A 72,089-nucleotide genomic window follows, 5' to 3' on the forward strand; every position below is an offset into this window, starting at 1 on the left:
TTTTATTATCAGTAGCTTTTTGTTCTGATTACCTGGTCCTATTAAAAACTCCTATATATCCTGGCATATATCCTGGGTTCCCCATTTCCTCTTTGGAACAGTTTTCTCAGCGTTTATCTGAGAGGCTGCCTCCCGGGCTTGAAGTCCTAAGAACGTCTGCCGAATAAAACATAACACTCAACTTTTAGGTTGTGCCTTTTTTTTCATGCTTTTGGCCAGAATATTTCACAGGTGGTGGTGTGTGCTTCCTTTACATCACAACAGGAGGTCCCTGAACCTCTGGTCCTGCCACTTTTAGTGAGGGGACCAGGTGAGTCATTGAGTTTAGTTGAGTTAGCCTGAACCCTCTGTTATCAAATTCCCCACCAAGCTTTCCAACAAATGCTTTTAAAGGCATCCATTGACAATTGTTTTAGATCTATGATTTCATTCAGGGGTGCAAAACAGTGATTTTCCAATTCTACCATCCTGTCGACTTAAAAAAAATACGCACAACCTAAAAATGGAGAGCTGTGTTTTATTTGGCAGAAATTTTTAGGACTTCAAGCCCGGGAGGGAGCATCTCAAGTAACCCTGAGAGAACTGCTCAGAGGAGGCCAGGGCGGGGAGCCAGGTTATATAGGAGCTTTGCAAGAAAGGCAGGTAGTCTGAATGTCAAAGAATTATTGTTAATTAAGGAAAACCAGATAGCTCCAGTTAAGGAATTTAGCGCTTTTCTATGTATGGGAAAATACAGGAATCTGGGCCCCCTGAAATCATTCCTTTGATATGCACCTCAGCTATCTGGGGCCAGTATCCTGTGTGTTCCCATCCTGAGTTTCCTCAGGGCTCATGGTAGGGAGTGGCTGCAGTCTGATGGCTGCTAGATGGCAGGCATTCTTTCCTTCCTGAGTTTCCTCCGGGCTCACGTTGGAGGGCTGCAATAGCTGATGACTGTGACATCCTTTGTTTACTGATACGGCAGGAAATATTCCATTGCTCAATCCCTTCTTCATTTATTAGCTGGAAATTTTCTATAAATAAGATATTTCCTTCATATAATTCTTGCTTATCCTAAAATGCAGTTTGTACTGGAAGGGCAGAATAAATGCTTGATCTTCTCTCCTATGTACCAATTTCCAGAGTGAAGTTGGCACCTTAACAAACTCCAATTATAAATAATATTGTTTCTTAAGTATCATTCTGACCTCATGTATTTGATGTGTTTAAAATATAATTTAATATTATACTTTTATATATTTAATGTGTTTATATATTTTAAATACTTAATCAATTGTAGTCATGATTCTCTGCTGTGATGAAAAATGTTCCATCCTTTTGCCCAGTGAGTCCCTGTCAATTTGCAGCCAGTGTTCTACGGCCGTGACCCATCAGCCTTTGTAGCTTCCCTACTTTCGAGCACAATAACATACCCCTGGCTCATCTTGTACATCTTCTGCTCCAGACCTGGACTCTTCTGTTTCTGTAAGACATCCTGGTTCTTCCTCGTGGGAAAGAGTAGTGACCCATGGCCTGTGTGCTAGGGGTACTCATTGTTACTGCACTTTTAGGTGCAGGGGCTGAGAAATACACACTTCTGTTAAGAGGGAAAAAAGCCAGGGTTTTAGAGTGATAATCCCAATTCAAATTTAAGACTACGGGATTTTAATATAACCTTTTAACTTTATATGAATCTTCTTACATCGAAAATCTTGGTTCTGATTTTTTTCATCCCCCCCCCCAACTTTCGTTTTGAAAAGCTTCAGACAGACACACACAGGCAAGCATAGTACAGAGGGTACCGGTACACCCTCCCTCTGGATCCACCAGTTGTAATCGCTTTGCGACTTGTATTGGCTTTGAGCTATTACAGAGGAAGTTGCCAGCACCGTGACATTTCAGCCCTAAATACTTCAGCACATACCTCCTAGTAGCAGGCCATTCTTCCACAGAATGGCAATGCGGGAAACCAACACTGACGCAGTTCTTGTAGAAGTTGCTCTGAGGAGGGGCGCGGGTTCACACGGCTTTGGTTTTTCCATTGGACAACAATAATGTCTTACATCTTCAAAATAGACATTTGACACTCTGCATACATTTTACAAAAATTGTACATGTATTTTATGAAAACTAAGTTCTTAAAAAGTATAACAGGAAGTAACTACCTTTCACCGTTTTTCACGTTCAGCTCTGCTCCTTTTCCGAATGACATGCTCGCACCTCTTGTTTTCACTTATTAACTTTAAACACCGTCTGTTATCCCATAAACCACGAGGATTTAGTTGATACTACCCAACCCCCTCCCCCTCTTATGTCCAAATAAGAAGGCATGTTATTATTTCTAGTTATTTTATTGGTTTAGTTTATGCCTTTATATAATATGCTCATTGTCATAGTCTGGGTTGCTATAGCAAGATACCGTAGGCTGGGTGACTTAGACAAGAAACATTTATTTCTCACAGTTCCGGAGGCTGGAAGTTGGAGATCAGGGTGCCAGCATGCTTAGGTTCCGGCGAGAGCTGCTTCCTGGCCTGTGGGCAGCTGCCTTCTCCTTGTTCCCTTCGAGGGCAGACAGAAAGAGACCATCTCTCCTGACCCTTCTTATGAGAATTCCATTCATGAGGCTCTACCTCGTGATCTAATCCTTTCTTAAAGCCCTCACCTCCGAGTTCTACTACATTGGGGATTAGGCTTCCACGTGTACATTTGGGGAGGACATAGCACTTCTACATCTATTTCTCATGCAACAACTTTAGACAACGTCCCTGATTACCCACCATGTACAACAAGACGCCTCTCCCTGTCTCTCCTTCCCCATCTACCTTCCAACTGCTCTCAGTTATCCATTGATGCAGCCATGTCGTTAACAACTGTATTCTAACCTGTAACCTTAAAGAAATCTTCGCCGCATCGTCCGTAGTTGATTCTAAGGGTTGAAAAGGAAGAAATAATCGTATATTTGGACCACAGTTATGTCACGGAGATGTTTTCCAGAAGCTATTAAATATTGTGTGTGTGTGCGTGTGTGTGTGTGTGTATTACATTATTATCTTGTGAAATTTCCTCAGCTGTTTAGCCTACAATCCGATACATGGCGTCCCTCCCACCCACAGAAGTCCATCCTAGAACTCAGATCTCCTTTTTCAGGTTGTCCTGCTTGGTCCTTAGGTCCGTGGAGTCACCGCCTGGGGATTTCACTTTCCATCAGCCTTGGGTTAGAGGCTGTGTATGGACCCGTGTCTAACAGTCAGGGCCACTTTGGCTCCAATAACACATAAACTTTCAAAGTTTAGTGACTTAGCACCCTAGGAGTGCTTTCCTGGCGCATGTGAGAACATACCGTGGCTGTTCCTGCTTCGGAGGGGACTTTCTCCACGTCACCGTTTAGGACTTTTTGTCCCTCTGGTGGCTCCACCAGCTCCTGTGGTCTCTGGGAACTTGGGGAACGTAGGGGACCTTCATCTACGTGTCAAATTTTCTTTTTTGTTGTTGACCATTTGGGATGGAAATGTTTCTTAAAGGCATCACAGCATTTCTCCGCTTTATTAAATATTGCACTGAACTAAACAACTTTATCTTGTCAACAATCCATAAGTGGCTGTCTTCTTTGCATTCTCTGAGGTTTCCCCAGGGCATTTTATTAGCACTGTATGACTACAATATCTCCTTTCATCCATTTGATGATACTAATAACAATTTTTACAAGTTCTCTTTTGTTCCAGGACTAACAGTACTTTCTCAGAGGCAATTTGCATTTGTTTAAGGTGGCTTTCTCCATCGTGCCTGTGGTTGGCCTCACATGTCTTCTTTTTTCTTGGTTGTGTGTTCCCTGTTAAGGATAAAGATCTGTGTTGTGTTCTAGGTAGGAAGAGTGTGTTTCCTAAGGTATTCTGTTGGAAGACCTGTTTCCTCATAAGCTTTTTCTTTGACAGACAAAACCAAGTGGGAACCTTGACATGGGTAGGTCATGCTGATAAAGAGATCTTTGTTTTCAAGCACAAATATGGGATGTCTGCCCAGCAGAATGAGAACTCCTCTAAGGTGCCATTAAAGATGCCTTGGGCTTCCCTGGCAGCGCAGTGGTTGAGAGTCCGCCTGCCGATGCAGGGGACACGGGTTCGTGCCGCGGTCCGGGAAGATCCCACATGCTGCGGAGCAGCTGGGCCCGTGAGCCATGGCCGCTGAGCCTGTGCGTCTGGAGCCTGTGCTCCGCAACGGGAGAGGCCACAACAGGGAGAGGCCCACGTACCGCAAAAAAAAAAAAAAAAAAAAAAAAAGTTTTAAAAAAAAAGATGCCTTGATGTTTGATTTTCTGTGCCAACTGGGCTGGAACACGGTGCCCAGGTATTTGGTTGAACATTAATGGGAGTGCTTCCATGAAGGTGATTTCGGGGTGAGATTAACATTTGTTTTGTGTTCTTTTATGAGATGGTCAGTCAGGTGAGGCCACAAGAGGAGCCAGAGGAGAGGCTCAGGAAGAAAAAGTTTATTATCCTCACAGGTCCTAGAGATGGGAGGAGAGCACACTCCGCAGGGCCACATGGGGAAAAAGTAGTGTGGGCAGGAGACAGAGTCCAGAACCTTTATTAGGGTTTCCATGGGAAAACAAGGCAGGATAGGGAATTAGGTGAGGATCGGCTAGTGTGAATAATTTTGGTGAGCTTTAAGTCACAGGCAACTAGCTTTCTCTAGTTGCCCTGGCGTGATGCAGGCAGAAGAATGTCATCTCCTGTAAAGTGGGAGCCACATAGAGGGGGCCTGGCTCCGGACTGCGTAGCTGGCATAGCAAACGCATGCTCCCAGCTGGACCCTTTGCTCTAAGCATCGATTAGCACCAGGAAATCCAGTTTCTTCCCAGCCAGAAAAGGTGTTTTTTTGTTTTGGGTTTTTTGTTTGTTGCTTTTTTAAAAAGATACCAAACCATCATAATATACAGAAAATAAAATGTATACAACACAACCTTGAAATCAGGGGACTCTGAGTGCAGCAGACTGCCCTCCGTAATGTGGGTGGGCCTCATCTGATTAGTGGAAGCCCTTGACAGAAGAAAGACGGACCTCCCCCAAGAAGAAAGGAGTTCTTCCAGCAGCCTGCCTTTGGACTCAAACTGCAGCTCTTTTCTGTATCTCTAGCCTGTAGGCCCCCCCATTAGATTCTGGGCTCACTAAGTCTCCACAGTCCTATGAGTCAATTCCTTAAAGTAAATCTCCTTCTGTATATACACACACACCCTGTTGGTTCTGCTTCTGCAGAGAACCCTGACTAACACAGATGCCTTTACTCTGAAGACTAACATGTATGTGAGTAGCTCCAGTTCTCCCCTTGTTCATTCTTTTTTATCGGAGAAAGTTCCCCCTATTGGGGAAACTTGTGACGAAACCTTGAATGGCTGAGACTCTCTAGTGCCCGTGAAAACAAGAACGCGTGGAATGCCATGGCAGGTCTCTCTGCTTGATTGGGTGACGTGCCTTATAGGCCCACGAGCCATGGAAGCCAGGAGGCCACATTGTTCCCAATGTGGAGCTAGACGAATTCACTATCAAACGCTGGTTTGAAGCAAAGCGAGGGTGCGTTTTGCCTTGTGCGTGACGCCACCTTCCTGGGAAGTACCTCGGTGACTGAGGTGGGGATTGGCAGGATGACTCTGCAGCTCCCATGCCTGTCTGTGCAGGTAGATAGTGTGCCTTAGTGTTGATTATGCGTTGCATCCTTTCCCAGAGATCTGGGCGGCCATGTCCAGCTTTGCTGACACAACTGCAGTGATGGGAGAGGTCCTCACTAATCAATTTATGTTGGCATTCAAGTAATTCTTGACCGGAGTACCCAGCGTATCGCTCATGATAGGCAAGTGCGGACTCACTCACTAATGTAAACTAGGCTTCCAGCCACCATAGCACCCTAAAAGGCAACAGTGGTTAAGAGGGGAAGGCGTCCTTCAAACAGCGTTCAGGCAACACCCATCTCCTCCAGTGGACACTTTTCCCTCTCAGAGCTGTCAGCGTGTTTAATGACGATGAAGGTACGTGATTCAGCAATTCCTTAATGACAGCCACGGTGATAAAGGGTTGGATCTGGGTCTGTATGTACAGCTTACTCAAATCCATACTTGCCCTTCATCTAGACAGTTGCTGTAATAGGAACCATGAAATTGGGCCTTTCAGTCATTCGGGAGTGAGGTGCCTTGTAGGCAGCCCCATGCACCGCCCCCCCCCCCCCCCCCCCGCTTAACTTCAAAGCCATCTTCCCTCCAGGCTGGTTCAGGCGATATCTTTTGCGTTCCAGTTTCACCAAAGGAGGGTGACACTGGCACACAGGTGTAGGTGAATGCAAAAGCTCCGAGGAGATTTGGGTGGAGGAGAGAAGGCGGAGAGGAGATGGGACATCTCCTTTAAAACTTGCTACCCCCTGAGGAATGTAAGTCCTGGGGCCAAATGCTGTTGGGCTGGGAAGGGCTGTAAGAACCCTGCTAGTCATTCTGGTCTGAGCCTGTAGTCTCTGGCAACAGGGCTATTGATGTGATGCCGCCACCTTCCCGAGATGGTCAGTGACCTCTTTGTGGCTGGGGATAAGTGGAATATCGCCTACCATGTCAGTAAACAAAGGATGTCACAGTCATCAGCGATTGCAACCACAGCCAACGGGGGAGCTGCTGAGCCCTGAGGGAACTCAGGAAGGAAAGAATGCCTGCCATCTAGCCGCCATCAGACTGCTGCCACTCCCTACCATGAGCCCTGAGGAAACTCAGGATGGGAACACACAGGATACTGGCCCCAGATAGCTGAGGTGCATATCAAAGGAATGATTTCAGGGAGCCCAGACTCTTGCATCTTCCCATACACAGAAAAGAGCTAAGTTAAATTCCTTAACTTGGGATATCTGGTTTTCTTTAATTAACAATAATCTTTTGACGTTCCTGACTACCTGCCCTTTGTTGCAAAACTTCTGTATAACCTGGCTCCCCCCTCGCTTCCTGGGAGAAGTTCTCTCAGGGTTACCTGAGATGCTGCCTCCCGGGCTTGAAGTCCTAAACTTTCCCGCCAAACAAAACATAACTCTCAACTTTTAGGGTGTGAATATTTTTTTAAGTCAACAGATGATTTCTTAGCCTTTCAGGAGTCGGGGGAGGCCTGGACGCAGTGTAATGAACACTTGCCGTGTTCCTGTTACAGAGAACGCCCGAGTAGCGGTTAGTGTGCACAGCATAATGGCATCTCCTCTGCCTTTCCCTCACAAAAGAGGGGTGTGGCGTCTAAATCCATCACTGGGGGATGGGGGCAAATTTTTTTGGGGGGGGGCTGTGCCACGTGGCTTGCAGGATCTTAGTTCCTTAACCAGGGATTGAACCTGGGTCCGGGGCAGTGAAAACGAGGAGTCCTAACCACTGGACCGCCAGGGAATTCCCCCAGAGTTTTTCTAATGTTTGATTTTTGTTTGTGCTTGCGATTTATCGAAGTGGAATGTGGACTTGCTGTTGCCTGATGAAGGAGAGGACGGAAGCACACGGATCATCAGGAGTTGTAGGAACTTTATGGAAAAAAGGGAAGGCAGCTCCCTCTTCCCCATCAGTGGGTGTCTACGGGCCTAAAGGTGCAGAAATGATGAAAGGCGGGGCAGTGGGCGTAGAGGATGCTTTTCTAAGTGACATGTAAATAGACCACGTGATTGTGCTGGGGTGAAGAATGGACACCCGGGAGCCCTACTATTAGGCCTACAGAGTGAAATAGGAATAGCTTTATGGTCCCAGCGAAGGTTCTCAAATGCTGAGGTTATCCAACCCACAACCCACTGCCCCCGGCCCAGGGAGGAGAAAGGGCAGCGGTTCTGGCCTCTGCAGATGGGCAGGCAGCTGAGACCGCTGAATCAGGGGTGAACTTCTGCTGGGACAGAGGGAGGCCTGAAGCTGTGTCATCTCGTCATCAGGTGTCCTTAGTCTCACGTGGACCCCCTGCATCCCTCCTGTGTAGATCTGCTGATGAAACAAAGTGGCAGTGAAACAGGTCACAGCCTAGTCAGCATCCCCCAGTCCCATCCTGGACAGGCTTTGTGGCTCAGCCTGTCTGCCCTTCTGACCTTCATACTTTCTGAACTTCTTCTAAAAGGAGACACAAGACTCATACTGGTCTGAAGGACGTACGCCTCGAAAAAACCTTCTTTTATTCAAACAACAGTTACAAGTACTTCACTTGGCTTCTGGGTCCCCTCTGCCCATGCTCCAGCCCAAAGTCAACGGATGCAGCACTTGGCTTTTTTGCCGTAACAGGTGCCTTCAATCTTTTGGAAGAGCGGGCAGGAGGAGAAGTTGCAGGTCCCCCCTTTCTTGACACATATGTAGTGGTCGGACCTCTGGCCGAAACCCGTAAGCAGGTTAACACCTATGAGAAGGGAAAGAGAGCACTTCAGACTCCGGGCTTGCAGCCACAGGGACTTCAGAACACTCGGTGAAAGCAGAACAGACAACCCTTTGCAGAGCACGTCACAGGGGTTTCCCTTCCAAGAGCTTTGCACTCAGTTGATCTGTGAGGCTGCTCATGAAATAAGGCATCTAAAGAGACCCCTCCGTCCGAGGTCTGTGCCAGCTGTGGCCAAACAGTGGGCAGCCAGAGATGAACAGCAGGGTTCTGAGCGGGCTTTCTCCTGCCCAGGGAGCTTTGGTGTACAGGGAATTCACGTTAGTCCCCAGATAGGTATTCGACCACTTTGTACTGTTGCCATCCTCTGTTTCAGAAATGCAGAAGCATCTTTCGAATTCCAGGAGCATTCCTGAACTTTCCTTTTACTCCTGTGCTGTTTAGTTACATCATTCCCTCCAGCTTGAATCCCTGCCCACCCCCCACCCCCACCCCCATCACCGTGTCTGCTGCAATCTATGATCCTTTAATGTCAGGTTAAAATTATAGCTACTCTATAAAGCTTTTATCATTTTCCCAGTTGGAATTTATTTTGTCTTCCTCCCCGTCACAGAATCTCATAATTTGAAGACCTCTAGACTCGTCTTCCACTGTATCCAGCAGAAAAAGCTGCCCTCTGATACCCCTGGCAAGCAGCTATCTAGCCATTATTTTGTGTCTCTCTGTTGCCAGGTGTTATGGCCTGAAACCCCCCCACAATGTTCCCCCCCCCATTCATAGTTGAAGCCCTAAGCCCCCGAGGACCTCAGAATATGACTGTATTTGGAGATGGGGCCTTCAAAGAACTGATTGCGGTTAAAGGAGGTATATGGGTGATCACTAATCAATAGTGTCCTTGTAAGAAGAGGAAATTTGGACACACAAAGGGACACAAGTGATGTGTCAGCACAAAGAGGAAAGGCCGTGTGAGGACAGAAGGCGGCCCTCTGTCAGCCGAGGAGGGAGGCGTCAGGAGAAACCAAACCAACACCTTGATCTTGAACTTTTACCGCCCAGAACTACGAGAAACGAGCGTCTGTTGTTTACGCCGCCCACCCTGGAGCAGACACCCTGGGAGACAGGCTTCTAATCTCTGCCTGCCGGACACTTGGTTTTCATACTGATGGAAACTGTCCTCTCAGTAACTTCCAGCTAGTGGCGCTTTTCCTGCTTTATACAGGCAAGTCTAAGCACTCTTTCAGAAGGCTGTCCCATTTTCAGTCATTCTGCTGCCTTAAAAGTCTTCTTTTTCTCATTTTTCTCAGTGTCTAGTTTCCAGACACTTCACAACCCTGTTCATTCTCCTCTGGATGTGTTCAGTTCATGGATAGACTTCCTTAAGTTTGAGGCCTGGAATAAACACAAAATACTTTAGACGTGTCCCGTCTACCAAGAGCAAAAAGAGGCTTCATCTCATTTTGTTCACTACAGAGCTGTGCTGTGCAATGTGGTGGCCACCAGCTACGTGCGGTCACATATTTTAATTAATCGAAACTACATCACCCACATTGCAAGTGCTCGATGGCCACGTGTGGCTAGTGGTTACTGCACTGGAGCATGCAGCGGTAGAATATTTCCATCATCAGAGAACATCTCATTGGACTGTGTTGCCATGGAGATGGAAGGGCATTGAGAGACACGCTGGTCCCACCGTCCGAGGGAAGCATCTTAGGCCAAGGCCACACAGTTGCTCACACAAAACACAGTCTCCTGACCTCCAGCCTGTATTCTTTCTGTACATTGTATTGGTTCCCGCCAAGGCTGTTCAAGATTGTTCCAGGTTTTAAAAGCCTCACCACAATATCGACCTCCAGTAAGATCATAGTCAACTAGACTCTCTCAATCTCCAGTTCCAGCTTTTGTTGCTCTTCATTGGAAGATGTCAGAGCTGGAAAGATACTCAGTCCAACCCCTGCTGCAAGATTGAACCCTTCCTTCAGTACGCCCTCCAAGTGATCGTTATTAGGAAGATGGATCAAGCTACTGAATGTGAAAGCCCTTTGAAATCAGAAGGTCTACACTTTCTTTTTCTTGTTGTTGTTGGTATGTGTGTGTGTGTGTGTATTTATACCAACATTTAAATATATGTATGTTTAATGTTATATTTACCCTTCCTTTTGTTGGGTAAACAGAGGAGACCCAAATACAACCAACTGTGGCTTTTTAGAGCCCAGATGGACCTCAGAGCTCAACTACTTCCACCTCTCTGTGATTCTCTCCCTAGATGAAGACGCTGAGGTCTGGCGATGCCCCCCAGGGCATGCAGTTGGCCACAGGCAGAGCCAGGACCAGAGGTAGATCCCATGACCCCCACCAGTTCTCACTCCACCTCTCTGCTAGTGAATTATGGTGTCACCACGCTCAGCGGGAACTCATTTCTGGCGTTATCTTTCAGGATCTAGTACGTTATTGGACCCCAAAGAAATAGCAACATATTTAATGTCAGGGTACTTTGGTTACATTCCTTGTTCTAGAATGAATTTGTGTGATTTTTAGCAAAGCACTCAAACTTTCTGAGCCCCAGCTTCTCAAATTTAAAATTGAGGAGACTAGATTATGTGATCTCATCCATTTCTAAGATTCTGAAGCTGGTCATCTTTCCTTTGGTGGGGAACTAACACGTTTATGGTTCCATTTAATCCTCCAAGGAATGTATCACTTTTTCCTAACTTACAGACAGGGAAACTGAGGCCCAGGGAGATTCAATGTTCCCATAATCTAATCAGCCAATGATTATATTATCTTAATAGATGCAGAAAGATATTGGGAAAAAAATCAACATTGATTCACGATTAAAAAAAAAAAAAAGCTCCTAGCAAATAAGAAACTGGAGGAAACTTCCCTAATCTGATAAAGAGTACCTATAGAAGCCTACAACATACAGTACAGTTAATGGTCAAGTATTGAAAACATTCCATGAGATTGGCAATCAGACCAGCATAACTGCTATTGTCATTACCATTCCGCATTGTACTTGAAGTACTGGCCAGGGGGATAAGAGAAAAAAAAAAAAGGTACAAGGGTTGGAAAGGAAGAAATAAAATTGTCTCTATTTGCAGACATTATGATTATATGTAGGCAATCCAAAAGGAATGAACAGGCACATTTAGCAAATTTTCTGAGATCAACATACAAAAAGGAAAAAATGAATGTTACTTCTGTATATTAGCAACCAACAGAAAAAAGGAGATAAAATAAAAACACCATATAGAAGAGCATAAAATATGCCTAGTTATAAATCTAAGAAATTATGTGCAATACCTCTATCTATAAAGAATACAGTATTTTTTTGAATTTAAAGAGGCCCTAAATAAGTAGAAATACTATGTTTAAGCATTGGAGGATTCATTATTTTTAAAATGTTAATTTTCCCCGAAGTAAGCTGCAGATTTAACCCGATACCATAAAATCCCAAGAGATTTCTTTCAGTGAAACTTGATGAGCTGATTCTAAAACATATATGGAAATTCCAAGGACCAAGAATAGCCAAGACACTCATAGAAAAGAAGGCGGGAGAATTTGCTTTACTGGATTTTGAGACTAATTACAGAGCCACTGTAATTAGACAGTGTGGTGAGGATACGAGGGCAGACAAATACAGAAGCAGGACAGCAGAAAGAGATACATGCATATGTGGAGAGTTGAAGTAGAACAACAGTGGCTCCACAGAACAGTGGAGAAAAATGGTCTTCTCAGTGGGTGGTTCTGGGACAATTGGATATTCATAGTGGAAAAAAAAACCCTTTACTCTTAGCTCGGACCATACGTGCACACTAAAAACCACTGCCAGATGGTTAGAAGCCTAAATGTAAAAGGAAAAACAGTAAAAGCCCCCAGAAAACGCCACTGAACACTTTCTTTGTGCCTTTGGGGTAAAAAAAGATTTCTTAAGGTACAAAAACGCTAACCCTAAAGGAAAAGATATGACACGTTTAACCACATTAAAATAATGTGGAAAACCTCTGCTTAAGGAAAGTTTCCATTCAGAGAGTGAAAAATTAAGGCACAAGGTAGGAGAAGATATTTCTAATACTTACAACCAACAAAAAGCTTCTATGCAGAATATATAAAGAGCTACTACAAATCATTGAGAAAAGACAGATAATCTGATAGAACATATGGGCAGAAGACAAACAGGTACTTCACAAAAGATATCCAAGTGGCCAGTAATTATACACAAAAGTACTCAACTTATTATTTATCAGGGAAATGCAAATTAAATTGCCAATGCTATGCTACTCCCCTCACCAGACGGCTAAAATTTTAAAATGATTGACATTATCAAGCGTTGACATAGATATGGAAGAACAGGCACTTTCATTCATTGGTTGTAGGAGCGTAAGTTGATATATGCGCTTTTGGAGAACAGTTTGGCATTATTCATTAAAATTCAGTAGTATAAGCACATGCTACGACCCAGCAATGCCACCACCTCTTGACACGTAGTCAGTTGAAATGTATGCGCAAACCAAGCTATATTATTCAGCATGAATGTTAACATGGTAAAACTATAAGAAATATGGGAAGTTATGACCATAAAAGTCAAGTGATGATTGCTTTTGGGGGAAAGAGGGATTTGTGACCGAGAAGCCTGGAGGAGAGCCTCTTAGGTGCTGGCCAAGTTCTAGTTCTTGGCTCACACTGTGGTTACAGGAGTGCTTGTTTTATGATAATTCATTAAATTATGCATTCGAGTTTTATGTACTTTTCTGGATACATGTTATATTTTACAATTAAAACAATAAGAGTTGCTTTTGAAAAGGTCTTCCGTGTATTCCTAGCACTGTGGGCCTCCTGTGCTATGTGCTGTGTACACCCTCTCCCATCATGCCTTGGTCCGTTTCTGTCCACTCCCCGGGCATGCAAGCTCCTTGGATAACTCACAGCCCCGCTCTTCTCCTCCCCTTTCCCAAGAATGATAGTACGTCTCTAGACTTGCGCTCATTCTTATCTTGGTCCTTATTCAGCTGGTCTGAGAAATACAGTCCAACACCTCATGTGGCGGCCTCTGGAGCGCCGTGAACCAGAGGAACATGGAAAAGAGGGAGCGCGCTTATAGGTAAGAATGAAGGATGAGGAGGGGTGAAGGGAGCAGGCCTGTTAGGAAAGCAGGCTTGTACCAGCTTCTATGCTTGCCGTGAAAAGAGAGACTCTCAAATACTACACAGTTATTAGGCCAATTATAGCTGGACTCTTAATAATCCCACCCAAGTGCAACTACAACACCAACTGTTTTTTAAGTCAACTGTAATAATAGGTGTTGGCTGAATGAAGGGCTGTTGTGATTAAGTAGCAGGAAATTAACTAGAAAATAAGTACCAGTGGGTCAGTCCCAGAAGAAAATGAGAGGAAGAATGTTCATGGCAGTGAACACAGCAGAGGCTTGACTGTTACAGAGTCATCAGGAAATAAATCTGCCTGAGGGGCATGGACAGCTGTCAGTGCTGCGGAGACGGGACACAGCCTGTGCAGGTCAGATGGTGGAGGTTCAAGGAAAAGGGCAGGTGAAAAAGTCTACAGAGAAGAAGATACATTGGAAACATGGGGGGATCTTTGGACTTTATATAAAAAAGCCACGAAAATAAAATTTCTTAAAGAGCCTTTCAGAGAGACAGGAGCGGGGAGCTCTGAGATTGGGCTTGTGGTCCTCAGGCCACGGGCAGTGGACCCTGTTCCCCGGCACTCTCCTCTGAAGTTGGATTGACAGTATACAGTTGGAGGTGCAAGTGAAGTTTTGGAACAATGTCAGAAGGGAAAATTGGGGAGCTTTTGACTAAAATATAAATTTCTTGTCCTAAAAGACCACCAGGCTAAAGCGGAGTGAGGTGCCGAAATGACAAGGGTTTTGGAGAAGAGGCCTGAGCTCTACCCCTGCCGGGACCCCTACCCCCTGCCCTGGAGGACTGCACCGCATAAGCAGCAGAAAAGCACAGGCGTGGAGAAAGTCAGGAGCCAGAACAGGGTTGGCGGCACCCATGGATCTGAGATGTGAGAGGAGCAGACACAGACACAGGTCTGAGGATCCATAGGGTGAAATCCGGATTTGCCCGCGCTGGCCGTGGGGTCCCACACCTGTGGTGATGCATACACGGACTTGTCCGTGGGAAGCGACGTGAGACTGGTCGTCTCGGAATGTGGGCCTGGGCCAGTCAGCTGGGCTCTTTCCCCAGTCAGGACAAGGTGGCTGGTTGGCAGTGTGCCAGGGGAAGGGTTGCCCACGAGTGAGTGGGTTCCCTCCCATTGCGGACATTACAATAGAGGTCGCTTGTCCACTTAGGAGACGTGCTGGTGGCTCAGGCGGTCAGTGGAGGCCAGAGAGGGTCGGACTTCACCTCTGTGGATCTTTTCAAGATATCTGGGGAAGAAATCAAATATATACAAGGCACTCCTGCAAAACAAATAACAGAACTCCAAACCAAGTGAAAACTCAGGGCCCCTCTTCCACAAACGGGTCACCCATGACGTCCCTGTTCCTAGAAACGCTTGCCGGCCACTGATAACCAGCAGTGCCTCCTATTAAGGTCATGAAAGCTTTAAGTCACTTCCATCTAGATTATCCTTAGGATAAATTGATTTGCTGGTGACATATCCAGAGGTCTCTGGGAGGTGTGGGAAAAGAATATAGGAGCTCGAATCAGAGCTGGATTCGAGTCCTTGGTATTCGCAGGCTGAGTATTTGAAAAGTCAGCCTCTCTGAGATTCCCTGCAAAAACCATCTCTAACGTGGGGATAAGAGTTGCCCCTGCATGACAGATGCAGATGCTGGGGACACTTAGTGAGATGTTTTCGGAGTTGCTCGTGGCACTATGAAGTACCACAGCCGGTGCCGTGTGACCGGCGTTTCTGAGGATGACTCTGTTTCCCCCGCATTGCTAATCGGGTGCCTCTGTCGGGTCTGCTTCGTAGGAATCAGGGGCTTGTGTCTGAGGCACCGGGGAGTGTGTTTTTCTGGACGGGATCCGAGGCCGTAGCAGGCACATTCTTGGTGCTGTTGCCAGAGTTCTGCGAGGTGGAAGGAATTCGGGCCAGCAGGTCAGAGTGACACACTCTGCGACACTCAGGTGGGAGCAGGACCAGGTGGAGATCCAGGGTCACAGGACGTTGGGCTGGGACTTGTTTTGCCTCATCCGTCACTTTAAAGGTGAGGAAACAGAGGCCCAGACTCCCGGGAATGCACATGGTATCCGTGTCCGGAGGGAAAGGAAAGAAGAGGACTGAGGATTGGGCCATGACTCTATCAGCGGCATTAATTTTGGTTAACTTGCTGATCACCTGGCAAAAGCGCAGCCGTGGGCCCTGTTTACAGGAAGACCGTCCTCACTGTCCCCCTGTATCTACTGTCCTCTCCTCTGATCAACCTCCACGCGGCAGCAAACCAGTCTCTTTTTTTAAAAAATTTATTTATTTATTTATTTTCGGCTGCATTGGGTCTTCGTTGCTGTGCGCGGGCTTTCTCTAGTTGCGGCGAGCGGGGCTACTCTTCATTGCGGTGCGTGGGCTTCTTACTGTGGTGGCTCCTCTTCTTGTGGAGCACGGGCTGTAGGTGAACAGCTGTAGCTGTGACATGCAGGCTCAGTAGTTGTGGCTCGTGGGCTCTAGAGTGCAGGCTCAGTAGTTGTGGTGCACGGGCTCTAGAGCGCAGGCTCAGTAGCTGTGTCTTGTGGGCTCTAGAGTTCAGGCTCAGTAGTTGTGGCTCACAGGCTCTGGAGCACAGGCTCAGTAGTTGTGGCGCACAGGCTTAGTTGCTCTGTGACATGTGCGATCTTCCCGGACCAGGGCTCAAACCCGTATCTCCTGCATTGGCAGGCGGATTCTTAACCACCAGGAAAGCCCAGCAAACCGGTCTCTTAAAGAAGCCGTTTCTGATTCTGTCACTCGTGGGTTTAAAACCCCCTGGGGCTCACTCGCACCCAGATGCGTTTCCTGCTGCCTCAGCCCTCGCTGGATCTGCCCCCGCATCACCATCCTGGCTCCTCTCTGCTCCCTGGCACGCTCTGTGCCTTGAGCGGCCTGCAGTGTTGCAGCTGAGGGCCTGGGAGTCCCTGCTCTGCTACCAGTCATGTGACTTCATTATTGTTATTTACCCAGAAAATGGGAATAATGATTCTTCCTCCCCCACGGGGCCACTGGGAGGACTAAACTAAAAGCGAGAGCTATGGTTTTCTGTTTCTCTTCATCTCTAGGCTTTCACACCAGCTATCCTTTCCGTCTGCTTTGTCCTTGACTTCTCTCCTTTCACTGGTTTAGTTAATTCAGGGCTGCAAATCCAGCTGCCCACTGCAGCCGGGTGGGTAACACAAATCTGTGAAGTGGGCTGAGGTGAGGCATTAGGGACCGGTGGGGTCTGCAGTGACATGGGGAGGGAGTCCCGTCTGGAGGCACAGCCGCTGTTTAGTTGCAGCTCACTGTTGCCATGTAGGAATGTTGCCACATCTTTTGTGTTTTTAAGACAAGATAACACTTACACACTGCTGTATTTAAACTGGATAACCAACAAGGACCTACTCTGTAGTACAGGGAACTCTGCTCAATATTATGTAACAACCTAAATGGGAAAAGAATTTGAAAAAGAATAGATACATGTATATGTATAACTGAATCACCTTGCTGTACACCTGAAACTAACACAACATTGTTAATCAACTATATTCCAATATAAAATTAAAAGTTTTAAAACTTTTCTAAATTTTAAAAAAGAGAAGATAAAAATCAGATTTTCTTTTCTTTTTTGTTTTTTTTTTTGGTGGCATATCCTGACTTTTAAATGTTGGGAGGAAATTAAAAGAAATATTTCTTTGAAAGTATCATGAACACCAAAATGACTTACAATTTTCCGTCCCTTAGCTTCCTCAAGGCCAGGTCAGCTCTCACTGTCATGTGTTCTCCTAGCGTCCTGCACTTAACAGCATTTCACAACACGGTTGCCATTAGTTAAGTAATTATGTAATCGGTTTTCTCGTCCCGCTCTGTTTCTGGAATGTGTAGAGATGAGACCCAGGGCTGTGTTTCCTGGCGCATCCCCTGTTCCTGGGCAACACCTGCCCACAGCAGCTCTTAACCAAACACTCCTTGAATCAGTGAGGGAACAACGTCAACCTGTCTTGATTTCTCAACACCTCGGCTGGGGTCCCATCCAGCTGATGCAGGGACCTGGGTCGCCTTGTCATTGTGACATCATTCTGCATTCACAGAAAGACCATTTGAATAAGATACAAGTGGGCAACCCGTATTTTTTTTTTCCTGACAGAGATGAAAACTGCTAAAGGGAACGTCAAGTCTTAGGATCTCCTGTAGTGACCACAGAACACTGGTTCCCCCGGGTCACGTGGGCCTCGATTTCCCCACCTGTGAAATGACCAGGTCTAAGGGCTCTTCCAGAAAAGGAGTGAACTGACCCGCGCGGGGGCTCAGCGTTGCTGAGCAGCCCCCGCTCCCTCCCTGCAGTGACCCCGCAACTGTGCGGCCCACGGGCAGGGTGGGTATGGTAGGGGCAGCTGCAGCAGCTGCGACAACCCCTGCACAGCAGTGAGGACGCAATGACCAGAAGCGCAACCGGTGCCTGAGGGTAAAGCAGAGACCTGCGCTGTGGCCCCGGGGGACTCAGGCTGGGGGCACCTGTGTGTTCCAACGCGGAAGACACCTGGGGCTCTTTCCACCCAGATAACAGCATCCAGACAGCACGACATCCCCCAGAAAACACTCGTGTCGAGTTTGCCCTTGCCTGTGGCCCTCTTTTAAGATGCAAACGTCTTGGGACAGTAGAGGCACTGCAGAGGTGGTGCTTGCCGTGCAAGGACCTCGGCCGCTCGCAGCCTCCCAGCTTGAGCTGGGAGGTGGAGGGTGGGTGCTAATCTTGCCTTTCTAGAAGACGAGCTGGGGTCAGCAACTGGTCCTGAGGGCCCCGGTCCCCATCCTGGGAATCCATTCACTGATAGTTCTGTCCAGACAGGGCCTGCCTGGCGTCGGAGGACAGCGTCTTAGCTGATCCCGCGTGCACTAAGTGCTGCACGATGTTAGCTGATGATTCAGGAGTGATTAGTAAGTTTATCTGCTCCTGCACATACCCTTGGGGACACTTTCATTTTCTGAACTCTGCATGAGATGCTCATAATCATATTTACATGTCATAGACTGAAAAGAGCTCTTCACGTTAACAGAGTGACTTTCAAACATTTTGAGTGTACCTGAGCTGCAGTAAGAGATTTTGCACGGCTACTCAGTACGAACACACATGCAATGAGATGAGTGTGATAAAACAGAGGAGACGCTGACTGCGTGGCATGCACTGGTATTTTCTATTCTTTTGAGAAAACAAGGTTGCAACTCACTAAATTAATTTCTCCACCTCTCTTATGCATTCCACCTGGAAACCTTAAAACTCTGCATTGGAATACCTCTGAACCCAGTTGTCCGAGGGGAACACTGAGGCACCCCTGGAGCAAATTAGGCACGTCTGCACACTAAAATGATGGCCTGGAGAAAAGCACAAGTGGGTCTTTCAGAGAATTCCAGAGCTCTAACACTATTAGAGCCACCTGCCACAGCGCGCTCAACTCGCAGATGCGGAAACTAAAACCCAGAATGTGAGACTCGCTCAAGATCACTTAGTGAGCGAGCGACGGGGCTGGGGTAAAATGTGTCCCGATTCTGCCAGAAGAGTCTCACCTTCTCTTACGTCAGGGGCACTGCTGCCTTGACCCAGGGGAGCTGGGCCTGCCACAGAGCTCCCCTGCTCTGCACTGGGGAATGGCCCACCCTGGAGGATGTGAACCGATTTCTCAAGGAAGGTGGATCTGACTGCCTGCACACAGGTGAGTCAAGGATTCCAGCTGAGCTGGTCTTGTGGGCGGGGCGGGAAGCATCTGCTTGCAGCAGGCCACCTGGGAGAGCCCACCCCGGGACCTGGAGAGAGATGGCGTGGCAGCCTGCACCTCTCGGCTGCCTCGCACCCTGACCTCTCAGGGTGAGCAGACGTTCTGCAGATGGAATAGGTGATCCCCTTCCCCATAGGATACTTTCAGGATGCCCGAGACAAAGACAGGGCTGGGAGGTGCTGGGAGCTGCCTGGCGCGGGCCTCACATCCCTGCCAAGTGCAGAGGGAAGGGAGCCCTAAGGGACAGACAGAGAGACGGGAGTCTGGCCCTCCTGCAGCTCGGCTGCCCTCAGGCACCTGGGAGAATCGTCCTGGGGATGCTCCAGGCAGGCGCGCTTGCCCCTAGCGGCCGGGATGGCCCGGTAGACTTCTGCCCACAGCCTTCTGCCCCCAGCAGGCCGCTCAGCCTCGAGGATGCCTTCCTGCTGATCTGTCCTGGGGACACAGAGGCCGCTGTTCTTAGACTCAGCCCCAAGTCCCAGCCCCGGGGCGGGCGCTGCAGCAGGTCCCCAGCTCACCTGTGGCCAGCTGTGAAAAGAGGAGGCCGAGAGTCAGCAGCAGCAGGTAGAGGACCCTCATGGTGGTGGCAGGTGGCCCGGATCCCCGGGGAGGGCAGAGGCTTCTTGGAGGCTGAGCCCTCAGAGGCTTCCAGCGGCTGCAGTGTCACTGTATTTATAGGGCTAGAGGATTGCGCAATCGCACAGACTGATGTGAAGGGTGGTGTCGCAATCCTTAGAGTGAAATGCTAAGAAATAACCCTTTACGGCAAGCCCTGAGTCAGCCGGGAGTCACGTGGACACACTTTTCTCTGGCTGGCTGCAGCTGGACCCAGCTCTCGGCCTGCAGGCGTGGAGGCAGTCCTCCGGTTCTGTTTTGAGTCTCAGCTGGGCAGTTCAGCTGCCGTTCCCAGAACAGGAGCTCCTGCTAGAACCCCTGTCTCTGGGATGGCTCAGGGAGCCCCGAGAGGCGGCCCCGGGGAGGCACTGAGCCTGGTGGCTGCCCGGCTGCCATCCGGTGTCAGGCCCTTTAGCTGATGAGACCCCAGACTTCACCCTCTTCCCTTAGAAAAGCCGAGCCCGTTCTTTTAACCTTTAGGGATGGAATTTTCCTCAGGCCCAAGGTTGACTAATACTAGCCTTTTGAGCTTCTGTTGCTTTTAAAATTAAGATATCTCTGAAATCCTTTTTAATCTATGGGCCTCTTATATCACTGAAATTTATTTTTTTTTTATCAAGACAATTTTTTTAGAGCAGTTTTAAGTGCACAGCAAAATTGAGGGGAAGGTACAGAGAGGTCCCATAAACCCCCAGCCCTGCCCATGCATAGACTCCCCCGCTAGCTACAGCCCTCACCAGATGGTATGTGTGTTACAGTAACGAACCTCCGCCGACACGTCATTGTCACCCGAAGTCTGGAGTTGACATTCGGGTTCACTCTTGGTGTTATACATCCTGTGGGTTTGGACAAATGGACAGTGACAGGTAGCCATCATTATAGCGTCCTACAGAATAGCTCCGCTGGCCTAAACACCCTCCGTGCTGTCTCTTCATTCCTCCCGTGTGTGCTCAGCTGCTGACAACCACTGATCCTTTTACTGCCTCTACTGTTTTGCCTCTTCCAGAGCGTCATATAGTTGGAAGCACACAGCATGTAGCCTTTTCAGGTTGGCCTCCTTCACATAAACATATGCATTTACATTTCCTCGAGGTCTTTTCATGGCTCGATAACTCATGTCTTTTACTATTCCATTGTAGATGTAATATAGTTTATTTATCAAGTCACCTACATAGGGACATCTTGGTGGCTTCCAAGTTTGGGCAGTTATGAATCCAGCTGCTATAAACATTTGTGTGCAAGTTTTTGTCTGGGCATAAGTTTTCGGTTCCTTTGGATAACTACCAAGGAGTGCGATGGCTAGATCGTATGGTAAGGGTATGTTTAGTTTTGTAAGAAACTGTCTGTCTTTCGAAGTGGCTGCACCATTTTGCATTCTCAGTAGCAGTGACGAGAGTTCCTGTTGTTCGACATCCTCACTGGCATTTTTTTTTTTTTTTTTTTTGGCGGTACGCGGGCCTCTCACTGTTGTGGCCTCTCCCGTTGCGGAGCACAGGCCTCGGACGCGCAGGCTCGGCGGCCATGGCTCACGGGCCCAGCCGCTCCGCGGCATGTGGGATCTTCCGAGACCGGGGCACGAACCCGCGTCCCCTGCATCGGCAGGCGGACTCTCAACCACTGCGCCACCAGGGAAGCCCCTCACTGGCATTTGGTGTTGTCTGTGGTCTGTACCTTGGCCATTCAGAAACATGTGTAGTGGTATCTCATTGTTCTAATCTGCATTTCCCTGATGACGTATGAAACGGAGCATCTTTTCATATCCAGCCTTTCTTTCTCCCAAGAAATGTGTTTCCAGGAAGCTTCCAACTGTGGCTTCTCCCAGAAGGCGAATCCCTAATGTGGCCCCTTGGAGTCAGGAGGTCCGGGGTCCAGACTGGGCTGAGTCTTCCTGAGCTGCCTGGATTGAAACATTCTTTCAACTGTCAAACTGGGATGTTGTGTTAGCTAATCTCTAAGCAGCTCTCAAGTTCTCATCAATTCTAAAGATTTAAAAAATATTTTCTTTATCGTTAATTTTCATTGTAATTCTGTCGGCAACTTTCCTGATGTCTCTGTCAGGGTTCTTATTTGCAGGCACGAGAAGCAGCTCTGGCTGACTGAGCAAGAGAGGAGTTTGTTAAGAGGATGTGGGGTAGGGCTTCCCTGGTGGCGCAGTGGTTGAGAGTCCGCCTGCCGATACAGGGGACGCAGGTTCGTGCCCCCGTCCGGGAAGATCCCACATGCCGCGGAATGGCTGGGCCCGTGAGCCATGGCTGCTGAGCCTGCGCGTCCAGAGCCTGTGCTCCGCAACGGGAGGGGCCACAACAGTGAGAGGCCCACGTACTGCAAAAAAAAAAAAAAAAAGAGGATATGGGGTAGCTCACAGAATCACTGGGTGCCTGAAGAACCTGGCTTATAAGCTCTGCTTCCAGAAACAGTGTCCAACCTCCTGCAAGGGACTGGTCCGAGGAGGACACTGTGCTGCAGCCACTGCGCGTGAGACAGAGGAGCTTGACTTTGCAGCTGCTGCTGCCGCGAGCAGAGCGCCATCTGTACCACAACGCCACGCGCCTTGCGGACACTTCCACTGCACCCCTACCAGTGAGAGACAGAGACGGAGGGAGGGAGGGAGGCTGGGGGGAGAGAAACAGAGAGAGACAGAGAAAGAAAGAAAAGGAAAGAGAAAAAGAGAGATCAAGGCAGAGAGAAATGGAGAAAGTTAGAGGGAACTAAAAAGAGAGAGAAATAATAAGAGATAACAAAGACAGAGGCAGAGAAATAAAATGAGAGAAATAAAGAAATAGAGAAGCACACGTACAGAGACAGAGAGAAGGAAGCGCAGGATCAGGTCTCCTCTTCCCCGCCCTTTTCACCTTGAGCCCCACCTTTGACGCCACTGTACCACCTGCCTGGGTCTGAGTCCCACTTGCCGGGTCTGGGTGGCAGAACCTTGGGCATAGGACCAGCCGCAGGAGAGCCTGGGAAAGCAAGAATGTGGCATATTCAGCAGCTTTGGAGGGTCCTTTCAGCCTCCCGCTAAGCTCCGACAGTGAAGAATTCCCCAAACGCTCAAAGGGGTGAAGCCGTCACGTGGACAAAAGAAATGCAAGCGTTCATCACACTCAAACTCATTCATTCTTTCATTCACTGATTCAAGTGTATGTATTCGGTTCCCATTACATACCAGGCGATCTTTAGGGGCTTGGGGTGCAGTGAGGAACAAGCTTTCTAGTGGTTTCCTGCAAAAGTCTAGTTGGGGAGACAGATGAGGGGACAGACGGTTGCCGTGACGCTTTCTAGGCGCTCTGATGGGTGGCATGTGGGGACCACGGGCCAAGGCCAGTATCTGAGGCAGTGTATGTGAGTTGAGGCTTTCAGTGTCATCTGAACAGTTTTGGTTTTCTCCTTAAGCAGTAGGGAGGCCATGGACGACCTGAATCAGAGGAAACACATGAGCCAGTTGCTGGTTTAGAAAGCGTCTCAGGCAAGTGTGGAAGTGGATGGAGAGGGGCAGGATTGGACTCGGCAAGACAAGGGAAGAGCTGGTGCAGGGTCTTAGCTAAGGTCGTGAAGGGGAGATGAAAGGACACGTGGATTCAGGGGACGTTAAGAAGCAGAAGTCCAGCAGACACGGAAGGAGACAGAATGAGCGAGTTCTGGCTCGGTGTAGGTAAAAGGTGGTGTCACGGACTGAGGCAGGATAAACAGGAAGAGGAGGTGATTCAGGGAAATGATGGTGAGTTGCAGATACGTTTGCACGGAAAGAGTGCCTCACGTTGGGCTCCCCTAGGAGAGTGTGAACCGAGAATTTGAGTGAACATGGGGACTTGGGAGACGTAAAGGATGAGGTGAGGGGAGAGTTGGTGTGAAGAAGAGGAAGCAGATAGAAGTGTGTTATTAAGGCCACCGTTGACCACAGGAGCTTTGTACCCCCAATGCCTCTTACTCCGTGGTTAAAACTGCTCTTAGCGGGATGCTAATTCCTAGGCGTCGTGACCCCAACATTCAGAAGGATAAGGGGCGAGCTGCCTGGGGCCAAGAGGCAGGGGCTGGCTTTTGGAAGGCAGTGATTTGCGTGGAGTTTGGGGGAACGGGAGCCCCAGAAGGGTCTGCTGCTACGAGATGCGCGGGTATCCGCATGGGGGTCTTGCTGGCATCACACCTATGGGCTTGGCTCTCTGCCGACAGAGTCGGAAGGTACACCTGGTTCCGAACTTATCAGCTTCTGTGGGTCACTTGAAGCCCTGGTAGTGAATGAAATCCTTAGGAAAATAAAGTTGTTTAAAAATCCCAGAGAACACTGACTTTCGAGGAAGGAGGGGAGAAAACCATGGACGAGGGGGTAGCAGTCAGGGGAGGGAACATCTTTAGAGGAGGGAGGGGCAACCTCTGTCAGAGGCAGAAAACTTCTCATGCAAAAAAGCGCCTGCTTCTCTGTTTCCACTCCGGCTCTGGGTTTGTCCTTTACTGCTGACACCGGAGGACTTCATCTCCACTCTTTCACTCTTGGTCCTGTCGTAACATTTGCTTTCGGTATTTTCCGCAGTCCATCTATGCGGTTAGGACGGCGTGTCTGGGTGGCAGGTCTGCGTGGCCGTGTCCCCGCGTCCAGCAGCGGCCGGAAGCTCCGGCGGCCGGGTCCAAAGTGGATGTGATGAGGGGACGCCGCTCCAGGGAGCCTGAGGTCAGGGGAGGGGCCGCCCGGCGCCGGCCCTCCGCCTAGGCTGCAAAGGAGCCACAAGAAAAGTGACCGTTCCGTGTATTTGAAGGGGATGAGACGTCTCAGCCGCAGAATAAGGCGGAAACCTGGGCCCTTGGCTGTGTATTTGGGGGTGTGCTGGGGGCGGGGCGTGTGGTCGAATGGGGGTGTAGGAGGCTGGATTAAAGGGATTACGGCACAGAGTCTGTGTTTGCACGCGAGCCTCTAACCTTCGGTCTCCCCGTTCTCATCAGCATCAGGAAGCTCCAGGCTTCCACGTTCGAGATCACGGTTCCTGGGGAGGCCCGGCCCTCCTCGTTTCCCTCCCTGCTGTTCTCCGTTCAGAGCCGGCTGGGCCTGGCCCACACAGGCCGGGACAACCTCTTGGCTCGAGTTGCCCCATTTGTGAAGTAGGGAGATTCAGACAGCGCCCCCCAGGTCGGAGCAGCGGGCGTTTGTGGTGTTTGCACAGATCGCTGGAGGGACTGGCAGTGACCTTGCGTTGCGTTGAGCTCGTGAGAATAAACACAGGTGCATTCTGACGGCTCTCGGGAGCCAGGCCAGCCCACACGCCCTGCACGAATGTTCAACCTGGATCACGCCTTATCAGAGTCACACTTGATTGCATTTCAACAATATTTATGACATCACAACAACTCCTGAGCACAGCAGGCGTGAAGAACGTGCTTTGCTCTTGGGGGGCTGGTCGCTCCTGTGGGTGAGCCATGCCCTTGTCCCCTGCCACCTCCTCTGAGAAGCCCTCCCTGACCTCCACCCCTTGTCCTAGAAGCGCCTGGTACTTCCGAGCTGCCCCATCCCACCTTCCTTCCCTGTCACAGTGACTGTCATGTCCTCTGCATGCTTGCTGTGAGGTTTGAGGGAGGGGCTGAGTGGGGATCCCCATCATCTCCACCCCCCAGGCTCTGGTGTCCGGCATAGATAACCAGTCGCCAGAGGAAATGAATGAAACGAGTGCTGCTGTGGACTGAAAGGTGTCCCCCAGAATTCCTGTGCTCAGGCCCTGTCTTTGGAGATGGGGCCTTTAAGGGGGAAATTACGGTTAAATGAAGTCACAAGGCCTGATCCCGTCGGACGGGTGGTCTTGCAAGAAGGGAAGAGCACCACGTCTCTCTGCCACATGAGCGCACGGGGAGAAGGCCGCCTCCAGAACTGTGAGGCATAAGCTTCTGTTGTTCGAGCACCCAGCCTGTGTGTTTTGTTACAGCAGCCATAGCTGACTGATACAAGTGTCCGCACTTTGGTTAACCCTTCGTTTCCTAGGACCTCACTCCTGGCAGCACCCCAACGTCCCGGCACCCAGATGATGTTCCCTCTCTAAACGTCACAGCCCGCATTTGTTTGCATCCTAATAGCGTGCCAGAATTTCAATCTAAGATGGAACCAGAGGATATAAAACGGAAAAGCTCACGCATGTGTCCTCAGAAAAAGAAAACTGAAGGACTGAGAAACAGAGCTCCCGTAAATGCCCCGTTTACAGAAAAGCGACAGTATTGGAGCAGGGACTTGGTCAAGGGCTGCCTCATATCAGCCTTGGAAAGTTTGTTTATGATTTCTGGAGGTCTGGAAAAGCAATGACCTGGGTTGGGCCGAACTGAGCTTTGCCTGCCTGGACTGGTTTGGTCTGCTCAGGGGACTTTCAGGACTGGTCCCTTTTTTAAAAATTGTTTTTATTTTAATAGACGCTAACTGGACTCTCCCCTGTTTACGTTTCCTGCCCGTAAATACAGACTGCTCCACAGCCTTAACGGACTCGCTTATGGCTCGCTACAGTTCACGTGTCCTGAACTGCAATTCCTCCGCTATTCCCGAATAAACTCATTTTTTGACAATTTTGAGCTTGCCTTGGTTCACCTCTTTTTGTGGGTCCATGATAGCTATTTTCATACTGTTCTACTGTGTCTGAAAACAGACTCAAGTTCTCTGTTTCCAGTTTGAGGCCACCTCTGAAGGGCCTGCGTTCCTTACTGCTTCTGGGGCAAGGCAATCATCAACACACTTTACCATAAAAGGCACGTGTCAGGCTCTTTTCAGGGAGAAACTTGAGATTTAAGCACATTTGTGTGGGGTAAAAGAAAAAGAAACGCTATGTGTGTGTGTGTGTGCACATTCGCAGTTGTAAATGCAGGGAGAAAAGTCCAGAGCCTAAGAAGAAAATCACCAAACGTTACCAGTATTTGCTTCTGGGAAAGGAAAGGGGGTTCCTACCTGTATTCCCGCTGTACATTTTCATTCTGATTACTCCACTGATGGATGTCACGTTTTGCTTTGAGGCTGCATGTGGCCCAGAATTTCCAGCACTTGCCCCTGTTCTCTAGCTGTCACCTGACCTTGATGACAGCTGGCGGGGTCGTCGTCCTTGGCTGGCTGGTCTCTAGGACACGTCTCCTCGCAGGCTGTGTGGCCCGCCGCTCCCCAGAGGCAGGAGCTGCCTGTGTCAGGTGTTGATCACACCTTCGGAGCATGAGACCTGGTCGGGGGGCGGTGGGACAGGGGCCTGATGGCAGCACCTGCCTTGGGCCCTACCTGCTGAAGATCGAACCCGACTCCGTGGGGCTGAGCTCGTTTCAGGCCCACCTTGGGGACCCTTCTGGAGTCGGTCTCAGCTGTGGATGCTAGAGCTGGCTAGCCTGATGGGCAGAGCCGGACGGAGCCCCCGACCCCAGGCCAGGTTCGCCGCGGGGCCTCCCACCCTTGCACTTGCAGCGAACCACGAGGGGTCTGGAGGGGAGCTGGATCAGACCCCGAGTCAGACGGACTGGATTTCAGTTCTGTACCTCCACCTAGAGGCCGGGCCAACCGGACATGGCATTTAGCTGCCCTTCTGCGCCACAGGAAAGATAGACCAGAGGGTTGTGTGGCTTTAACACGTTTGTGCCTAGAAAGTAGTTGACAGGCGGGAGGGTTTAGTAAGTGCTGTTCTTACAGCTCCTGTTTCTGTTCTTTCTAACATAATGAAGCATCGTTATCCCCACTTGCCTGGATGACACACCTGGACGGGCAGAGAGTAAGAAACAGCTCATGGGCAGTAGGTCCTGGATCGAACCCAGAGCATCGGTGTAGCACAGCCGTCCTGACTGAACTCAGGCCCCAGGCAGAAGCTGAGAGTGCTGAGAGTGTTTTCTTGGAGGTCATCCCCGATGTTGGTTTTATTTACAAAAACAATACACACGTGGCAAAAAGCTAAAACAACACTGACGCGTATCAACAGAAACTGAAAGTGGCCTGGAATTCTACCTCCCTCAGAAGGAAGGATGGCTAACAATTTGGTTTCTCTCAGTCCATGCCAGTGTCCTGTGTACACACGGAGGTACCTCTCCACCAGGCCTCTATGCATACGTATATATCTTAAAGGGAACATACTGTAACACAGGTCTGCAGCATGCTTGATTCCCACTTTTCATTTGGACCTCTTTCTATATCATTGGATCAACTTCATTTTTATAACACATGTACAATATGTGTGAATTCCACGGACAGTGGAATACTTCTGGAAAATTGACTTACGTTTGAAAGTTCTGGTAAGACATACATAAGATAAAGTTGACCGATGTAGCCGTTTTTAAGTGCCCAGCTCAGGGCCCTTAAGTACATCCACACTGTAGTGCAAACGTCCCCACAGTCCATCTCCAGAACGGCTCATCCCTCCAAAGGGAAACTTTGTGCCCAGGAAACAGGAACGCCGCCTCCTCCTTGCCCTTCGCCTCGGGTAACCACCCTTCCACTTTCCGTCTCTGTGAATCTGGTTACTCTGTGAGGACTCTAAGTACTTCCTATGAGTGACTTCATGTAGGTGGAATCGTACAGTAGTTGTCCTTTTGCAACTGGCTTATTTCACTTAACGTAATTCTTCAAGGTTCACTCGCGTTGTAGCATGTGTCATAATTTCCCCCCTTTTGAAGGCTGAATAATATTTCGGAGCACTTTGAAGAAACACAAGACGGGTAGTAATTCTTTTTTGTTTAAGGCATTTTTAAAAATTGCAGTAGAGTTGATTTACAATGTTGTGTTAATGACTGCTGTGCAGCAAGGTGACTCAGTTGTACATATATACGTTCTTTTTTTAAAATAGTCTTTTCCTTTATGGTTTATCGTAGGATATTGAGTAGAGTTCCCTGAGAGTGATGCTACAATCCAGAAAAATCTCTAGTAAACGGCCTCCTGTCTTTTCTGCACTCACACCCTCTTCCTCTACTGAGTAGGGCAAACCTCAGAGATGGCGGTGTCGTGAATAGATGCTCTTAACTCCCACCCCACCTGCCTAGTAATCCTCCTGGGATGTGCTACAATGCCTCTGGCTTCTTTTCCAGAATTGAGTGTCGGACAGTGTCCCTCACTGGATATAAACACGATAAAGGTACCATTTAAGGTCATAACCCTCGTGCTCCCCTCAGGCAGGGACAGACGTGCTCTGACACGTGGGACTGAGGGCAGAGCCTGCTGGTCAGTCACAGGTATCACCTTTTCACGAGGAAGCCCAGAACGGCCGCTTGCTACCAGTTACAGCTGTAGCCTCCCGATATCTGAGCTGGAAGGGACTCCAGCGCTGACTCTGGAGAATTTCTGCATTCCGTGGAAAGGGGGATTTTTGGGGGGTAGGAGGGTTTCGCTGACCATGTGTGTGTCCGCCTGGCACTCGGGTCTGGCTCTCGGGTCTAGCTAGGGAGGGCCATGCCGCCCAGGGAGGCCATACAGTCTTTTCACCCTTGAAGGTGAGCCCACAGGGCTCGCCAAGGTCCTTGATTTATGGGACCTGCTTTTGTTTCACACGACAGCGAGCAATACCTGCCGGTTGCCGAACACCTGCCAGGTTGATTTTTAGCGTTACCATTGTTGAGAACAAAGGCTGTTGGAAACATCCCAGAAACTGCGGGGGCTGATTGGTCCATCCAGTTTATTCTGGGTGTGGAGCAAAAGACCTGCCAGACCGTAAATGGAGTAGAACCAGTTTTGTGTGTGCAACTATCCATTCCCATCAGACGTTCCCCCCAAATCATTTCCTGCTGTAACCAGCTCTTCCCACGGGTAATTGGTGCGCTGACCTTCCAGACATAAGAATGCTTAATGACGTCAGAAATCTGGAGCTGCCAAAGTCATCAGGATCTGGGAAAGCCTGTGCTGGAGCCGTAAGGAGGCAGGGTGTTCTGGGGGGAGGCCCCCCTGGATGAAGAGGCGGGGACCCTCCTGAATCAGGGCTCAGGTACATCTGGGCGTGGAGGATCTCATATGTTACAGGCCATCCGCCATCCTCGGTTTCCCATCTGGTAAAAGAAGAGGGTGAATTATATGGGGTTTTTTTTTTAGGGACCAGTTTCCAAATTAGGCAGCCCATCAGAATCACCTGGGACACCTTCACAAAATAGCTCCTGAATGAGAATTGCCCACAGTGAGACTCTAGAGTCTATCTTTTTAACACGCTCCCCAGATAACCGAGGCTCAGGCAATACCACGTGCTCTGTGCTCTCACACACCTGCCATAGTCCTTAGACTCACCAATGCACAGTTTTCCATTTAACATTTTGAAGTTGGGGTGAATCTTACAATTGATAATTAATAACAACATAAATATAATAAATTATAATATAATAATGATAGCAATGAATGTAATGACTCTTCCCTCCCCCCATCAAAAAAAAGTGGTTAAAGAATTGTGAATGTTGCATTCAGTGGTATTTCTAAATTAAGGCAACACCACCTCATCTCATTTCTATGTTTACAGCAACCTTACAAAGCAGGTGTTGGGGAAGTATTTATCCCCTCTTCCCAGTAGAAGCAGACTCGAGTAGGTTGGGCAGGATATTGATGTATTGATTCAGTCAGTATTAATAATAAGCATCTTCCCCATGAGAGGTGCTGGGTTAGGTTTGGGGGTGCAGAGATGAACAAGGAACTGGTTTCCATCTCAAGGAGCTCAGAGGCTCGTGGGGACATAGCTGTACCCATGGCTGGTTCAAATAGCGGCGCCAGAAGGGCCCATGGGAGCCGTGGGGAAAGAGTGATTAGCTCTGACCTGGGGGTTAGTAGTGGACCCACTTCCCCTCCTTCCCACTTTCACTCTATGGCCCTCACGCACCCAAGGGACTTATCAGAGTCAACGCCATGTGGAGGAAAGAGCTTGGACTCTGGTTATAATCTGCATGTTACCACTTTATTCATCCAACAAATGCTTGGAAGGCTTTTTTATCAATGTGGAGCCCAGCACCAAAAAAAGAAAAAAAAGATGGACAAGACAGACACGAGCCTTCATTCTTAGCCTGACACACAAATATTAAATAATTTTGCACGTATTAAATTCTCTGCAAGAGGAACATATTGTAGCATCCATGGGAGACCAGGGTCTCGGGCCTCATTTGGGTGTGAGGTTAGTCCCTTTAGAGCTTGGGATTTTGAGGCTGAGATTGAAAAGATGAGCAGAGGTTGTCCAGGCAGAAGGAGTGGTACAGGGAAAGAGAGGGGAAGAGCGGGAATAGGGAACGGGACAGACCGGCATTATTGCATTTAGGAGGCGACAGAGGTGCCTTACAGCAAGAGCTGGGAGGTGACAGGGTGACGGGAAGGGGTGAGGGCGGCAGGGGGAAGGGCTTAGAGGCCTGCTGAGAATTTGGGACCTCCCTCCAGGACAATGGGAAACCAGCGAAAGGTTTGTGTCTTTTAAAAGTACTTACTGTGGTAAAATATACATCGCATAAATGTCAGCATTTTAACCATGTTTAAGTGCACAGTTCAGTGGCTTTAAGTACATCCATACCGTTGTGCGGCCATCACCGCCATCCATCTCCAGAACGTCATCGTCCCGAAGTGAAATTAAACAGTGACGCCCCAATCTCCCCCTTCCCGGCCCTGTGACCTGCCTCCATGAATTTGACTGCCTCAGGTCCTTCCTGTAAGAGGCGTCACACAGCATTCGCCCTATTGTGTCCGGCTTATTTCACAGAGCACAGTGTTGTCAGGTTCATCCGTATCGTAGCGTCATCAGAGTTTCCTTCCTCTTTAAGCCTTCACAGCATTCCATCACATGTATAGACCACATTTTGCTTATCCAGTCATTGGTTGGTGGACACCTATTACAAGGTTTTAAGGCAGAAAGTAACAGTCCCATTTAGGTCTCCCAGCTAGGAGGGGGAATCAGAAGATTCATCAAAAGGTTTATTTGGGTGTGGGGAGCGAGGGAGAGTCAAGCGCGTATTACCCCTAGGGGACGGGGCTGCCATTTTCAAGGAGGAGGTGCAGGTGAGGGGTTGAGCTGTGGGTACATGGCGTTTCGGAAGCACGGGGCCATCCGAGCACGGATTTATAGATCTGGAGTTCAGTCTAAGCGGGAGGCTCAGATGGGAAAGTCGTCAGCAGTCGAGGTCACCATCCAAGTAGCCATCGAAGCCGAGGGGTGCATGTCATTCCCCAGGGCGAGGGTGCAGAGTGAAAGCAGAGAGGTCCAGGGGGATATCCCTGGGCGACTGTGATGTTTAAGGTCTAGTTGAGTTGGACCATCTGACCAAGAATGGTGAGTTAGAACATTCAGAGGGTACAGAACCAGAGGAGTGTGCTGTCATGAAAGCCGGGGAAGAAGAAGGGCTTCCAGGAAGAAGGAAGTTAGTTAAGGGAAGACCAAACATGTCCATTGATTTCAGCAGCACAGAAGTAATTGGTTACGTGGGTGAAGGCAACGTACGTGTGTGCGACACACACCAGACAGGGGTGGATGGAGAAACCAAGGACACTGATACAAGGGAGGTTACCAGCTGTGTGTCCTTGGTCTAGTTGTTCAACCTCTCTGAGCCTTTATTTCTGAATCTGCAAAATGGTGAGTAGTGGATGCTCAAAAGACTCCCAACAACTCATTACAGCCGTGCACTCCGGGGTGGTAGGGACCCTACCTACCGGAGGTTGGTTGAGGGGATGTCGCTACCTCCCAAGCTGAGGCAGGGTCCCAGGAGCAGCAGGTGACCTTGACCTGGTGGCTGACTCCCCCCTTTCCCCGATCCATAGCAAGACAACAAAAGAGGCATCTTGAGGAGTTGGCGAGTGTCGTTCTCAACACCTGTACTCGGGTCTTTAAAGGGATGGGGGGATTGGGAGTGAACATAGAGGGCCAGCCTCTTCTGCTGCAGAGAAATATCTCTGGTGTTTGGTTTCTGGGAAGCCAGTGGAGGAGAAAGGAGACCGGGCTTTGGTCTGAGCTCTGGGGGTTACTGGCCGTGCGACCTTGGCATGCCACTGCTCTCCACCTGCAGAGTTCTTACCTGTGAGATGGAGGCTTCGCCAGCTAGAAAATTCTGGAATGCATTCCTCACTGCTGGTGTGTTTGTATTACAAAGAGGTCCCTACCAGAGAAGGTTGTTGTGCTCCCTTGGACGAAAAGATGCTTCTGCAAAAAGCCAAGTACGTGCCTAGCTATAGTCACAGTTAACTTCCAAAACAACTCTGTGATCTGGGTACCGTTAGTCCCATTGAAGAGAGGATGATACCTAAGTCTCAGCGGCCAATGACTTGCCCAAGCAGGAGAGACAACGTTTGTTCCAGGTGGCAGTAAGGTATGTTTGGGCAGGAATCATGACTTTAAGCCGTAAGGGACCACTTGCTTCTCCTGCAAAAGGAATCAGTGGAGTAGGCCGCTGCCTGCAGGAACCCCCAATATTCTCTCCTGTCTTGGAAGTAAATCTAACCTGATATTCAGAGACACCCATTCCTTGATGTAATCAAATTTCCTGGTTTATATTCCATTTCTCCCCCGAATCCCCTTATTTCTCTGCTCTAGTCTCACTGACCCCCTCTGGATCCTGCTTTTCCTGCTTTTTAGACCTTTGTGCTACTTACTTGGGCCTGGGAGACCCTTTTCTCGGGACACACACAGTTGAAATTCTGTCCATCCGTCAAGGCCCGTGACCCTTTCTTGATCTCCTAATAGCTGTGACATTTTCCTCCTTCGTGGTCTTTACTGTATTCCATACTACTCTCAGGGTTTTATGTTTGTCTGCCTTGAGCGAGCGTCATCTGTCTGTTTACCACCTTCGTATTAGAACAGTGAGTCTTTGAATGTCCTACACGCTGAGCCCATGACAATAGCTGGCACATAACGGAGGCTCAGCGGCTGCTTGAAACGCATCCATCCTTAACTGGTCTCGGGCTTGTGCGTGCACTCATCCATCCAGTACCTGATTGTTAGGGTCTGTGCAAGGTCTCATGCTAGGGGTAATGTTACAACAATGAATACGATATTTCACTGACTCTGGCTTGGAAGAAATGTCCCATCAAATAGCCACTTGTTTCTTCTGGGTGCCGCTTAACGGCTGGCACGTTTGCATGGTGTGTAATGCTTCCGATGAGCTGTCAGACCTCACGGTTCCTCGGTCGGAAGGGTGCTGACCTCTTCTGGTATTTGCTCCAGGTATAGTCCCACGAGGGCAGGAAGGATAGGAGGACAAGGTGAAGGCCTAAGTAGGGCAGGGCCAGGACGTGGCAGTCTGAAAGAGGTGTCCGGGAACACCGGGGAGAGAAGAAAGAATCCAAGATCTCCCCGCAGGCCACGTGGCTTCTGGAGTTCCCACCAGGCTGGCAAGGTGAAGGCGGCATTTGCTCTCAAGCCATGGAGCTCAGAGCGCCGCAGGTTGGCTACTGGGCAGGTAAGCCCCCCTGTGCTGGGCATCAGGACCAGGCAGGAGACAGGTCGTCCTGGCCCCGGGTCTACACAGTCCCACTTCGCCGCCACCTGTGGACTTGAAAATCCAACTTCCTTGCAACGTGTCCGGCACTAAAGCAGGTATGATTTTTTAACAGTGTTGAGAGCAGAGTGTGTCCGAACAGTACTGGAGCAGCTTCTTAGCAGGACAAAAGGGGATGCACTGCCTACCCGGCACCCCTGCCTTCCCCTCCTCCCCCCAGAGCTGCGTCCCCTTGGTGAAGCGTCCCCTTGGTGACCCTGGCCAGTGCTGAATGCTGGGTGCTGGGTCCCCAGTAAATTATTACATGCCTGCAGTAAACACACTGGCTCTGAGCCAGACTTTGGGTTGTTTTTTGTTTTTTTTTTTTTCTTGTTATTTAACAAATATTTATCGCAGACAAATATTTGTGCCAGACATTATGTCTGAGAATAAACAACACCTTTCTGGGAACACTCCTAACAGCGATCATGTTACGTGTTGGTCATTTGTAGGCAGAGCTGGAAAAACTACACAATTCTTGCCATTTGGATCTATTTTTCCAAACCCCTTGCACACCACCTGCTTGTTATCCACGAGCCAGGCTTTCTCATCGTGGGAAACTGCTTGTACTGTCTCCAGACAGGTGCTGCTGGGCGCTTACTCACATCGTAGAAAACCAAGCCAGATTCTCCAACAAGGGTGCAACCAGAATCCTCAGCAAGTCCCTCCCTGGGCCCTGGTTTCCTGCTTATTAAGAATGAGTTTATAGGGCTTCCCTGGTGGCGCAGGGGTTAAAAATCTGCCTGCCGATGCAGGGCACTCGGGTTCGAGCCCTGGTCCGGGAAGATCCCGCATGCCGCAGGGCAACTAAGCCCGTGCGCCACAACTCCTGAGCCTGCGCTCTAGAGCCCGTGAGACACAACTACTGAGCCCGCGTGCCACAACTTCTGAAGGCTGCGTGCGTAGAGCCCGTGCTCCGCAACAAGAGAAGCCACCGTAGTGAGAAGCCCGCGCACCGCAACGAAGAGTAGCCCCCGCTCGCCGCAACTGGAGAAAGCCCACGCGCAGCAACGAAGACCCAATGCAGCCAAAAATGAATGAATAAATAAATAAATTTATTAAAAAATAAGGAATGAGTTTACAAAACAGAAAACAAACTTATGGTTACCAAAGGGGAGTGGGGGAGGAATAAAGTAGGATTTGGGGATTAATGTATACAAACTACTATATATAAAATAGATAACCAACGAGGACCTACTGTATAGCACAGGGAACTATACTCAATATCTTGTAATAACCTATAATGGAAGAGAATGTAAAAAAAGAATATATATATGTATATATAACAGAATCACTTTACCATACACCTGAAACTAACACAACATTGTAAATCAGCTATATTTCAATAAAAAAAAATTTTTTTAATGAGTTTATAGGGCTTCCCTGGTGGCGCAGTGGTTGAGAGTCCGCCTGCCGATGCAGGGGACGCGGGTTCGTGTCCCGGTCCGGGAAGATCCCACATGCCGCAGAGCGGCTGGGCCCGTGAGCCATGGCCGCTGAGCCTGCGCGTCCGGAGCCTGTGCTCTGCAACAGGAGAGGCCACAACAGTGAGAGGCCCGCGTACTGCCAAAAAAAAAAAAAGAGTTTATAAAATAGATAAACAACAAGGACCTTTTGTATAGCACAGGGAACTATTCAGTATCTTGTAATAACCTATAATGGAAAAGAATCTGAAAAAGAATATATATACATACATATATAACTGAATCACTTTGCTGTACACCTGAAACTAACACAACATGTTAAATCAACTATACTTCAATTAAAAAAATTTTTTTTTAAAGAATGAGTTTGGCCCATACAATCTCTAAGGTCCTTTATCTTTTTGCGTTTTCGTCTGTAACGTGGGATGAAGCCTCTCCTTCGCGGGGAGTTTATGCGCCGAGGAAGCCTTCGTTGCATCCAGGCTGGGTTACAGGACCAGGCAGTCCGGTATAGCATGGTGGACCTGCTGTCCTGGTTATCCTCCCAGAGGAACCAGGTGGCCTCGGGCAAGTAACTTTCCATGCCTCCGTTTCCCCATTTGTAAAATGGTGGTAATAAGCGTCTCTACGGCCCCTGACCCAGCCCACGGCGGCACAGGAAGGACCCGGGTCTCTGGAGGGAATTGGCTGTGGCAGGGTTTGGGAGGGGCTGGAAAGGCAGGTGTGCTCATAAGCTTACAGAGCTCGTCGCAATGTTCCCAGGGCCTTCTAGATCGACTGCCGTACCTGTGCCGCAGAAAGGACGCAGTCCCGTACAAAATCCGCTTTCTGAACGAGAGTGTTGGAGGGCTGGAGGGACAGCCATGCGCGTGGAGAGCCACTATTCAGCCTTCCCCTGGGAGAAGCCCCGGCGTTTTCCCCCAGATTAAGGCAGGCTGAGTGTGCTGTGGCTTTTCTCCAGGCAGCCCTCATGTTTCTTCTTTGCCCTCAGCGTTTCTGCTTCCAGAAAAAGCTAGATGGACTGGGTAGTTCTTTGCTGCGGGAGATGCCCTGTGCCTTGTAGCAGGAGGTGTTCAGGGCACGTCTGGCCCCGACCCCCTGGATGCCGGTCGCACCCTCCATCGTGGAAGTCGAAAATGTCTCCAGACGTTGTTCGATGTCTTCAGAGACAGGGGGAGTGAAAGACAGAATCTCTCCTGGTTGAGACCGCAGCTCGCAGGAGGATCTGAAGTTCCTGGGTTGGGGGGTGCTTGTCCCAGGGGAGCAGCTGCTCAGGAGGTGCACGCAGACATCCGTCCAGTGCTGGGAGGGTTTGCTGAGTGAAGGAGGCTGCGTGGTGTCCTCAGTAAAGTCTAGGATTGGGTTTAAGTCCTTGCCTGGCCGCCCACCAGCTGTGAGATCCTGGACAAGGCGGTCATTCAAATGTTCTGAGCCTCAGTTTCCCACCGTTCAAGGCTGTGGAGAGTGACAAAGTCCAGCTCACAGGATAGTGTAGGATAAATGAGATGCTATGGCACTGCTCCACGCATGTAAGTCACCATTATTATCAGAAGGTAAATGGAACGCGTTCTTTACTATTGTGGGTGGCCAGACTTGAAGCAAGGGGCAGATTTTAGTGAGACATAAGCTCTAGTAAGTAAAATGTTTCAACACTCGGGTGGCCATTCAGAGGGTAGTGAGACCTCCTTTCGAGGAGGTATTCAAGCCAAAGCTTGAAGGCTATCTGTCCCCTTATCTAAAATGGGCTTTGTTTTGTTCCCTTGTTTCCCCTTGGTCCAGATCTTTCTTGCTCCTTTGTTCTGAAGGAAAGACCTTTGTCAGCCTCTAAGAAACCCAAGACTTTACTAGCGGTTAGGGAGGGAGGGTGTTTTCTGAGAAGTGACGTCTCAGAGATGACAGTATACATTGGTTCTGGGCCATCTGTGTGGCACTCAGGCTCTGGAAAAGAAAGCGTTCCTCAAGGGCCCTGGGCTAGAAGGAGCTTCAAGACATATGCTGTCCGGGTAACTGAGGCAGGAGGCCCCTAGCGCTCACAACCACCGTTGTGCATCGCGAAGTGGGTGCAGCACGTGTTGGCAGAAGAAGCAACGGGTCCTGTTTCGGGTCAAGGTGTGAAAATACATTATTAGTCGTCAACAGCTGTTGGACACCTAGTCAGAACGCGGACCTCGGTTTTTCTGGATGTGCCCATCCTCCCCTGTGGCCAGTGGAGCAGTGGAAAGACAGGCCGAATGGCGGCACAGTAGTTTGTTTTTGACGGAACTTTTCCTCTTGATGACAGTGTGATTCACGTGCAGTGACAGTTGTTTACGATCGCCGAGGTTCTCGGATGGTAAAAATCATCATCTCAAATGTACCTCATTAGTCTTTGTAGAGCTGCACCTCTAGTGAAATAATGCAAATTTCCCATTTTTAATACATTAACCCTTACTTCTAAGACTGAGTTAGAAGAGGAGTTTTCAACGCGGGTTGACTTCGCCTCCCAGGGGACATTTGGAAATTTCTGGAGACATTTTTGTCATAACCCAGGGGGAGGTGTTAGTAGCATCTGGTGCACGAGGCCGAGGATACTGTTAAGCGTCTAAGCATCGTACGGTGCAGGGAACAGCCCTCGGGACCAAGGACCATCTGCTCAGAGTGACAACAGTGCTGAGGTTGAGAAGCCCCAGGTGAAAGACAGGTCACATCTTTCAGCTCTACCTCTTATTATCCTGTTCCGATTCATGCTGTGCCCATGTCGCCTGCCACGGTGCCACGGCGTGCCTGGGTTCCAGGAACGAGGATTCATTGGGAGGTCAGTGGAAACAACCTGGATGTTGTGGGCTTGATCTTATCCAAGATAATTAGCAGGAGAGCCAGCCACGCACGGATCTGTTTCCCTTTACTCACGGGCAAACAGTTGCGGAGCTCCTAGCCCACGGCGGCCGTGCTGTGGCCCAGGCCTGCCCTCACCAGCCGGGACCCGCGGGCAGCGGGCACAGGAAACAGGGGCTGGGCAGGAGCGTGTGACATAAGGGCCGGGGAGGTGAGGTGGGAGATGTCCCTGCCCTGCTCTGAGGTTCTGAGCCATCACCGGGCTTTACAAACAATCCTGGGGGTGGGTCACAGCTACGGAAACCAGGGCGGGGGGCACAAACAGCGTTAACAAGGAGCCTTTCTGATCGAATAAATGTGCGTGAATTACTCTTAAACAGCCAACACAATTTTTCGTTCTTGGACGTCAACCATTTCCTTTGAATCGAAGTATCACTGGTTGGTCCATTCATCCCACGACGTCCGTTTACCGTCTGCTGTGTGTCTGGGACCCTGCTCGCCCCAGGGTCGGTCACGAGCAGGGGTGCGGGGCTGCCCCGGCACCATCACGCCGTCCGCTTCACGCGTGGGCCTGGGTCCGTTTGCCAACATGGGGAACTGCTGTGAGATTCGGGATCCTCGGTCTGGAGGCCGTGACTGGCGAGACTGGAGAGGTTTCTCAGACGCCCACGAGCGAGGCCTCTCACTGCTCCCCCGGGGTCCAGGCTGCAGGGGGCACGAGGCTGTGGTCAAGGGCTGCAGCCCAGCCGGCGATACTCCTGCAGGGCCCCCCTGTTTGGACAAGTGGTGGCTCTGTCTCTGATCCGACTCAGACAATTCGAGGACAACCAGGGCCCCTTGATACTGGAACACTTACTGTAGTGGATGAGATTAACCTAGAGGGAGAGATGGACAGCAGACACAAATGGTGCACACCTGTGTGTGTGTGTGTGTGTGTGTGTGCGTGTGCGTGTGCAGGAAAGAATCAGTGTGTGAGAAAACCGAGGTAGCAGAAAGCATGACGGAGGTAGTTTAGAGGGTGGGTCAGGGCAAGCATCTCTGAGGAGGGAGCCCGTGAGCTGAGTTGTGGACAGGACGAGGGCGCGAGCTCTGTGCGGGCTTTGGAGCGAGAGTCGTCTCACTGCTGCTTCCCAAACCTGCTCCTGTGTGCACACAGCTACATGCATGTGCACACGTGTGCACGCCACACAGACATATACCACACATACATACGATTTCATGACAGGTAGAAATAAAATTGTCAAGACTGTTACTATGTGAATATTTCTGGTAGACTTTGTTTTTTAATTAATTTATTTATTTTGGGCTGTGTTGGGTCTTCGTTGCTGCACGCGGGCTTTCTCTAGTTGCAGCGAGCGGGGCTACTCTTCGTTGTGGTTCACGGGCTTCTCATTGTAATGGCTTCTCTTGTAGCAGAGCACGGGCTCTAGGTGCATAGTCTTCAGTAGTTATGGCACGAGGGCTCAGTAGTTGTGGCACGTGGGCTCAGTAGTTGTGGCTCGCGGGCTCTAGAGCGTAGGCTCAGTAGTTGTGGCGCACGGGCTTAGTTGCTCTGCGGCATCTTCCCGGACCGGGGCTCGAACCCGTGTCCCCTGCATCGGCAGGCGGATTCTTAACCACTGAGCCACCAGGGAAGCCCTCTGGTAGACGTTGAATGGTGTTTTCTAAACTCCTATGACACGCCTGAGAGTTGGTCACAGAGCGTAGGTGTCTCAGGGGGCACAGAGCGTAGGTGTCTCAGGGGGCAGGGACACGGTTTCAGAAGCACCTCTGCCACCTTCTTCACCTTCAACATGTGAAGGACTTTCCAGCAGACTTCAGACTCGCCGATGGCTTAAAGGCCACATCAAGGTCAAATAAACTCAGTGATTGAGAAAACTTTGCTTAGCAAACAAACAAAAGACCCGTCTTATGGATCTTACGCAGGCTGGTGCAAAAGCAAAATGATGATATAGTTTAAAATTTTCTTGTTAAAGAACGAAAAAAGACAGAGCCTAGAAACTTCCAAGAAAGGTTATTTAGTGAAGAAATCTGCCTCGTGCTCTGGAATCGTGTGTGTTTGTTTTTGTGTATCGTTCTCATATCAGTCCAATCAGAGAAGCAAGTCAACCTGACGTCACTTTCCAAAGTTAATAATGTCATTTTTCTTGCATTAAATTAACGATTCTTGGGCTTCCCTGGTGACGCGGTGGTTGAGAGTCTGCCTGCCGATGCAGGGGACACAGGTTCGTGCCCCGGTCTGGGAAGATCCCACATGCCGCGGAGCGGCTGGACCCGTCAGCCGTGGCTGCTGAGCCTGCCTGTCCGGAGCCTGTGCTCCGCAAAGGGAGAGGCCACAGCGGTGAGAGGCCCGCGTACCGCAAAAAAAAAAAAAAAAAAAAAAAAAAATTAACGGTTCTTTTTTTTCTCAATGGACCTGAGTCACAGTCTCTCTTTCCATTCCCTGGGACGTGATGCTGTCCCATCTGAAGCGGCAGAAGGACCTGTTCGTTCCGCCTCTCTGAAGGGAAGTGGAATCCCCTCTCCCTTCAGGAAAATTTACATTATTTCACTAGAGATGCAGCTATGTCAAGACTAATGAGGTAAATTTGAAATGGTTATTTTTACAATGTGAGAATCTCAAAAATCATAAACAACTGTCACTGCATGTGAACCACAGGAAAAGTTCTGTCAAAAATGTTTAACCAACAAAACGCTTCACTTTTCTGTAAGTTAAAAAACAAGGTTAGTCACAGTATTCTAAAACTGCCACTGACCAGCCAGAACTGCTTATTCCTGCTACAGGCCATGTTCTTAATGATCTTCATACTTTCCGGCGATACAGTCATGAGAACAAAGGGCAGTTAAACACTTGGAAGACAGAGTTCTGCAGACCCTGACAGCATGTTTCCTAAATTAACTGCACAGCAGCAAAAAGTGATCACTGAACAGCTTCTGTCGTGGGTAGACTGTTCGAATTTTAAATTCCTTCAAATACAATCCGTGCATAGGAAATGCAGATCCAGAGTCTGTTTCTTTCATGGAAGGGTAATTCCCATGAAACCACTGCTTGATGGAACTGAGGAAGTGATGAAGACAAAATCTAAAAATATAGAGTTACTTTCTTCATTTTGTATAAAAGCTAAAAAAGAAGATTCTGAGTTTGTTGACGAGTTTGTTTGTAACCTTTCTTCTTTCATTTCTGTGGATATCCTGGTGAGACTGTGTTGCCTTATAGGTGTTCTCGAAGCAAAGCACAGACATAGTTTAAGTACCTAGTATTCCCTGCAGGTAGCACAGTCCTCACCCTGACTTGGATACACTAACAAGCACAAAGCAGACTTTAACCCTGGAGGGAGACAGTGTTCTTTCAGAATGTTCATAGGCCTTCACTATGGGTAATCAGCATTTCACACGTAATTTTTGTTGAATCTCAATTAAGGAAGGACAGAACACACAAACAGAACAGTGACTGTCTGTGTTCAGTGCCTGTAGGCACACTTCCAATGGACAATGCGTGCGGAGATCATTTTCCTTTTTTTCTGGGTGATGTTTGTTCTGATTATCCTTATTGGAATGCAATTTTATGTTTGTTGAATCGAACAATAAAAATAAGACTAATTATTTGTACGCCTTTTAAAAAATGACAGTCGGCATACACAAACAATAGAAGTTTTCTCCAGGGAGCGTTTGGGAAGCACAGCTCTTAAGGATGTGATGATCCGGAGGGGAGGTGATGGGCAGAACCCGGGTTCTGATGGCTAGGCAGATGGAGCGGGGCTGCCAGCTCCGTGGGCACATTTTGGCCAACTTAGCTTTCTTTCTGGGATTTGGATTTCTTTGTTTTCTCTGAAATTGCTTTCTCTTTAAAAAGGTTGTGGTGGTAGAAACCTGGAATCCCTGGCGGGGTGCCTAGAAGGACCATTTCCACAAGCAAACAAGCTGCGCTGGCTGACGGTCCTGGCGCAGGATGGGGCATGCTGTCGCCCTCTAGTGGTCGGACGGAGACCTGCACACACTCCACCTCCTGGGGATCCCCTTCCTCTCTCTTGTTACTCTGGAGCCTTAAAAAAACTCCTGTCCCTTTTTTTTTTTTTTAACATCTTTATTGGAGTATAATTGCTTTACAATGGTGTATTAGTTTCTGCTGTATAACAAAGTGAATCACCTATACATATACATATATCCCCATATCCCCTCCCTTTTGCGTCTCCCTCCCACCCTCCCTATCCCACCCGCCTAGGTGGTCACAAAGCACCGAGCTGATCTCCCTGTGCTATGCGGCTGCTTCCCACTAGCTATCTATTTTACATTTGGTAGTGTATGTATGTCCATGCCACTCTCTCACTTCATCCCAGCTTACTGTTCCCCCTCCCTGTGTCCTCAAGTCCATTCTCTATGTCTGTGTCTTTATTCCTGTCCTGCCCCTAGGTTCTTCAGAACCAATTCTTTTTTTTTTTTTTTTTAGATTCCATATATATGTGTTACCATATGGTATTTGTTTTTCTCTTTGTGACTTACTTCACTCTGTATGACCCACTCTAGGTCCATCCACCTCACTACAAATAACTCAATTTTGTTTCTTTTTATGGCTGAGTAATATTCCATTGTATGGACAGATGGTCCAAAATGAAAATAAATAAGGAAACACAAGCTTTAAATGATACATTAAACAAGATGGACTTAATTGATATTTATAGGACATTCCATCCAAAAACAACAGAATACACATTCTTCTCAAGTGCTCATGGAACATTCTCCAGGATAGATCGTATCTTGGGTCACAAATCAAGCCTTGGTAAATTTAAGAAAATTGAAATTGTATCAGGTATCTTTTCCAACCACAACGCTATGAGACTAGATATCAATTACAGGAAAAAATCGGTAAAAAAAACCACAAACATATGGAGGCTAAACAACACACTACTAAATAACCAAGAGATCACTGAAGAAATCAAAGAGGATAAACTCCCGTCTCTTTTGATTAACATGAAAACCCTACACTTACATCCTCCCTTCTTGTCCCAGAGATTCTTAGGGATGCCTGCCTGGAATTCACTCAACTTGCTGCATGTCTTCGTCAGCTAAGGTTTGATCCCATCTTTCTTGAAGCTTGTAAAAAAAATTAAAGGTTCCCCCCCATATATCAATTAAAGATAATACTGTAACCTTGAATATACTTACATAAACAGCCTCACCTCGGCAAGATTCTCATCTCTTACAGGGCCACACATTCCTGAATGACGATCCATGCTTCAGGTCGTGCTGAACATCCCCATTCCTTCAAGTTTTCCTATTACTTTAAATTGCATGTTTTAGGGACGGTGATGGAGGTTCTGTGAAACAGGTTTCCATCGCTCTGGCTCCTTTGGCTTCCCTCCCTCCTCCTTCTCACCTCTCTTCCTATATCCTTAGCCTGTCTTGTCTTGCGGAGGGAAAACCGCTAATAGGAGTGGAAACCCAGCCCCCAGCATTCGTGGACGCTGCTTCCCGGCGAGTTAGCTGTGTTAAGTCGTTTATTTCATCCGTACAGCCTCGGGTCTGCGGTAAGAGCTTAGCGATGGGCGGTGTGTCCACTCTGCTCGGGTGGGCTCCGGAGGTGGGGTTTCTTCCCGTGGACACTGAGAGGGAGGGAAGTAATGGAGACCACGCGTCCCGTGGTGTGGCTTCAGAGAGACCCTGACACCCATCACCCACCGGCTCCGCAGAAGCTCTTCCCGAGTCCCTGCCGTTCCCAGGAGTGACTGCTCCCCGAGCTTCCCCAGCTCCTCTGCTCACTCCCTAGGCACCCCAGCTTCCCCGGCCTCGACTTTTGGGTCACCCTTCTCACTGTGCGCTTTCCTAGCTTCTGTACGTTTCTCTGAGCGGCTTGTCTCTGTGGTTTAGTCAGTTTCACGCGGGGCTGCAGGCCCCTGTGGTCCATTCACGGCTCACCCAACCTCAGCTGCAGCCTGGGGCCACATTTCTGGGAGGAGGCTTATACATTTTCCAGGACTGTCTCATGTGTGGGGGGCGGGAAGGTTCCAGAAGGTTCTGGAACCCAGGTAAAGTTACTCCAGGGCCTCGACAACCACAGCCCCTCCCTGTGGGGCTCTCTGGGGGTGCCTCCCAGCTTCTTCCCCATCACTCGTTTGGACTTGGATGTGCCTCCGTCAGGTTCTCCAGAGAAACAGCCCATTTCTTTAGTTTAAATGATTGGCTCGCGCCATCATGGAGGCTTGGCCAGTCCCTCGCCATCACAAAAGACATCCAGTGGGGTAGACCAGCAGGACCCAGGAAGAGCTGACGCTGGAGTTCAAGGCTAAAGGCCGGCCGCGGGCAGAATTCCTTCTTTCTGGGGGGAGGTCCGTCTCTGTTCTGTCCGGGACTTCAACTGATTGGATGAGGCCCACCCACGTCATGAAGGGGTAATAATAACCTGCTTTATCAAAGTCCACCCACTTAAATGTAAATCTCATCCCCAGATACCCTCATAGGTACATCCAGAATAACGTTTGGCCAAACGCCTGGGCCAGCAGGGCCCAGCCAAGTGGACACATAAAACGAACCGTTGCAGGGAGTTTCTCAGGGGTACTGTTCTCTGTCATCAGTCTCCCTCTTCCTTACACTGCGGGTTTCCAGCCGTCAGAAGCTTTGATCGGACGGCATTTGAGGCCCCTTCGAAATGGTGGCCATGCCCTGGGGCAGTCCTGGAGGCTCTGGTCTTGAGTCCGGACACCTGTTTCATACTCGGAGGCTTTGTCACATCAGGAAAGCATTTCAGTTTCACGAGCCTCATCTGTGGACCAGGAATTGTTATGTTCCTCTCGCGGGTTTGTGTAGAGAAGGAAATGAGGGAGTACGTAGGAGAGCGCTTTTAAGCCATATTTTAGATTGCGACCTGTAATATTGCAGTCACCCCCCCCCCTTCCTTGGAGACGGTCTCCTCTGTTTGCTCACTGCCCGGTCCAGTCACACGAAAGCATCGGCGGACAAGAGGCTGAGTCTTGGCGAGAAGGCACCCTGGGGAGAGTGCAGGGCTCTGTTTATCAGGTGCGTCTGGCTCAGGAGAAGGCTGGGAAACCCCCCTGCTGGGGCTCCTGCACCTGCTTCCTGCTCCATCCGGGCTGTCATCACCTCTGGCTACATCTGCCCGTCGGGTGGAGACAGGGTACCACTTTCTCCTCCCCGCCAGGCCGGCAACCAGGCCGGAGGGGATGCCGAGGCCCCGCGTCAGGATCGATGTCCTGAGGCTGCTCGGAGCAGAGCGGGGAAGGCCTGGGGAGCACCCTCGAGGTCTTCAGAGGCGAGAAGGGGCAGCAGAGACAAGGGAGAGGAATTCCACCTTCCTCCGGTTCTGTCAAAGCGCTTCCTGTTTCTAGGCTTGAGTTACTCTCTATCTGGTTCACATCTCAGGGGTCCTAAGGGCCTGAGGAGACAGAGAGTAAACAGACCCAGTCTTGGGTTTTCAAGACCTCATGGGTGAAATCTGGGTCAACGGGGAACCAGACATCCAGCTGGTCCGGAACGGCAAGGACCTCATTCTGTCTTTCTGGTGAGAGAACAAGAGTTCAGTCGGGCAGACCTGTCCTGTCAGGATGGAGTCAGTAAACTCGTCAGATCAGAGCCGGTGAGAACGGAGCTGCCAGCATCTGGTTTTCTCATCAGAGAGAATAGACGTGCCATCCCAGGGCCATCTGCTTCGTGGCCTGCCCTGCGTTAGGGTGCCCCGCAGGGGAGCAGACTGGGGGCTTTTATGGCTCCAAAGCTGGAGGAGGATTTTACAAGAGACTCTTGGGACCTCTCCATCTGCCTCTTTTTCTCCTTTTCTTCCCCTGCTTCCCTCCCTCCTTTCATTCCTATTTCCTCTCCTTAAAAATGTTAACTATCCTTGCCCTGGACGATTTTCCTCACTTCCCCTACATCCTCCAGAGATTTCTCTCAGGACTCATAAACAGCGATGGTAGCCCACATTCCTAGACCCGAAGTGGGTTTTCTCTTGCTCTAACTTGTCAAAGAGAAATCTTGACATGAACTAAATCATCTCAATTTTAGATCCCACAAGAGTGGTAGACTCAATCCCAGCATCACAGAAGCACTGGGTGTTGGTGTTGTCATAAAAACTCCCTCAATTCCTTCACTGGACACAGACTTGTTTCTGACCCCCAAGGACATCTGGGCTGAAACTACAACTTGTGCTTAATGCATGAGATGAAATTTCTAATCAAGTCCTGGGAGAAAAAGCAAAGGTTTTTACGGAAGAAATCACATGGAAAGAAAAAAGATGGAAGCATCTATTTAAAAAAACAAACAAAACAGAAAATACTTTCTTTAAAAACTATTTTTGAAAAACCTTGTTTCATTTTTGGATATTGAGGAAGTTGATCTGTGGCATGAGAAAGGAGGAATAAGAGAAATGAGAATGGAGAAAACAGGGGAAATGAGTAGAAATAAGCTAATTTTTGCATTGTGGTAACTGAGAAAGAGTTTGCAAAATAAAAGTCATCCACCACAGGATTACCCCATGACATTATTTTGTTTTGTTTTATTTTTTGCGGTACGCGGGCCTCTCATTGTTGTGGCCTCTCCCGTTGCGGAGCACAGGCTCCGGATGCATAGGCTCAGCGGCCATGGCTCACGGGCCCAGCCGCTCCGCGGCATGTGGGATCTTCCCGGACCGGGGCACGAACCCATGTCCCCTGCATCGGCAGGCGGACTCTCAACCACTGCGCCACCAGGGAAGCCCCCCACCGCTATTCTGGATCTTCCTTTCAAGGAGCCCTGGAAGATCCGATCAACCTGCCACAAGGTCTTTTCTAATGAACTTCCTCCCCCGTGAGCGGCCGTCCTCATTCTCCGTTGGGCAGCAGCGTGACTCCCGGCCCTGCCGCTCGCCTTGGAGGCTCCGGCCCCTGCCTCACCTGGACACCGTCTCCGTAGATGTGGTCACAGGAGCGCCTCAGCCCCGGATTTGAGAGGAACACAAGGCGAGCGACAGCTGGGACTCAGGGAGCAAGAAAACGCAGTGCAGTGGCGGCTCCTGCCGAGGGGAGCGCGGGGCCCCGGGGGTTGAGGAGTGCGTCTCTGCACGAATCCCGGGATGCCACGAGTTCCTCGGGCTTCTGGCTTCAACCGCCTGATTCTTCCCGGCCTTCCGGGACCTCAGCTCCAGAACAGTGAGGCTTCTCCACGCCCTCCTTGCCACCTTCTTGGTCATCTTCCAGGTACTGCCCGGTAAATACCAACCACGACGATGCCTTGTCTTATCATTATTTTGTTTTTTCCTTCCCTAAGTCAACCATCGTCAGAAAGTAAAGCATTAGGGAGCTACTCATAGGTCACCTCCACGCCCAAAATCAGCTATTGAAAAATTAGAGAATAAACCGGTTGTTGTGTCTTCATGACGTTAAGAGTCTTGTTTGATGGTAAACTTCTGCCCACTCCCCTTTCCTTCCAATGACCTGGGGGATTTGAGAACCAAATCAGTTGAATCACTTGGTTGGTACAACCCAGTGTGGAGCCAAAGTCCCTTTATTCCGGCCTAGACTGGAGACCTCTTGCCACGCATGCCACGGTGGTGACCTTGAGTCTCGCTGGGCGAGGGTTCTGTCTGAGGAGCCTGTGAGAGCTGGCGGGGTTTTGTATGGCGAGGAGGTGGGGTGATCAGTGAGGCACAGTGGGCGTGGTCACTGACCCCGCGGTTAAGGCCCACTCGTTCCCATCTTACGTCGGAACAAGAGCGTGAAGAGACATGGGGGGAAAAGGAATCCCGGCAAGAGAGCCGAAGCAAGGCTCCTTGGGTCCAAATAAGAGCGAACGATTCTCAAGGCGGCTCAATCGACTATTTTATCATTAGGATCGACTAAAGGGACCGCGGTTTCCCATGGAAGGGTAGGCAGTGGGAGGGAGACAATTATAAGAATTAAATTTACATTATGCTTTAAATTTTGCCAAGCGTTCTCATTCACATAACGTATGTAATCCTTCAACCATTTCGGTTTACCAATCCCATTTCACCGATGTAGAAAACAAAGCTTGGCATGGTTAATAAATAACTCACCCAAGAGGACAACAAAGGAAGGAACATAATCTGAGAGTTTTCTTTTGGCTGTCGGACAGGAGTCTGTTGGACAGGAGAGGGGAGTTATGGTTTCCTTAACAATCTCAGGGAGGCTGGATATGAGAGAATCACTACGGTGGCGTAAGGGGAGGAGGGGAGGGGTCGGGTCTTGGTCCTGGGACACTCCCACCCCCGGCTGTACTGAGTAGAGTGCAGGGTGGGAAGGGGCACGTGCTAAGGGGCGTTGTGGCATTGGGGACGTGCAGGCTGGAAGCACGTGGATACAGAGACTACCCAGAAGCATCAGTCCGCGTGGAGATGCGCGAAGAAGCCTGCTGGAAGCCGGGATTTGCAATGGCAGGTCAGAAGCCTTCTGCCCAAGGCTGGAGTCCTCAGGGAGGGGTGATAACTTTGTGTCTTGCTTGTTCACCTTTCTTGTCTAGGGCATGGCGTCTGCTGTACTTTGCTGAGTAGGTCGCCTCTCCACTACAGGTGTCACTGTCCCTCCCTCTGGTGAGGGAACAAACCTTGACACGACGGGCTTTCTGCAGTTTACAAAGCACATCTAGGAAACGAGGGGGGAGCAGGAAGTAGTGCCAAGTGCCCAGGAACTTGGAGGACAAAAGGAAGAACGACAAGATACACTAACGTTCTTCCAAAACCTAAACAATCACATGGGAAAGAAAAGCGTGTGCTCGGCATTGTGGTGATGTAACAAGGAAGACCAACACTATAGTTGGGTCCCAATCAACGAATAATTAAAGAAAATTCAGAGCAGGTTTACAGCTGAACAATGGGCGTCTGTAAAGATATCCAGATACAGTTCCTAATGTAGTTTCTCCACTTGTTCTTTCTTGGCACTGATTTCCTGTATGTTCTGCCTACAGGGATTGTCGTAGGACTTTGAATATTCCTGGTGTCTGCAACGTAAGTCCGCAGTGTACCCTGTCAGAATAGTTTATCTGTCCGTGAGTGGAATGGTCTTTTAATTTTTCCATTACACAAGTAATGATACTGGCCTTTTGCAAAACATCAAGAATCTAAAAATTATGTAGAAAAAAACCCATTATAATCCATTTCATGCTTCCTTTAGAATATAAATTAGTTTTTCTCCAAATGGATAATCAATCAACTCTGCATGATTTATTAAAGAAATAGTCCACCTCCCTGCCTCCCCACTCGTGTAAAGGCTGCTTTTATCAATAACTAGCTGTCAGCGTCTGCGTGGTCTGTTGGTGGCTTCTCTGTTTTGTCTCAGGGATTGTTTTTGTTCTTCGGTCAATGCCACATATTTCAAGCCGCAGCATCATCATAAATTATAACTGGTAGTGAAAGTCACCATGTTGCTCTTTATGAAAATAACCTTGTTTATTCTTGCACGTTTTCCCTTTACAGTGAATTTTAAAATCAGCTGGTTAATGTAAAAATCTTTATTTTTACATCCTAATTTCTAAATTGTCACTAGTCTATGGAAAGTTATGAGCCAATTTATCATTCTTTTAAGATGCTATAGTAACTTTCACTTGATTCTAATAGCCAGTCCTTATGGAAGGAGACCAGTAGAACATCCTGCAGTGATCCCTCCAGGGGACCAGCCTCTGATGCTGGGACTGATCAAAGAGCTTCCATTTCCTGAGCACCGTAGAGCCCGGGGTCCTTGGTTCTCAACATTCCGGGGGTCGGGAGAGGCACCAGGGCACTCCTTACTAGCCCCAAAAGAGCAGTTGGGCGGCACCATATGTTCCACAGAGGCCCAGGGAGGCTGAGAGAAGGCAGGTAGCTGCTGGCTTCCCAGGGGCGCCTGTGGGTCGGGTTGGAGGTCCTGGGTGGGCCAAGGCTGCTGAGGTTTCCCTCCCCACCCGGGGACACCGTCTCCAGCCCCCGCGGCCTGTTGCCTTTGACTCGGGGCCTCGGGGGCTTCATTAGCTCCAGGGGTCCTTTGGGCTCTTGACTCTCCCAGAGGAGGAAGCCTTCCCGTCCTATTCTTCCAGCACCCACATCTGGGGACAGCTGAGGAAGGGTGAGCCACAGCTGTCTTCCAGGCCTAGCCTCCCTGCCCCAAGCTTCGAGGGAGAGGATCCCCTTCCTCCTTCCCTGGTCACTGCTGCTGCAGTCTGCATCATCTCCAGACCCTCATCACGGAGGAGATGTGGCCCGTGAGCGTGACATAACCCGGCGGCGGTAGGAAACACTCCCTTCTGCGAAGGGGAAGCACACTGGGCCGTAAGGGAACAGCAGGACTGGCTCAAGTGCCCAAAGTTTGCTGAGGGCATGGGAATCGGCCATGTTATTTAATTTACTGAGAGGAGTGGAATAGGCGGCTTTTTTCCCCTCCCTCTTCCCCTGACCAGAATAAAGTTTATTAAATTATTTTTTTAAAAAAACGAACATCCTGCAGTAGTAAAGAATTCAGGATCTGGAATCAGATTCCTGATTCCAATTTTTATCTTACCACATACAAACTTTATCACCATGCTGAATACCTCTAGTCTTATTTTTCCTCATGCATGCCTTTAGGGATAATATTAGTACCTGCATAAGGTAAGGCTGGTTTTCTTTTGCTTGTAGGAAGCCTGTCGTAATCACCTTCAACACGTTCCTCTTGGCTGGATTACATAAATGTGGGATGAGTCATCAGTCATCATCTTGGGATAAGAGGGGAAGCACAAAAATCCTTGAGCCGGTCACTCTGAAGACACTTGACTTCACAGAAAATGGAGATTAGGTCTGATATAAATACACCACCATATGCAAAATAGCTATAGCGAATGGGAACCTGCTCTATAGCGCAGGGAGCTCAGCTCGGCGCTCTGTGGTGACCCGGATGGGTGGGATGGGTGTGGGGAGGGAGGTTCAAGAGGGAGGCGATATATGTGTACATATAACTGATTCACTTCACTGTACAGCAGAGACTAACACAATCGTGTAAAGCAATTATACTCCAGTTAAAAAACAAAACCCAGAATAAGGGGGATCATTTTTTATGAGGGGCCCAAGATTTTCTGGGTGAGAAAAAAATGGAAATCTCAGCCCAGCTCCTGGGATTCTATGTGAGGGTCGGCGCAGCCAAAGCCCTGTGACAGAGGCAAGAAACAACAGGTTAAGGAAAACTCAGGAGTGGGTAGCTGCATGGCTGTTAGCATCGCTCACGCCATCTTGGGCCCGAACAGCTCCTCCTGTCCTTCTGCCGATCCTACCCAGGACCGGACTCTGCATTGAATCACTTCTCTGTCGTCAAGGGCCTTGTAGTTAATAGATATTGTTAATAATCATTAGGACCAGGTAGCCTCTATGCTGTGGGAGCCCCCAAACAATGGTGAAAACCTTCCCTGACGTATTCCCATGAGACTAGCTACCCTTTCACAAATCTTAACTTGGGAAAGCACATCCTATTTCCAACCACCGACCCGCATATTCCAGGTTAGTTATAAGTTGGTCCATGGCCCCTTGGAGGGCGGAGTGAGCTGTGAAAACTCCAGGATCTCACCCTGTAAGTAAGGTACCCTCCGCAACATAGTGATCCACTGATTATACCGAGCGGCCTGCCTCGTGTTTTGGTCTCAAGATGCCTTTTCAGTTTGGTGGGCAAATTTCATTCCTTTCAGCCTCCAACAGGGGCACTGAAGCCCCTGCCTCAAGACAGGGCCTGACTTGAGAAGAGAACTTGTTTTTTTTTTTGTTTTTTTGTTTGCAGTACGCGGGCCTCTCACTGTCGTGAGGCTGTATGTGTCAACCCAAGAGAAGTGTTTAAAGTCTCTGATCCCAGCTTCCAAATTACAGCATAAAATTTCGGTTCATGACAAGCTCTTGAAGACAGGCCTTGTCCTGTCAACAAGCAAGTAGGAGGGACGACGTGAGGAAAAGGAGGTGCGTGAGACAGAATACTTTCCTGACCAGTACATTTTGGAGGTTCCTGGTTGGACTGAATTATTCCTTCCCCTGTAGAGCGATCTCAAGACTTTCTTCCAAAAACAGATATTTTTGTCCTTTCTACGGGTTGTGGACACAGTAAAATGCTTAATTTATGTGACTTACGTACAAGTGTATGCCTGAAGAGGAAAAGAAATCGTATTCTTCCTATGCCAGGGATGTGCCCTGGTAGGAGCTTCTGTTGTAAGAATGAAGTGAACTGAAGAATTAAAGTTTAAGGGATCAGCCCTGAATTAAATTGGAAAGCTGATACCTCATATCGTTTTCTTTATTCACTCACTCATTTATTTTGTGAACACCTACTGTGTGCTAGGAACTGTACTGGTAGCTAAGGATATGGATTCAATACTTCTTCTCTTATCCAAGTTGGGTGAATCAAGGATGTCTTCCCAGTGAAGGCCATATATGAGTTGAGTCCTTAAAAAATGAGTAAGAATTAGGCAGAGAAAGTTGAGGGAAAGTGGCCTAAGTGTGTTCCAATGTGAGGAGAACAAAATATGCCAGAAACATGACTGCCATTATGTTAGGGGTTAGTTTGAGAATCGGGATGTGATAAGAGATGAAACTAGAGAAAGTATGGCCAAAGGACGGAGGACTTGAGACGCTAGAGAAATTTTGCTTCATCCCTTTAAGCTACAGGGAAACATTGAAGAATTTTACATGGAGGTGAGGAGGGATTGGAAGCTGGAGAGATGGAAACCCAGAGGCCAGTTAGGGTATGATGCAGTGACTGAAGTGTAAATGTTTGAGGTTAAAGGGTGTGAATTAAGACATTTCCACAGAGACCGGCATTGAAGGTTGGTTATTTAAAAGGTACCTGGGGAGTAGAAGCATGAGGGTTTGGTCATTGAGGGCGGGAAGTGAGAAAGACGATTTCTGTTAAGTCTGGCTCACTGGGGGATGGAGTTTCCAGGAGTTGAGTCCCTAGCCTAGAGTTTAAAGGAGGGATCAAGACTGGAGATAATGGGGACTTCCCTGGTGGTCCAGTGGTTAAGAATCTGCCTTCCAATCCAGGGGAGTCGGGTTCAATCCCTGGTCGGGGAACTAAGATCCCACACGCCACAGGGCAACTTAATAAGCCTGCGCGCCATAACTACTGAGCCCATGCACTCCGGAGCCACAACTAGAGAGAAGCCCGCATGCCGCAATAACTAACTAACTAAATAAATAAATAAATAAGAATGAGAATGGAGATAATGATTTCTGAGACATGAGGATTCTTCCGGGTGATAAATGAAGGCTCACAGGCCAGGCGTCCAGCAGAGACTGAGAGTAATAGAGCTGAGAAGCAGAAGCTGGAGGTACCGAAGGAGCAGGCAGGTTGAGATGTGACCTGTGGCAGCTTCAACTGCAGCCATTCCGGTAAATGGCCCTTCTGTTTCCCATCTGGCATCACGGTGAGCAATTCAAAATTGCCAGAGATCTCTGGGGTAAAAACCATTCTGATTACAGCTCCGACCCGAATTGCCTATTTCAATAATCATGTGTAACTTGAATCTCTATTTCTGTTCCAAGATCGCATCCAGGATACCACATTCAGTTACCATCTTCCCATAGTTTCTGGGCTGTGACAGTCTCTCAGACAATCTTTTGGATGACTTTGGCAGTTTTGAGGAGTACCATCGGGATACTTTGTAGAATACCCCTCAGTTTGTGTTTGATATTTTTCTCACGATTAGACCAGGGTTATAAGTATGTTTGTCACGGTCTGCATTCTGTTTTTCTGTCCACATCGAGTTGATTCTTTTTTTTTTTTTTTTGATTTACATATAGTCAAATTCAAATTTTGTGGTGTAGAGTTCTAAGGTATTTGCAAATGCAGAGAGCTGTGTACGCACTACCATACTTCTCTACAGGTTACTCTTCACAGACCACCCCTCCTGGGACCCCCTAACCCTGAGCAGCACTGGTCTGGCTTCTAACTCTACAGGTTTGCTCTTCAAGGGGGTCGTGTAAAAGGAATCAAACAATCTGTAGCCGTCCATGTGGCTTCTTTAGCTCAGCAGAAGGCCTTTAAGATCCCTCTGTGATATTCATGAGTCAATCATTTCTTTATGGCTACATAATATTCTGTGGTCTGATGTATCAAAATTAATCCACTCGTTGAAGGACCTCTGTGTTTACCATTTTGGGCAATTATAAATTAAGCTGCTATACACATGCGCATACAGGTTTTTGACAGGAACATACATTTTTCTTCTCTCAAGTCATATGGTAAGCACACGCTTAACTTTACAAGAGAAGCTGAACGATTTTCCAAAGGAGCCTTAGCATTTTGCATCCCCAGCGGCAGTGTATAAGAGTTGGATTTGTTTCCAAAAAAAAAAAGGTTGATAAGAAAAAAGATGACCAAGAAATTGTATCCTGACTGTTTCAGAACAGGAGATACTAAATTATTGCTGAAGATTGAATTTCCCAGCCTAATCGGCAGGCTTCTGCTATACAACTCAAGTCTTATCTGGTCTGAAGACAATCCCTTGTGTTCTAAGAAAATGGTTCTAAAGGAATCTCACTATTTGGAAAGGCACCTTTGGAGAGAAGAAAATAGCCGTTACCTCACTAAAGCTTGGTTTTCTGAAAAAACAGTGGGTTGGTCTCTGTTGTCTGAGTTCCAGTTCTACGGGTTGATGCCTAAGTACCAGCTTAAATCTTTCTGCACCTTCAAGCCCTTCGGATCAACTTATGTCCTGGCTCTTCAGTAATCAATTGGGAGCCATTGCTTGATACCCAAGAGTCATTAAGGGTATGAAAATGAGAACAAAGTGAGAACAAAGCCTCAGTGACTTTTCATACTATAATACACACACACACACACACACACACACACACACACACTCAAAGCTCCTATCCCCAATCCATACATTTATAGACATATATTAACAGGTTATAGGTGGCTTGGAGAACATCCATTTCAGTAGTTACAGGTGCAGAGACTGAGACCTAGAAAAGGAAAGACCTGTCTAATGTTAATCAGCTAATGAGTGGTGTGACCAGACTTAGAACTTAAATCTCTCCCATCCAATTCAGGACCTCCCGTGCCCACAGAAACACCCACGCGGGGTCCATGTGAGTGGTGATGCTTTTATTAAGCAGAAATCAGTGGCGGTGAGTGTCCCGTGCTGCTCTGGGGTTGCTTGGGTGCTGAAACTAGGCTCTGCAGCAGTGTTTCTTCCGACTTTTGCATCCTGCGGGCAGGATGATGCACCCGTGGGTTGTTTGATGTTTGCAGACACCACCCATTTTTCCACATTCAGTGCTTTTCATTTTTTTTTTATTCCCTGAAAAGGAAGTGGAGGTGAAAAAACAAAACAAAACAAAACAAAGAAATAAAGGCATGTTTAACCAAAGCTACCAAAATTCATCTTATATAGCAAGGAACTCCAAACTGCAGTCCACGGGGACACAACTGGCCCTCTCCTTGTTTTGGTGTGACTTACAAGCTTAGAGTGTTTTTTACTTTTTCTTTAATTGTGGAAAAAATCTCAGAAGGGGCCATAAGACCGTTCTGAGGTCTTATGTGTCTGTGGTCACTTTCACTCTGCAACAGAGATGAATCCTCATGACAGAGACCTCATAGTCCACCGAGCCTAAGATATGTATTACCTGCCCTGCCCTTTACAGAAAAAACGTATTGACCTCTGTGGTATAGTGTCTTTCCTCTTTAGATGAAAAAACGTTAGGTCAGAGAAAGCAAGTAACTTAATTGGGCCACAAATTAGGGACATACTTCATTTCACATGTCCTTCATAAAAGTTTCCTCAAGGGCCTTCCTCTTTCCCAAAAGGGCAAAATCTTACAAGCACAGAGCACAAATTAGACAATAAGTGTTGTGGTGAGAATTCTCACTCCTAAATACTGTGCCTCCTATGTCGCTGCAATGAGGGCTGCACGGATATTGTAAATGTCGCCGCCGTGGCATGTAGTGAGCAGAAAGCAGGGCGAGAGGAGAGAGAACCTAAATAATGTCTTAAGTCAAGAGAGCAAACGACAGAGAGTCATGAGGAAACAACGAATAAGAAGAGTTTCCATCCGAGGTTATAGCTTTTAGGGGAACTATGTTGTGATGGGAAAAGCGTACGCAACCAGGAACTGGGAGACCTGGCCTCTGAGTCCTGCTTCACCACAAACAACGAGAGTTTTCTTTCAGGAGCTGCAGATTCTCCTAATTTTTCATAAGAAGGCAAGGTAAAAATAATGATATAAATGCTATTATAAATGTAATTCATATAGATTTATATTCATATTATAAATATGAATGAATATGTTATATCCATATATTTAACCTTATTATTCATATTATATAAATATGAATATATCATGTATGTCAATACCGACATCTCCCTCTTCATCTATATCTATATTTATATCCATATGCACACGCACATCCACATCTATATCTGTCTGTTGTTTAACTTCATTACGCTATTCACCAAATAGGTCTGAGTCTCTCTTTTCTTGGCACAAAGTGGGATTCACCTTTTATGTGATTAAGGGGGTCTAGGACTTGCTTGGTTAATGAATTTTGAACAGAACTGATGTTTCCCTACAGGGCTGGAGCCCTCAATTGCCATCATGAGAGTCCTCAGAGCTCTTTCCTTTGACGCAGAGACCAGCAGCCTTCACGATGGGAGCTGCTCCGTCAGGAGGGTCGGAGCGGCTACGGTGAGTAGAGCACCCCGTGGCCGTCACGGGTTGGTATCATTTGAGCGAGAATTAAACTTCTGCTACTTCAAGATGCTAAGATTTGGAGGCTGCTGTCACCACAGCATAGCCTGGCACGTGCTGATGTATGCGTAGGTTCGCCAGGTAAAACGCAGGACACTCAGTTTAATTTGAATTTCAGATGAACAACAATTAATCTTTTAGTCTAAGTATGACCCACGTGCTGCATGGATCATACTCAAGCTAAAAACAGTTGTTGTTTATATATAATCCAGTAAGTAAATCTGTTTTCTGGGATTGTTGAATATTTAATAAAAACATGGGCTTTGGAATCAAACCCACTTGGGCCTGAGTTAAAGTCTTCCTTACGTACAACCTGCACGACTTTGAACAAGTTACTTCATTTCTTAATCTCATCGGTAGAATGGGGCTAAAAATACCTACCCCATAAATATTGTTATGAGGAATACATTTGGGACAACACATGAAAAGTTTTGTGTTGATAAATAGGAAGTGGTCGATAGTATTTGCTACTAGTTATTCACGTGGAAATGATTTGTAAGCTGTAAAGTCCCCTGAGACTGTTGTCTATCACCATGACTACTTATAGGTTTGCTACCAACTCATTAAGGGCAATCACAGGAGAATGGTTTGCATTTCTTTACGCTTCTCTTTCCTTATTTGTAAAGTGGAGCATGTTGTCTATGCTATGCTTCTTTCAGGTATGATATTGTCCAGTGGCTACATAGATCAGCACATCCCTGGATGACGAATCAACTTGACCTTCCCTACTCCAGGCTCCGAGGTCATCCACCATATATCATCCCACCAGTTGGATCCACAGCTTACCTGATGTTGTCTGGATAAGACATACAAGTAAGAGAAAGAGAAGGTATAGTAGCCTCATGATGGGAAAGGAATTTTCAGGATTCCAGGTGGAACTGGCAGTGTCAATGGGGGCAGGTGATCTGGGAAAGAATTTGAAAAATTCAGCTAGAGAGAAAAGGCTTATATTCCTACTAAAGACGTTCGGTTAGGGCCTGAGCGTAACTTGAGGACGTTCAGTGTTTCTGCATTGATTCTCACTTCTGCTTATGGCTCTGAAGTTTGGTGGGGTTTTTTGAGAAAAATCAATAAAAACTGAACTCTTCTAGCAAATCATTCATGCATTCACCTTTACTGCATGTCTCTGCTCCTGTCCGTTTCTCCTTTCAGAATAAACACCACCCCCTCACACGTTTTAGAATTTAAAAAGGAAAGGAATTTTGGAAGTTGAAATGATCTCTCCATTTTTACTCTCAAAAATGTTTTGCTACCATTTTAAGGGGAGAATTGATCCATCGTAAGCAAGCTTACCATGCCAAGGTCTTGTACAGACCACCACCAGGTGAGGCTTTAAGGACTGGAGGCATTACGTCAATGTATTCTTGAGTTAAAACACAGAAGTATACAAGGTAAACCATTGACATTTCTCTCCATCTCTTCCTTCGCGTCATCTCAGTTTTGCTTTATAGTGTTTATAGCTCTCTTTTTCACTGTATGTAAATTTCTAAAGTAACAAGTCCTGTTTTATTATCTCACATTCTCAGCACCTTGAACAGTGCCTGACAGAGAACAGGTAGTCAAATATTTGTTTATGTGAATAGGTCCTAGTATGGAAGAATCAATTTATGGGTGAATGAATAAATGGATGGAGGGAGGAAATAAGGGAGGGAGAAAAGAAAGAAAGGCTCAGACACAGTCTTTGGGTTTTGAGGGTCTGGTGAGAGCCCGTTAACTTACTTTATCCAAAAGTGTTTCTGAGCACAGACACCCACCCACTCACCCATTCCCGATATAATATGTCAAAGTATGTCATAAAATGTCATAGTATCTGGTCTTCACTCCTCTCCCTCTCTTCTATCTTAAATGAACTGAATATGTTCTGACATTTTCTCTCTGTCCAGAAACAACTTGGCAATAAAAGGTTTTCGCTTGTTATCTTTTGATCAGCATTTGAATCTCTCACTAAGTGGAGATCTATTTTAATTTAGTGATGTTGACTGAAAAATAGAATAAGTGTTTGTAGTAATCTGCTTACGTAAGTCAGACTTAATTCTACAGACTAGCTGTGAGGGTCTTACTTCCTTGGCCCCAGCACCAGTACTACTTTCATAATAATAATAAATAATAGAAAAGAAAGTATAGACTAAAAGCTTGTGTCCACATTTCCATCTCCTATACGTTTATACCGAAAGCTATCCTTTTTATTGACTCCCTAAATATGCATGTATTCCCACCCCTTCTTCAACCACGGATGTTTCTCTCCTGAAAACCTACCTTGCAATTGGCTTCTTCACCCTCCTCAGGCTGTCTGCTGCCTGCCCATTCAGGCAGGGACACCTGCGAGCACCTGTCCGTTGCCACATAATTAGGGGTCAGATCAACAGTGGGCAGAGGAAGGGCTGAGTGAGGTCATAAAGGATGTATTATGATCCCCTGTTGACTGGAGTCATCTTGGTGGAGTGGTGGAGTGTTCTGAAACCCCCTGAGAGGGTCGGAGAGGAAGTGGGGTCTGCAGACACGCCTCCCAAAGGGTTTTGCTGAAAAACTAAGCACAAGCAAGATCGAGCTGCTGAATGCTGTAGCGTCAAGGAAGAGGTGTTTGGTTGGCTTTTTTTTTGTTTTTGCGATACGCGGGCCTCTCACCGCTGCGGCCTCTCTCGCTGGGGAGCGCAGGCTCCGGACGCGCAGGCTCAGCGGCCATGGCTCACGGGCTCAGCCGCTCCGCGGCATGTGGGATCTTCCCGGACCAGGGCACAAACCCGCGTCCCCTGCATCGGCAGGCGGACTCTCAACCACTGCGCCACCAGGGAAGCCCGCTGTTTGGTTGCTTTTAGTTTTTATAGATTCAGTAGAAGGGGACAAGGGGTAGAGCTGGTTTGGGTCTCGCCCACAAGTAAGCAAGGGAAACGAGATGCAGGACGCAGGTGGAAAGGTTTGCCTTGGACCAGAGCGTGAGCCCATTAATTCATGATTCACATGGAAAAGCCACCCTCTTCTTGTTACTGAAATCAGAAGAGTGTTCCTCCCTTGCAAGAGTCATAATAAGACACTTAGAAATGTTATGGCAATAAAACACTGACAGACATTTTAGGATAACACTTAAAAGTTAAGAAAAAATTAAAAATTGAAATTCCACTAAAGAACATGATAAAAGTCTAATAAACAGTACAACCAAATCACACTTAAAACCAGATAAAGGTTGTATGATAATAAATTAAGCTAAAGAATAAAGGTTAAGAATAAAAGGGATGTCAGATACAGGAGGCATGAGACTGAGTTACAACTACAGCCATGGGATTAAAAGGAGGAAAAGGAACAAGAACTCAGAACTGGGAACAAAAATGAAACGTTCAAATTAGAAGAAGTAGAATAAGGACTTGGAAAGTCAAGGAAAAGCTTGAATGTTGGGAAACAGATAAAATAAAGTTTTGGTTGAATTCCTGGGCAAAGGAAAACTGTCAAAGGGTTTTAAGAACATTAATGTTTGAAAATATGATTTATAGGATCTCTTTCAAGCTATCACATAAATTTTGTGTGTGTGGCTAAGGAAGAGATTAAGAAAACTTAATGTAACCCTACAGACAATGAAGACTTGGGTGATAGGAATAAAATTCCAATGGAATGATTTTACTCCTTCCTGCATTTGGGGGCAGGAATCTTTGTGGAACCCGTGAAACCACAGGGCACAGACGGCATGCTCTGCCCCTCAACCTGAGGTTTGATCTCCACCCAATAAATCCCAAAGTGCAGTCTTGAAAGGAGAGCCTTTCACATGACACTGAGCCCAGGGACCCTCTGAGGGACGGGAAGTTGGCAGGTACACCCTGGGCTTTTGTGTTAAGAAATAAATATAAAAATGTGTACAATATTCAACAATACTGGCTATTGCCCATTAAAAGTCTGGCCTCACTGAACCAATCTGGGATCTTTGGTGCTATACCCTTTATGCTCTCAGCATATAATTTTTAAGTAGTAACATAAGGCTGACGAGTTTAAGAAATAAATATCGTAACCAAAACAACACCAAAAAGCCATGAGGAAACATCAGAGTGATTTAGCACTGAGAATCAAAACATTTATTCTGGGGCTTCCCTGGTGGCGCAGTGGTTGAGAGTCCGCCTGCCGATGCAGGGGATACGGGTTCGTGCCCCGGTCCGGGAAGATCCCACATGCCGCGGAGCGGCTGGGCCCGTGAGCCGTGGCCGCTGAGCCTGCGCACCCGGAGCCTGTGCTCCGCAACGGGAGAGGCCACAGCAGTGAGAGGCCCGCGTACCGCAAAAAAAAAAAAAAAAAAAAAAACACGTTTATTCTAGGAAGCTCCTCTCCAATTGGCGAAAGTAAGATAATTTATAAAATGCTGCTTAAGCATAAACATTGAAGGCAACTATGCAGGCACTAAAACAGCACTTAGTTTCCATTTTCTTTACCTTGTGTAACTCTGCCTCACTATTTTGTCTCATTGGGAGAGAACTGCTGAGACCCATGGGCAATGCTGTCCCGTAGGACTTTCTGTGATGATGGACATGTTCTACATCTGTGATGACCAATATGGCAGCCATTGGCCACATGTGGTTATCAAGCACTCAAAATGTGGCGGGTGTGACTGAGGATCTGAATTTTAAATTCTATTTACTTTTAATTAATTAAAATGAAAAGTTACATAACCACCCATGGCTAGTGTCTACTGTATATAAGACAGCACAGGCTTAGGCATCAGAGCAATATAGTACTCAGCTCAAGGTTAGACCTTTCCTGGTCCACAGCCATCTCTTTTCCATTCTTGCTGCCTATCTGAGTGCCTGGCCCATTGTAGACACTTAGTATCTGAAATGAAGGTGTTTCTATTTGTCATTGTTAACACTGTTGGTTTCTTTTTCCTCATGGTTTGAGAATTCCTCTCTGCTTGGGAGATACCAATTTACTAGAATGTCAGAGCTGGAAGATACATTACAGCCCTTCCAGTTCAGGAAGTCTAGTCTAGTTTGGCCGTGATGACTGAATGTTTCGGGAGTGCTGTGTTGAGAAAGATTCTGAGGCTGCATGGAGCCGTCTTGCCGAGAGCGAATGCGCGTCCGGAGCCTGTGCTCCACAACAGGAGAGGCCACAACGGTGAGAGCCCTGCGTACCGCAAAAAAAAAAAAAAAAAAACCATGAACCGAAGGTAGCGCTTTCAGGGACATGTCCTGGAGGACCTTCCCGCTGAGAAGGCAAAGCACGGAGTGCTCCAAACGGCAGTTCTCCAAGTCCAGGCTGAGCCTTACTACCCTCTGGGATTCTCTGGTTACCCAGAGACTTTACCCTTTAAATATAAAGATTTATTTATTAATTAATTTATTATTATTTTTTTAATGGAAATCTTTTTTGTTTTTTTTTGATGTGGACCATTTTCAAAGTCTTTATTGAATTTGTTACAACGTTGCTCCCATTTTATGTTTTGGCTTTTTGCCCCCGAGTCATGTGGGATCTTAGCTCCCTGACCAGGGATTGAACCCGTACCCCCAGCATTGGAAGGCGAAGTCTTTACCACTGGACTGCCAGGGAAGTCCCAATTATAAAGATTTATAAAGCAATGTTCTGCACTTCTGTCCTTGGACGAAATCAAATTTTTTGCCTTTATTGAAAAAGAAGAGTCGCCTAACAGAGGCTTCCTCTGTTTCCTCCACATGAAAAACAGTGAGGAGATGGACTTAGGAGCTGGTGACTCACACATAATGGCTCAGAAGCGGCTGGGAATTGTGCAGGAAGGTTCTCAGACTCCTTCAACACCAAAGGACACAGTGCTGGGTTCTCGTGAGCAATCCATACAGTTTATTTAGTCTGATCGTGTGGAGACAGGGATGAGGGACAGAGAGAGGGAGAGACAGAAGAGAGTGACTATCCTGTCCTTTCCACCTGCTCATCCCTCCGGCTTCCGGGGCCCAGCTTACCTGACACAGGCAACAGGAACACGAAGGAGGTAATGGAGCCTCATGCTGGCATCTGGGGAGCTTTACAGCAGCTGACACTGGAGAGGAGGCTGGGCTTTGCCCTTTTTCAAGGTTCCAGGTTACCCGGAGAATTCAGTATTGCTACAGATCTGGTAATTACAGAGCCTCTGCCCTGTGTCTCATGGGAAGGGCCTTCAGAACACAAAGCAGAGTCAGTCACCCTTATGCTAATCAGGCCATGGGAAACCCCAGGAAGACCTTTTCTGCTGCCCTTGGGACCAGAAACTTCTTCCTGCACTGAGTTCAGCTGAAGGGTGGGGGGTGGGCTGAGGGGCGGGGCCTGTCTCCCCTGGGGAACAGACTTCTTGCCCCTCATTTGCTTGCCCCTGGGATCTTTGAATCTGCCCACTTTGTTTTTTCCTGAGAGTCTGGGATTGTTTCAGGCCAAACCAGGAACTAGTCCATCCCAAGGCAATTTCAGTCTGTGGGCATGAAACAGGGCTTGCTGAAACCCAGCGTCCCTAGAGATAGCCACATTTTTCCAGGCCCAAGGAGAGCTTTGGGACACTGAGGGAAGAGAGACCCCCACCTAGGCAACATTCATGTGAAAATCTCCCAAAATGTGTCATCATCTCAATGGGACAGGTGGTGGCGCAGATGCGCGCTCCGTTTCCGTTCAACAGGGAAAGATTGGAAGGATGATGCTGTCACTGGACGCATCTCCTCGGTCTAATATCACGAAGCAGGGACAGCCGTGGAGATCCCTCAACTGGGTTACTCAGGCCAACATCTGTCACTAAGTGACTTTAGTATTTGAGAGCCTGTGGCCTGTCTGCTTTTCAGAAATGCCAAAGCTCGTGATCAAACTTGCCACTTGGATCTTGTGGTGAAGCTCGGAGTGGAACTGCAAGTCCTTTATGCCCCCTGGGGGACCCAGTCCTGAAGGAGCCCCTGGAGCTTCAGGTCTGTTCGAGGCCTCCCGCTGTGGCTCAGAGCCTCTGAGGCTCAGCAAAGCCAATGGAGGCCGCCGGGAGTGGACAGAGCCCCGTGCCTGGCCCCCAGGGGGTAGGGTTTTTCTGAGGGAAAATAGGTTGTATTAATCGTGAGTCCTTCCGCTTTAGCTCTAAATGATGTTTGAGAGAGATGGACATCTACTTATGCATAATTATCTATAAATAATATATGTATCTATTTATAGATTTTGCAAGCAAAATCTCTACTACAGGGTCAATCGGATAAGTGCTATAATACAGCACTGGAAAAAGAAGTAAAACTGAATCGTGGTCTATTTTCTTCTTTTAAAATGCTGTGTTTTAAAGATCTATGGTTTGCAGCACAGCAGAGATTTTTTTTTTTAAAGGAAGCTGATGATGTTGTCTTATGTGCAAAACCGGGCATGGCTTTCCACAGCAGGAAGTCTCTGAAGGGGAGTGAAAAAGACGGCTGGACAGGGTGCCATAGGCAGTTTCAGAGGAGTTCCCCTCCAAGCTTCTGGTATAGTCACTATTGGGACACAGGGACACGGCCTTTGTCAGGAATTTTGATGACTGCAGCTGCTTCTTTTCCTTGGCAAGGTCTAAGGATGACTCCTTTGCAGCTATGTTTATCCTGGAGATAAAGCCAAGGGGCATTTTTGTCCATCGAGGCAGGATCCTGTTGCTTCAGCAAGGAGGTCACACACTAGTGAAAATATGCGGTGTCTCACCAGAAACCAGAGCTGTGGTTATAGGATTGGGGGAAGGGTTGATTTTAGGTAAAATCTAAATGAATTGTTAGTTTTCACAGGCTCAAAGCAAAACAAGGCTGTGTGGAAAATGGTTACCATCATGCCTGGGCTGAGAGGTAACTCATGGTCCCATTCTTTAAAGGGAAGATAAAGGCTATGTCCTCAACCCTTTTCACCTGTGACTAGGAAATTGATGCAGTGTCTCTCTGGCAAAGTGGCTCAGTTCTCCAAGCAAGAAGGGGTGTCCCGGGCTTCCCTGGTGGCACAGTGGTTGGGAGTCCACCTGCCGATGCAGGGGACGCAGGTTTGTGCCCCGGTCCGGGAAGATCCCACATGCCACGGAGCAGTTAAGCTACAATTAGCAGTTAAGCTACATCTTCTTCTCACCTAGTAAACATGTTTTTTGTTTCTTTTTGTGTTTGATTTATTTCGCTTAGCATAATGTCCTCCAGGTTCGTCTGTGTTGTCACAAATGGCAGAATTTTCTTCTTTTTATGGCTGAATAATATTCCATTATATTATATTAGAATATAATATACTCCACATTTATTGGAATATATTATATATTATTATTACCTCCAATATATGTATTCACATTTTCCTTATCCATTCATCTATTAATGGGCATTTAGGTTGTTTCCATATCTTGGCTATTGTGAATAATGCGGCAATGAAGATGAGGGTATGGATATCTCTTTGAGATTCTGATTTTATTTCCTTTGGGTATATACTCAGAAGTGGGATTTTGCTGGATCATATGGTAGCTCAATTTTTAGTTTTTTTAGGAAACCTCCATACTGTTTTCCATAATGGCTGGATCAATTTACATTCCTATCAAAAGTATACAAGGGTTCCCTTTTCTCCACATTCTTGCCAATATCTTTCATCTCTTTTTTTTTTTTTTTTTTTTTTTTTGCTAGTAGCCAACCTTACAGATGTGAGGTGATATTGTGGTTTTGACTTGCATTTCCCTGATGATTAGTGACATTGAGCATCTTTTTCTAAACCTGTTGGCTATGAGCAGCAAAAGAAACAATCGACAAAATGAAACAATTAACAAAATGAAAAGGCAACCTACAGAATGGGAGAAAATACTTGGAAATCATATGTCTGACAAGGTGTTAATATACAAAATGTATAAGAAACTCATACAACTCAATAACAAAACAACAACCTGATTAAAAAATGGGCAAAGGAAATGAATAGACATTTTTCTAAAAAAGACCTACAAATGGTCATTGGAATTTGGATAGAGATTGCATTGTATCTGTAGTTGCTTTTGGTAGTACACCTTAAATTAAAAAAAAATAATAAGAGCTTTACCTTGTAGGAGGTAATGAATGTGGGTGTAGATCACTGCCACCTGTGGCAACTCCTTGTTTACATAATGCTGAGATGCAGAACTGTTCTCATTTTCCTACTTGCCTGGAGGGTGGGCATACACCTGAGGCATCTTGTAATTCCCTTTTTCCCCCCTTAATGAACCTAGTGAGAGCTCTAACAATTGTGTTGATCCTCTCAAAGTATCAGCTTTTAAAAAAACTTTTTCTACTGTTGTTCAACTCTTCTATATCTGATACTTTGTCTGCTTTTTCTTTTCATGACAAGCAGAAAAGTGCTGAAATATCCAATTGTAATTGTTAATTTGTCTGTTTCTCCTCTTATTTCTATAAGTTTTTCTTTAAGAACTTTAAAATTCTGTTGCTAGGTACATTCTGATTCAGTATTAATATGTGTTCTTTTTTTTAAGATTTTTTTGATGTGGACCATTTTTAAAGTCTTTATTGAATTTGTTACAATATTGCTTCTGTTTTATGTTTTGGTTTCTTGGCCCCGAGGCATGTGGTTCCCCTAACAATTTCCCCCTGAGAGACTTCCTACTCAAGATACTTCTTGGAAATTGAGGCAGAGGTCTTTCTTCTGTAACTATTTCCTTCTGAGAGTGAGTGTAGTCCTGCCTAGTAGAGTTGAAGTCTCTCTCCACCTGATCTTAATCGACATATTCTGTGCCCCAAACTGGCATTTACCCTTGTAGTAGCAACAATTTAGCCTTAAACTGTTGGACTCCGTCAGAGATTGACCTGGTAAACAGTTGAAACAGACAGGGGCCAAACAGGAAGCCTAACAGGGTGGTCATCGTCAGGCCCAGAAAAGAAAGGCAAAATTTGGGGTGAGGGCTGCAGGGTGTGACTGTCTTCTGATAGTTGGTGACGAGGTAACAGGGTGGTGCTCCAGGAATGTTGGGCTCAGCCTGAAGTTACCATCCTCCACCTGGGCGGGGTCCCTTTTCTGCAGAAGAACTCAAAAGTGTTGTTATGTATACTCCTTGAAAGGGAACCAGGACCATGCCCTACAAGGCTCACCAGGATGTGAGTCTTGTATGATTAAAATCTCAATCCCTTGGTCTGCCATTTTGGTGTAACAGACCCAATTAGAAGTAGTTGGAGGAGTGACAACTGGAATTTTAATAGACAAAATAAATCTTATTCCCTGAGGAAATCAGAAGAATAAGCCTGAGACCCAATCTGTACCTTGCACCTTGGGGAGACTTGTAGCCAGGTAGCCAGTTGTTTACTTTTATCTAAGTAGGTTTGAACTTCTGATGTGGTGTTAACGTATACATAACAGGAGCTATTGGCCACCAAACATCTTCTTTTATTTATTTTTTTATTAATATCTGATCTAAAACAATTTCATTGTCTAAAAATTTAATAGTTACAAGAGGATACCTTGAAACCATAAGGCTGCAGCTACCAGCTGCCAGCAGGCATTGTTTTGAGAATGGCTGGTGGCATCCCAAGTCTGACACAGCTCAGATAACTCAAGTTCTTAGCAGTATTTGCTAAGGATTCTTCTTAGTTCTTAGCAAGAACTTGTCTGAAATCACGTCCATAATGCCTGAACCGCATTGGATGTCTGAACCACAGCTACTCCATTTTGACTTTCAGTTGCATTTCTCTCCTTAATGGCCAAAGTGGATGTCAACGTTAATCATTTGAGTGCTTTTCTAGATATGAGAACATGCAAGAATTTGGGCTCATAAAAATCTTCTGACAGTATCTAACTATCTGAAGGCCTGTTCTACTAGTTTTTCCAGAGCACAGAGAGCCTCATTTCTGATCTCCCTGAACTCCTTTCAGGAGCTGTTGAAGGTCAGCAGTTGCAGCAGGTCATGGTTTAATCCTTGTAGAGGTAGATGGCAAGTGCCAATTTGTAGGTGACAGGACATCCTCACGGTCATAACTTTGACCGTGCTTTGGGAGGCATTTCATCCCACGGTGCTAGGAATGCTCATTCCCAGGTCTGGGGAAGATTTTGCTGATAGGCTACTCAGTGTGCTGTTACTGGACTAGGCCTTACTAGTAGACAAAAGTCTTTGGACCACCTGTCTTAGTAGTCTATTTTGGTCCAGGAAAGTATTCCCTCTTGCTGCTTCTTCCCATATCTAGAGTTACACTATCACAATCACTGATATGAGATTTTGCTTGTTGCTCTGATGGAGCTGGAGTAATAGAGAAAAATTTATATTTATGGCCAGGGTCAGAGCAGGTATTATTAATTGGCTACGTGAGGGGATCCCACCTAGTAATATCAACAGTGGCTTGAACAGGACTATAATTTTTTCTTTAAAATAAATTTCCTAAGGGCTAACCAATGACAGCCTTGGAATGAAGAAATCCACCAAGGCAACCCAGAAGTACTAGACACAGGCGATTGGCCACAAAACCAACAATTGGAATGATTTTTAAAACTAGCATAGGATCATGCCTATGACAGAAAAACATTTGATTGATTCATATGCAGGCATCCAAGAAGTCGAGAAAACATTATAAATGATCATACAAGTCAGGTCCAGGCTCTTGTGCAAGCTGTCTACTTCTGATGTCGTCTTCTTCTCATCCTGTTGTCAGTGAAGTTTCGCCTCGGTTTGAGCATGGTTTTAAGGTGATTTTGAGGTCAGCTATCCCCTCTGTAGGCCTGTCCAGTGCAGGGGCCCTTTGTGAGTGGAAATTAATCCAAGAGTCAATTCCCTTCAGTTTCACTGTGCACGGGCTATGTAAGAGTACCTGATAAGGGTCCTTCCATCTAGGTTGGAGATAGTTCTTTAAATTATGTCTTTTCCAGTATGCATAATTCCCTGGTTGCAGGTCGTGGGGCATCTGATCTTCATCCAAAGACGGATTACTGAGATAAGCTTCAGAAACAGACTTAGAGGGTCCTTTTAATAATTCAATTAGACTTTACACTAATATAACATAACAGCAAGGAACTACGTGAGAGGTGAGTCTTTGTAAATTCAGACCTCCATTAACAAAACTGGAATTTAATATTCACTGAAACATAATCTTTTTCTCTCTAAAATTACCCTCATTTTTTACCAAATATAAAGAAATTAAGACTAGTTTGTTTGCAGAATAGGTCTGATCTCAATAAACTTGGCCTGATGATTTATATAACTGTAATTGATCATACAGACTCTTTTTTTTTTTTTTTTTGCTGAATCTTTTATAAGAAGTCTCAGGCTGAACTTTTAAAAGACCTCTCCAGGCTAGGAAAGTCAAGCCAAGGGCTTATCACAGATTTTGCTTAACAGATTTAGGTGAATTCATCCCTTTTCAAGGTCACCAAAATACCTTGAGATTTCTGTACCTGTTAGTGAGTGGCCTTCCTAATTTATCTGATAAAGCTGATGGGAACCTAAGAGTTTCCGATGTCTGGAGGAAGCAGATAGAGAGAAAAGATACATGTTTCAGTTCTGCTTACAAATGTATAATTTACCAAATTACTGTAAGTCATAATTAGTTTGAGGGGAAGGTTTTCCTTCCACCTAGAAAACACAGATTTAAACCAGTAATTTTTCAGATAGAAACCATAAAATTTATAACCATATTCACCAGTTCACTCAGTCCTATGTAACTAATCCTTTTTATTAACAGATTTATGAAGTCATCAGGTTTCCCATTAGAATTTTTCAATTTCTTACCCAGTTCAGCTTTCTGGTCTGAAAGTCAGAAACTTATATTTATCCCAAAGCCCTTTCTATAAATCCTCTTGAAGAGGAAGCATTTTTGCAAAGGCATCAGAATAAAACCATAACTAAAGACAATGACAAAAGAGTTACAAGAAGGTACGTTTAAAATCTGATTACAATGCAATTGACAAAGAAACTTGATTACTGTCGTGACATATAACACTTTAAGATCATAACTAGAATTATGACTGATAACATTTTATCAGGACATATCACATTTTTAGGAATCACATATAATTTCTAGAATATCTATATTAGTAACATTTAGCATACAATACAACCTAAAAAGATGTATTACTCATTTGACAACACCTCCTATCTAATTTAACATACCAAATGAACCTAATTAGTTTAAGATCTCTCTTTGGGATGTTTCAGGGGCCCTTTGAAGCATCCCAAAGTTAGCTAGAGGTCAAAGAAACTTCATTACAATTTGATTATTTGATTTGGGAAGTTTTGTCAAAAAAATATCAAAAAGGTTTAGAACACTCAGTCACGTAGGATCGGGGGACCCCTTCCAGGGCCCGAGAGTGGGCTCTTGTCTAACACTCAGAAGTGCATTGTCCGAGGAGACACACTTGCTGGCAAAGCAGGAGACTTTATTGGGAAGGGGCGCCCGGGTGGAGAGCAGCAGGGTCATGGAACCCAGGAGAATGCTGTACCGCAGGGCTCGCAGTCTTGGGTTTTATGTAATGAGGTTTGTTTCCGGGTTGTCTCTGGCCCATCACTCTGACTCAGGGTCCTTCCTGGTGGCATGCGCATCACTCAGCCAAGATGGATTCCAGTGCAAAGGACTCTGGGAGGTTGGCAGGACATATGGACTGGTGTCACCTCTCTCCTTTTGACCTTTCCCGAATTCTTCCTGCTGGTGGTAGCTTGTTAGTTCTGTGTTCCTTATCAGGACCTCCTGTTGTAAGATAACTCATGCAAGTGGTTACTATCCTACCTGGTCAAGGCGGGCAGTTTCAGTCAGTGGTTCCCTTAACAAAATGACCATCTCTCTCCTGAAGACAGTGTCTAGAGTCTTAGCATCACACTTTATTCCATCATGTAGAGCCAGATTTCTGTCTGGTATCATTTTCCTTCTGCCTGAGTAATTTTTTTTTAATATAGAACAAGTTTGCTGCTCAGGAATTTTCTTAGCATTTTGTTGTTGTTATTATGTTTAAAGTTTTTACCTTATGTGAAAATAATAGACTTCATTTTTGAGAGCAGTTTTAGAACTGAAGGAAAGGTACAGAGATTTCCCATATACCCTCAGGAGCCCCACCCCCATCCTGATGCCCCTTGCTGGTTTTCTGTCCTGGAAATGAGGATGTCCTGTGCTGTTTGAACTTTGATCCCAGTCTCTTCGACTCAGAAGAATTGCTGGTCTGTTTGGGTCTTCCTCTCTACGCTTTAGCCTGGAAATCTGTCTCCTGCAGAGGCTGGAGACTTCCTAAGTTTCACCTCACTTGTTTTCATCTCTCCTCAATCATCGTCCTGCACTGCTTGTGTCCAGTGTCTGAAACAGTGGTTTGACACATTTTGTCTGGTTCCTTAGCTGTATACTGTAAGAGGGCGGTTCCTGCAGCAGTTTTTTTTTGTTTTTTTTTTTTATGATGAATCGTGGGGTCCAAGCTCTTGTCCTTGAGTGTCCGCTCCCCTCTTCCTACGAGCCCAGTGCCTTGACTGGGGGCTAGAATCGGAGGCAATGAGCCTCCCACTCCATTGGCTGGAATCATTCCGTATCAGCCTCGAGAGACCACTAAATACTTAGTTGGAGCAATGGCTCCAACGCCTTGGAATGTACTTCAACTCACTAAACACTTGTTGAGCAGCTTTTGTGTCAAGACACTTAGGCCAGAAGTGATTAAGACAAGGTCCTTGCCCTTCAAAATCCTTCGACCAAATATGGAGATTGGAAATATGCAAATGTATACGATGCAAAAATTAAGCAAGACTCAGCGGGAGTACTTAAGTCAGAGCCCTGTGGTGAGTCAGGGGAAAGACTGTATTTGTTTGGGAAATCAGCTGTGTTTTCCAGAAGGAGGTAGAATTTGAGATGGCCCCTGAGAGGTGGCTTAAAGTTTGGAGACAAAGCTAGGGGAGAGATTATATGCCAGACATGAGGTCAGCCAGAACAGAGGCAAGGATGAGAGGAAAACCAGTGGAATGGTTGAGGAAGAGTCAGGCTTCCCACTTCTCTGAGGTGTAAAGTGTTCAGAGGGACCTGGGAAAAACCCTGAGGGATGCACTGAAGTTTCAGAGGTAGATTTTTTT

This window comes from Grampus griseus, assembly GCF_964374135.1.
Source record: "Grampus griseus genome assembly, chromosome: 21".
Classification (NCBI taxonomy): Eukaryota; Metazoa; Chordata; class Mammalia; order Artiodactyla; family Delphinidae; genus Grampus; species Grampus griseus.